General features: G+C 34.9%; 3 long non-coding RNA genes across 3 annotated transcripts; all 3 read right to left on the bottom strand.

Annotated features, from left to right (window-relative positions):
• Nucleotides 1-10,052: 10,052 nt before the first annotated feature.
• Nucleotides 10,053-12,392, bottom strand: LOC135289575 (uncharacterized). The gene is made up of 3 exons (XR_010352325.1): nucleotides 11,589-12,392; nucleotides 10,422-10,587; nucleotides 10,053-10,335 (listed from the first exon to the last, which is right to left on the bottom strand). It is a non-coding gene; the product is annotated as an uncharacterized LOC135289575 (long non-coding RNA).
• A 26,041-nt stretch (nucleotides 12,393-38,433) lies between these two features.
• LOC135289573 (uncharacterized) lies at nucleotides 38,434-52,927 on the bottom strand. Its single transcript, XR_010352319.1, has 3 exons — nucleotides 52,610-52,927; nucleotides 41,194-41,343; nucleotides 38,434-38,459 (listed from the first exon to the last, which is right to left on the bottom strand). It is a non-coding gene; the product is annotated as an uncharacterized LOC135289573 (long non-coding RNA).
• On the bottom strand, nucleotides 46,366-50,471 carry LOC135289569 (uncharacterized). Its single transcript, XR_010352317.1, has 3 exons — nucleotides 50,362-50,471; nucleotides 49,553-49,630; nucleotides 46,366-46,440 (listed from the first exon to the last, which is right to left on the bottom strand). It is a non-coding gene; the product is annotated as an uncharacterized LOC135289569 (long non-coding RNA).
• Nucleotides 52,928-72,089: the final 19,162 nt, after the last annotated feature.

Raw genomic sequence — 72,089 nt, 5'->3', positions numbered from 1 at the left:
ATCAACTCACTTCCTTAGTGTAAAAGATAATATTGTTTATCATATTTCTCTGATTTTCTTTGCTAATGAGTATTGAAGCAATGGGAATTCAAATTTCACTGTGTGTGGGAGAACAAAACCCTTCCTGATTTATTTGTGGTATGAACCACTGATAGTGATGGAAAAAAAAAAAAAAAAGCTGATTTTAGAGTGTGCTTGGTCTTTCATGTAAAAACAAGCTAAGGATTGTTTTTAAGTGTAGGATTTTCATACCTGATGCAATTTCTAACCAAGGAAAGTAGGAAGGAGAAAGAGAGAGAAAGGAAAGAAAAGGAAAAAAAAAAAGAAACAGAAAAGATGAAAAGAAAAGAAAAGAAAAGAAAAGAAAAGAAAAGAAAAGAAAAGAAAAGAAAAGAAAAGAAAAGAAAAGAAAAGAAAAGAAAAGAAAAGAAAAGAAAAGAAAAGAAAAGAAAAGAAAAGAAAAGAAAAGAAAAGAAAAGAAAAGGAAAGGAAAGGAAGGAAAGGAAAGGAAAGGAAAGGAAAGGAAAGGAAAGGAAAGGAAAGGAAAAGGAAAGGAAAGGAAAGGAAAGGAAAGGAAAGGAAAGGAAAGGAAAGGAAAGGAAAGGAAAGGAAAGGAAAGGAAAGGAAAGGAAAAGGAAAGGAAAGGAAAGGAAAGGAAAGAAAAGAAAAGAAAAGAAAAGAAAAGAAAAGAAAAGAAAAGAAAAGAAAAGAAAAGAAAAGAAAAGAAAAGAAAAGAAAAGAAAAGAAAAGAAAAGAAAAGAAAAGAAAAGAAAGATTCTCCTGCTTCTAGAAAGCCTTAAAGTTATATAGTTAAGAATCTGTGTTAAGAAATGGCAATGAAGCCTCCACGAGTAATCTTAATTCTGCCTCTTTACAGGGGCTTGTTACAATACTCATTAATTCAAATGACCACATAGTATTTTTCCAATAATATAATATAATTTAGTTTTATGTGACCTTAGATGCATCTACTTAGCACCTTGGAATCTATTTATTATTTTTACTTTCACTGTATTTTTTTCTGTCATAATGAAACACTCATGTTTATTAACTATGACTTTGATTTAATAACAACATATAATTCTTTCCTAGGTTATGCCACTTTGGGACTCTGAGTTAAAATTTAAGCAGCTACCTTCTCTGGGCTTCAACCTAGCTAGTTTGGGCTCTAATTGCCCAGAAGAGATAAACATGGACTCAGTCCCTCAAGGAAATATAAAGGGATTTCTCGTGGACTTTTACTTTCACTTGTTGAAGTCCATGCTTTTTGTTATTGTTATTTGTAGTACCTAATGTAAAGCTAACTCAGGTGTATCACTGTGTTGCAATCACAAATCCTCTAGCAGACAGACCAAAGATATGAAATTTCACAATCTGGGCACAGATACTTACAGTATGAAACACATTGCAGACTGCTGTTTCGTGTAGAGCTGGAGTTTTTCAGATGGATCCAAAATTATGAGCAGAAGTTTGAGTCAGCATTCACAATTTGTAGAGCTCATGAAGAAAAAAAGCATAGCATTACCTTACCATGCTTAGTTACAGTTGGATCATGCATTTTCAGCTCTGACAGGAAAATCCTGTAGATCCAGGGAATGAAGCCAAATTGAAGTGATCTAAAAACAGATGATGGGAAAGACATGCTTGGTGGCCAGGGCTGAGGAAGGGATATGATGGAAGAAGGAATGAAAGAGCTCAGAAAGTCAATGTTTGGATAGAGTCAGGTTTAAGACTTGAAAAAGGACAAGGTTAAGCAAAAAAAAAAAAAACAGTAAGGAGAAATGTGAGAATCAGAGGAAGGCATAAATTACAAAATAGAGCAAAAGAAGCCTTCAAAATGTTTACCTTCACCCCCCAGAACAACTGAAGCAGGTGGTTCTTAATACTCTGAAAATAGATTTTCTATAAAAATGCTTAAAAAGGAATCATTAAAGCTGAAATGAACCTGAAAAATGAAACACAGGTTAAGGTAACAGGTAGTCATCTAGTCTGGAGAAAAGTTATGAAAAAGACCCAAGAAATTAATTTCCAGTTCTTCAAGGCAGTTTGTAGGGATTCTTTTTCCTTTCACATAATTCTTTTCTTTCAGAATATTTCTCTTTCTAGATGATCTAGATGATCTTGCAAATCCTGCTTGATTTCATCCAGACTTTGAATCATGTATATTTGACTATACTCCTCACCATAAAATTCTTGTACAATAATGGAAGATATTTGCTGGCAGTTTTCAAACACTTCCAGTACTGCTGCAGAATTAGGTTAATGTTTTTCATCCATTGGTTTGTAGATGATCTGAGAGCTTTAAATTAATTAGGTAGATTTGTTCCATTAAAATTGAGAAATAAATTTACTACCTAGTACAAAATTACCATAATTTGCAGATCATATGAATAGAAAATACAAAGAGCTGAGCAGTAGTATAGAGGTATAGTATAAGCATATCAGTGTCCTGCTTTGGTTAGGCTAATGGTGATGACAAAAACAGTGCCCTGCATCTTGAAAATGTGAAGAGGTGGTCTGGATTAGTGTGTACAGTAAATCTAACAGACTCACCATCAAGAATTTTATTGCATGCAAGAACTCATGGGGATTGCCACGTTACCAGAGTCTAATGAGCTGTTGGAGTGATCTCATGATTTCTTTAGCAACATTGACCACAGAGTGACTTGTCAAAAAGGATCATGTCATTTGGAGTGCTAAAGATATGCTGTCCAACAGGAAAAAGACAGGTTTTTTTCTTGGCTTCTTGACCACAGTAAGCTTTGGGACTTTTAAAGTTTATCATTAATTGTTGTTTTTTTTTTAAATTTTAACTAGGGTTGTTTTGTGGGGTTTATTTTTGAGTGGTGGCGTTACTATTATTATTATTATTGTTATTGCTATCATTACTCCTATTTTTGTGGAGGGAGATGGATTCAGTGTGAGATTTTAATGAAGAAAATGTTGAAAACCTGATTCAGTCCCATGTATCAAAAGCAAACTCTTTGAATGAGATATGCAGAATTTGGGGGAAAAGGATAGATAACTCCTTTTTCTGCAACATATCTTTTTTTACCATTTCACTAGACAGTATGACTTGTTAAAGGTGTAGGATATTTTGTACAGGTGGAGGGCATTTTCTTAATTAAAAAATTATTGCAATTTCCTTGGGGATTTTTTTGTGGGTGGGTAGTATTTATATGCATTTTGGCTAGAAATTGTATAAGAGACAAGGGTAGCTACATTACCTGCTTAAAATAAATAAATTAATGTCCAAATGGATGTTAATACTTTCCTTAAAATCACAAATTCTTCAAGTCCTATATTTAGTTTTCCAATGTGTCATTTTATCTTCATTGCAAAGTGACTGACCTGCACTCAGATTGAGTAGGAAAAAATTACTGAGCAGTGAAGAATGTTGCAGAGTCACACACCTTCCTTAGCTACCTCTTCTGGAAGGATGTCTCTGCCTTCACAGTAGAGGAAAATTGACAAGGAAAGCCACTGATGGAGGGAACCTCATTGTTCATGAAAGCCATTCCCTTATCATTTTCAAGCAAAATTACAGAAGTGTACAGACTTCTTTCCAAAATGCCTCGTTAATTTTTTCATCCTGCTTTTGCTATCATCATGCTCCTTGATGCTCTGAGGAGTGCTCCCAGCTGCTCCCCTGTGATATGGTCTCCTTGGCTTGACTTGAAATGAGACATGGGTTTTGCTGTGCCCTAGGGTCTGTAGTTCAAATACTTTCCTGTACGTTGTTAATAGGGGCAGACAACTTCCTCTGTAAAATACAATGCTTGTTCTCTCTTGATTCATGTGCTTCACAGAGACACAAGGTGAGAATACCCTTCTAAATACGAATCAGTGACACAGAGGTAAAACATTAGTCTGAATTAGCACTGTAACTACAAGTCACAGAAAATATGAAAGGGATCTTGGAAGGTAACAAAAATATATTATTGAAATGACATATACAATTAGTTTTGTGCTGCTCTGGATGTTTGTTCAAAAGGAAAAAATAGTGAAGCTCCCTGAAGCAGGATTTTCTGAGATACCACTAAGCAACATTACATTAAGTAACATAATAAAATTAACTAAAACATTCATTCTTTCAAGTATGAGTTAGTTCCCTGTTCTCTAGGATATGACAATTATATAAGACAGTCTGAAAGGAATTCTATCACTGTTTCAGCATTTAATTCCTGTCTTTCACCCTCAATTAAATCAATGAGAGCTAGACACCCAGGTGTTTTTGAAAATCTCATTAGGTGTGCCTTTTTTACCTAGAGGTCATGAGAGACATTAAAAATCTGGGGTTTAGGTCATATGGCTACTTCAGAAGTATACATTAAAAAGAGTTTTGTGGCTTTGAGATTCTGCATTTTGATGTATCCTAGAGTAAGAAATTGGTAATTTAAAGCTCATCTTGAACACAAGCTGATCTAGGTATTATAATTACCAAATATACACTTCTTTTTAAGATTGTGATGGCCTGCCTCTTGACTGCTATTGGCTGCATAGGACATCCTGATGACACCATGCTCCTGATCAAGGTAGGGACTGTAGGCAGGATGTCACTCATGTTACTCATGTCATGCACACTTCTCCCAAATCTCACTCCCACTGGTGGTACCAGATTCCAAAGATATTTGCATGGTTGGCTGTTGTGGCCAGATGACCAAGTGTCCCTGGCACTCCACCATAGACAAGATATCAGTTATGATCTTGTGTTTGCTAATAGGGATGATGAAAATTACCTTATGGGCATGTTGTTGCTTGTCTTTTCTACTGTACTAATAAAGCTTTATTTTACAATTCGTCGTCAGATTCCGGTACTGTTCAAACTGCAAAGCCTTAGAACTTCCATGCTGATTATCAGATTATTATTATTATGCTATTATCAGATAGCTGGGTTGGAGAAAAAAAATTATTGTGATTTCCTTGGAGTCAGTGCAGCTTGAGAGGTAACTATGGTGGGGCACCCACCTTGCAGAATTTCAGGAGCATTTGTGTGGTATACTTGAAATATTTTACCAGGAGATTTTGTTTAGCAGGCATGAGTTTACCTTTTTACCTTCATCAACGGGATAAAATATTGAAGTTGTTACACAAAATTTCTAGTAAGAATACATTTTTGAAGGTACATATAATTTTCAAATACTCACATATAATCAGATTTAAAATGTGTTCATTTTTTATCTATCACAGGTTTTCATCCCACCCCAGATGCACTGTAATGAAATCTTTTGCTGGAGAAGTAATTATGAATTCTAGGAGGAATGATTCACTTAGCTTTGGATTTGACTCTTTGTGATATTCTCTAATCAACAATGAGAATATTTCTTTCCACGGTATGGAATGACAGTTGACGCAAGTTCTTCTAAATCCATCACCTACTCTTTAATTTGCCTGTATGTAGGCAAAACATTTTTCATAAGGAGATGTCACGCTTCTATTTTATAATGTATTTTATTAAATGCAAAACAGTGAAGTTAAAGGTCTGGATTAAACCAACAAAAGCAAATTTACCACTTCACTCTTAACTTGCTCCATATGACTAGTTAATGCAAGACATAATAAGAAATTTGGCCACTGCACTAAAACCATTGCATTATCATTCAAACCAATGAAATAGCCTTAAAAGCCATACAGATGTGTTGGAGAATTCCCTTCATTATTGTCTACTTATTTCATTGTCATAATTAGTTTTGTTGTTGGGTTTTGTTGTTGCTGTAGTTTTGAGTATATTCAGTTTTTTGTACTAACTTATATACACACGAGTTGTTACCAGAGCAAGCAAAAAATTACAATTCCTGTATTTTTCATGTATTAAAAAAAAAAATTTAAGTCAAATCCCATGTACTGAAACTGATTGGGAAAAAAAGTGTGAAATTTCAACATGAACATGAAACAAAACCAAACTTACCTCTACACCTTTTCCTGTTTTCCATCCTCTCTTCATTCTTTGATTTATAGTTTCTCAAGGTTTTCCAAACACCTCTGGAGTTTTAGATTAACATTCTATGATTCTTTCCCATTAAAAACTATAGAATGATTTTAGCCTCTCTTCTGCCATATTTTATACCTTATTTCATGCTCTTTTTTTTAATCTTCCTTAATACATAATTATTTTAGTTCCCTTTTATATTAACTTTCTTCACTCATTTTTGATCCTTTTTCAGCTTAAATATCATTCTTCAATTTCTGATAATTTATTGGCAGCCTTTAAATCAGCTTACTTTCACCAGCTAAGAATTTTGCACGTTTTTACTTATCTTGATTTTCTCTCTGATGGGCGAGACATGGAAATCTCGAGGTGGACTGTGAAGACCTTCCTGTGCATTGCCTGCTGAATGAAACTACCTGATCCTATGGCTGGTTTTCAGAAGGTTGAACGTGAATAACAACATCCTAATTTACCAAAGGTAACATTGAAATTCAAACCCATTTTTCCATAGCTGTTTCTGAAGTCACCCTCCAGTGTGACACTACCTGGGATTCTACTCTCTAGCAATTAAAACCTATTTACAGCAGCAGCTGGGAGTGAGACCATGTGAAGCAAGTCCCAAGTCCTTGCTATCTGTGGGCATAATGCCTGTTAATGTACCTAAAACCTAATGACAATACTTAGAAAAACCTCTTCAGAAATTCAAACTATTAGTTTTCAAAGTCATGTTTCTGTCTTGCTTAACATGTTTTGCCAAGACTTGGTTTGTCTTGGTTAATTTTCTTTTCAACAACAACAAAAATCCCCAACAGGCTCACCGTCCAAACAAGAAAAAAAGGCTTAATTTTAATCCTTGTTGAGGTAAATAGTTTCTTCCTTGAAAAATGGTTACTGGCTTCCAGAGCTATTTCCTGTGATAAACATCTAGGAAACAAAGAATAAAAAATATCACAAATTACCAATTAAAACATTTCTATTGCCAAATATTACTTAGAGATAAAATTGAAAGATAATTTATTTACAAAGAATGCTGATAATTAGAGAACTCTTAATATGTGCATATCTGCAACAAGCACCAATTCAAACATTTACAAGGGGGAAAGGCTTGTTTATTGGACATGGTGTGTCAGTTGTAGGTTTTTTGGTAGCAAGAACTGAATTGTCCTTCTCTGCATATGTAAAGAATGAAAAATAGAGAGATGCCTTTTTGAGGCCCCTACTCAAGGCTTACATATTAGATCTTTGAAAGGACAGTTGGATAAGTAATGAAAGAAAATGTTCTTTTGTACATGACATATTTTTAAAACCAGTAGTGATTTTAATTTTAGTTTTAATTTTTTTTGTTTGAGAAACCCATTTTTTTCTGATAACTATGTATTTTTCTAGAACCTGTTTTTCTTTTATAATAATTATTGCCCTTTATAATAGGAATAATTTTCATGAACTTAGCAATAACTAATTTTTATGTGTGAATTCTTGTTCTTATGATTACTCCTACTAAAAATAATTTGGTTTATTTTTCAAAAGCTGATTTGCATATTCAATATTTCCTTAAATTATATTTTTTGTGATTGTATTCAGCTTCATAATGATCTTTGAAGACAGATCTTAGTATTTTTGTAAATGAAAAAAACCCTAGTTTTTTCCAAAATTTAGTGAAGAAATAATGGCCCTTTCAGCACTTAAAAGATTTTTTTTTAATATGAGAAAATGTTTTATGTGTAGATAATCTACACAGAATAAATTTTTTGCAGATATTTAGGTATGATCTGAATAATGTTTACAAAACCAACATTATGTCAGTATTTAGATAATAAGTTTTATGTTAAACTATATGTAACTCCTAGCATTTTGGAAAAAAAATAGAGACCAGATTGTCATACAGTTAGGGTAGAAAACATAAAGGCAGTAGTTCAGAGTTATTTTCAGAGATTTGAGACAGCCAAGAACTTTTGTAATCTCAGCTGTATAAAACAGTAAGGACAAAATTTGCTTGCCTGATCAGGAAAGTTAAAAATTTGTTGAAGAAGGGTATAGCCTTCTGCAGATCCTGTGTGTCATGTGACAGCTACATGCAGATGACTTGGAGACTTTTGGTCTTGCTAATGGCACCAGGAAATTGTGTCCAAGCCACTGAATCCCCATGAAAAGTTTGATTCAGTTCCAGATGATGCCTGCACATAAGTACCTCCATATGGGTGAGATACCAGTACTTTTGTCACAGTTTATGGACTCCTACTGATGATAGCAGGTGTAATAGAGAAACATTAATCTGACAATAAAATTTTCAACTAAAAATGATAATATTCACCATTGTGAAATCATATGAGGTATTTTAGCCATGGTGAGTTGTTTTTTATTTTGATACTGAGGTCTCCTTGGAGAAAAACATTCCTGCTGGGGAAACTTCTGGTAATACTTTACTGACTTCCTCTCAGCTATTCCATCTTGGCAGAAGCTTGAAACAGTTTCTGTTTGAATGCCACTTCTTGAATCAATGAAAAGGTGTCATAATCATGTTTACAGAATGTACTCTTGTCCGTGGTATCAAGCATATGGCGTGATAAATATTGTACCTACCATATGGAGGTTGAATATCACAGGAAGTGTAACTCATTAGCCATGTCTGTACTAGTGATTAGATTTAGTATGCACATACGTTCTGCATATTACTGTGGTTGTAGCTAAAAGTAGGACACTTAGAGTCTGTACTTATTTACTACACAATGTCCTCCAAGAAAATTCCCTCCTTCCAGCTGGGTCAGTAGAAGTTCCAATAACTTTGTCTCAGCTGGAAATTGCTCTCTGCAATAAATCACGGTCATTTCATGCTTTGATGAACCATACTGAAATGTGTAAAAAAAAAAAACCAACCAAAACCAACAACTCATACAAAGCAAATTCTTTCTATAATCAACATAGCATATTTTTGCTCTAATAACTAAGAAAAAAGTCAACAATTGCAAAGAGTGATATAAATAAGAGTTTGTAAAAAACTCCTTATATGGCATTGAACTCTGCTTTGTACAGGCTAAAGTGCTAAAGGTTTTTTATATGTTTTTGAATGTTGCTTTGGCTATGTCGACACATGAGGATATGACATAATTGTTCAGTCATATGTACTTTATAGTCTTAAAATGAGGGTATTTTGAATAATGTTTTCATCCTAGGGGCACCCAAAAATTTTTACTTTTTAATGTTTTCCTTTATACTAGATGTCCCAAAGGATAGCAAGTCTGATTATTACTGTATTTGTAAATATTGCAAATACTGTGTTGGAAATTAAAATAATTTGCAAATATATTTGCAAAAGTATTAGAATTAAGGAACTGTTCCAAAGAAATGTGAAGAAAAAGAACCTCGTGTAGAAGTAATAATCTGTATTTTCTCAGTGTAAATATGAGCTTTGGCTCAAAGATGGCACTCATTGCAAGCTGTCTTGAATTATCATCCTATACATCCCCATGGTCGTGACAGATTTTCTCTCCCCTTTTGACATACTAGTTTCAATTTTCTAGACAAATGGAACTAGACTGTACCCTTTGGTGACAAGGAACGTCTTACCAACTTCCTGTCCACCAGGAAGGAATAACTGTAACAGAAAAAGAGAAACACGTTGTTCAACATAGATAGATAGACAGATAAATAAATAGATAGATAGAATCAATCAAAATATCTGATTTTCTCAATGTGACAGTACCACCTTGCTGCTTTCATTGGTTTTTTTCTTAATTATTTAATAAGTTACAGCAGAAGCAGGTTCATCTGACATTATACATTCCTTTTGGATTATTTGAAATAATTGGTATGGTATTTTCCACAACAGCTTAATTACTATACATACAATAAATACACTCAGTTCACATTGCAAGTGCGGGCATATTCTGGAATTAAGAGAAAATCTTTTGATCCACCTTTCCTTGATGAATTACAGACAGCACAAAATATGTCTATAGTAAGTGTCACTATTATATAAGTGTAATCAAAAGTTTATAATATTAAATAGTTGGGGAAATGTGCTTTTGGTGCAGTGCGAATACCTCAGGAAAAAAAGTAAATGTTGAAGTGTTTGAATGGCATATTACTGAAATGCTTGAAATCACAGAATCATACAATGGTTGATATTGGAAAGGACTTCTAGGAGTGTTCTTGTCCCAAATCCCTGCTCAAGCAAGGCCACTCAGAGCACGTTACCAAAGAACACATCCAAATGATTTTTGAATACCTTTAAGAATAGATGGCACAAGCTCCCTGAGTAACCAGTGACACACCTGAATATGCCAGTGCTTGGTCACCATCATGGAAAAACAATGTTTTCTGACCTTCAAATGAAGCTTCCTGTCTCAGTTTTCAACCACTGGCTCTGGTCCTTGTTCTGTCCTCTTTCCTGTTGCTCCTCATCACACCTTTGGGTATTTGTACACATTTGATGAGATCTCTTCTGAGTACCCTTCTTTTCCAAACTGAACAGGCTCAGCTCTCTCAGGCTTACCTCTGAGAGATTCTCCAGTGCCTGGATCATTTTTGCAGCCCTTTGTTGGGCTCTTTTTGTTATATCCATATCTCTCTTGATGTGAGAAGCCCAGAACTAGGCTCAGCCCTCCATGTGTGGTCTCACCACTGCTGAGTAGCAGGAAAGGATCTTGACCTGCTGGCAACTGAAGGAAGTAGTAGGAAAATGGGAATAAAAAGACAGAAATAAGGAAAAATACAGTTATGTGCAATTTTGTTCTTATTTTCTCGGTCTTAAGAGTCAGGAGAAGGCACATGTTCAGCCATGCAAGCGTTTATTATGAAGGTACAAAAAAGTAAGAAATTAGGCAGATCAGTACCAACAACCTCATAGTAATCTAGATGTTGAGTATTTTTTCATAATTTTATAAATTATTTACATTACAAATAATGACCATGGATTCAACAGTATTCATTTACACTTTATGGAAGTATATGTTTCCCAAGTACCTTATGAAAGTTGTCATTATTTAGATGGAGAAAATGATGCAAAATGACATAAAGTGATTCGCCAAGAATTTCAAAGTAAGCCAGTAGCAGGCTCAAAATAGAACTGAGGTCTCTAGGGACCCACCTGATATCCTCTCTATAGGAATACATTTTGCATTGGACATTGGTTAGAACAATTCCATTTTTCATTTCAATTATGAGTTAAAACTAGCATAATTAATATTAATTGGATCTCTTAGATTTTCCATCTTGCTGATTAATCTAAAAATATGTAGCTATATTTTTGCAGATAAAGATATGACATAATGAAGGTTAAATTGAAATATAGTTTATTTCTATGTCCATTTGTTGGATTTCAGCATCCCTTAAAAAAAGACACAAAACAAACAAATAAGAACACTACAAAACACAACAAGTAAGCTTTTTGCATTAATTGCACTTTATACTAATGGCAGATTTTCTGCTTTCAAAGATAATTCCCAATAAATTCCCTTAGGGAAGGAAGTTCATCTCAACTTATAAATTTTAACTTCAAAGAGAATTAGCTCCAGTGTGTTGCAAACAATTTTCAGGTGCCTGCAAATTCAAGTCTTTTGCAATTTTACTTAAAGCTTTTAGATTACATTATTTATGACGTTTTGATGGCAAAGCAAGGCTACAACAGCTGTAAACTGAAAGAATAATTTTATTATTGTACCTTAGTCCTCTGTATTCCAGAACCGTTATACCACCAACATGGTATCTATGCTGCAAACATCACTGTCAGGCTAACATAGCTCTGCATGGAGGTGAATATTTATTTTCCAATTCACTGTTAGCTTCCAGTTGTATAAGTAGACTGTAATTAGATCGACGCAGTTCATACTTTCTAAAAAATGTGCTTCTGAAAAATGGACATCGGATATTCTTAAATCCAGGAATTTAATAAAAAAATCTGTGTTTAAAAGAATATAATCTCTCTTTGATCAAATAAATATATAGGAAAATTCAAGAATCCTAATGAGCAAAGTAGTGATGAAGGAAATCTTTTAGACAACTGGTAGCATATCATAACTATATCATGTAGATAATTTTTGTTATGTTTTGTCAAAGAATCTTAAATTTTTCCCTATCTTAACTTCTACAAATACAAATGACAGATCTCTTTCCATATTCTCTTCAATGACATTTGCAGTAAATTTAATTTATAATATTGTACCAAGTATCCACTGCTACACTGTCATTGAGATTATTGAAATGATAGTTCTGCTAGATAATCTATCAATCCAAACTGCAGGACTTGGGCCAATCTCGTCTATATTAAAATTACCTTCCCTGTAAGAAGGACATAATTCTTCTTCTTTCTTTCACAACTTTGCCTTCTGTTTTGAGTTTTATGAATAATTGCTTTCTACTGATCAAAACCAAATTCTAATATACTGCACAGATGGTCATTGATCACTATAAGCACTAATGTATAAATAAAAATATGTTTATGTTTCAAACTAAAACTGACATCTCTATAATAAGACCTCATACACACAAGCTAGTGCATTACTATACCATACCCAGAGAGGCTGATTGCTCAGCTTCTGTGAGAGATTTTCCAGCTGAAATATGGATCCTATATTAATGAAATATAGAAATATTAGTATATATTTTCTGTGTAAAAAACCCTCTGTGTATTTGATTGTTAAATTAACTGAACCCTAGGATTCTCCATTAATTAAGACAGTACTGCAGGTATATATTTTAACCAAAGTACATTTACAACTTTGTCTTGGTATACCACTATAAACCTGTTTTCTAATTCTGTTTTAGATGAGAAGTTGTCTGATATTCCCTTCCCAATCTCTAGTGGATAATTACCCATGCCACATGATCACCATGCAATTTATATACAATTGCTCATCTGTTGTTGATAAAGTCTTAAATAAATATATGGCAAGTCAGAACTGTTATGCACTAGAAATGCCTTGAGGGCTATTGGCCCTTGAAAAACTTAAGTAAATAGGAGGAGGAGAGGAGAGGAGAGGAGAGGAGAGGAGAGGAGAGGAGAGGAGAGGAGAGGAGAGGAGAGGAGAGGAGAGGAGAGGAGAGGAGAGGAGAGGAGAGGAGAGGAGAGGAGAGGAGAGGAGAGGAGAGGAGAGGAGAGGAGAGGAGAGGAGAGGAGAGGAGAGGAGAGGAGAGGAGAGGAGAGGAGAGGAGAGGAGAGGAGAGGAGAGGAGAGGAGAGGAGAGGAGAGGAGAGGAGAGGAGAGGAGAGGAGAGGAGAGGAGAGGAGAGGAGAGGAGAGGAGAGGAGAGGAGAGGATCTAGTTCCGTTTTTAAAAATTACCTGAGCATGATTTTTTCTTTCTCATGCACCATGTAATCTATATTAGGTTTGACAAGTGTAGACCAACAGTTTAGAAATAAATGAGAACAGGTCTCTACCCTGAAATTCTCCATACTTTCTCTGCAGTGAATTTCCCCTTGCTGATTGTAAGAGTGGCTACTAAGTGTAAAATCCAAACCAGGACCCCAGACCTATTAAAAAAAAAAAAAACAAGCAAAGCCAAACCTAAAAAAAGGAATTAATCAAAGCTTGTTACAGAAAGGTCTAAATTGAAAATAACTTATGGCTTTGATAAAATTTGAATATTTTGTATTTCTTTAAATACATTACTTTAGTTCATCCATTAACTAAGGTCTTCTTCCCAAAGTTACTGTGCTGTATGATGTGCTTCTAAGATTAGGCTGGCTTCACTGAATTCTGAAAGTAGCTCAAGTGTTGTAACCATTGTCTGCTCTCCTTTTCCACATGGAAGCAAGGAAACTCATAGAAAGTAATAAAAATCACAGTGGTTTGAATCTAACCTTGACAATGGTATAGGAAGAGCATTTTTCTTTCTTGGGATATTGTCTGCTTCCTTCTTATTGGACTTGAAAGGTTCTATTAAGTAGGACGGGATAGTTCTCAGTTGTTCTGCTCTTATGTGTTAGATTGTGAGACATAGAAAAAGGATCTCAGAATTTAATTATAACTTTCCACTCAGGAAATTTCCCAAGAAAGTTCTTTGTTTTTTTCCTCTATCCATAAACGGAATTTTTGGTTACTTTGGCAAATAGTGCACTTCATTACTGCAGTAGGAAAAGCATTATCATTGAATAGTATTTTAAAGGAAGATATGAAAAGAAAAAAATCAGGAAATACAATTTTTTTATCTTCTTTTTATCTTTTTTTCTGTCCACTTTCTATTTTTTCCCTTCTAATACTACTTCCATTTTCTAAACCTCACTAATCAAAGCACCTTCTCTTTTCTTTAGGTGTCTCAAAGAAAAATGAAGCTCATGATTCATGCCACTTAAAAAGGATGCCTTCCCAGTGCTACTGCTGAGAAAAAAAAAAGAAAGTTTTGTCTACAGATTGTTGGTCAAAATAAGGTATGTAAGGATGACCAGAAAAATCACTTTAAAGTGAAGAAATAGAAATTTGCAAATGAATATGTTGTCTGACTGGCAACTACTTACCTGTGCAAGGTATAAAAGGTATTGTAATAAAAGGACACTAAATCCCCACTTTTTGCTACAGCAGAAAAAGGTATATAGACATTGGAATATATAAGAGACAAAAATATAAAAGTCTAACACTTGTCACCTATTGAAAATGTGTCTGCCATTAACTGATAAAAAACCCTTCTTGATTATCCTGCATAGATGTGACTCTATGACTGAACCTCATCTAATTTCTCCTTGTTAGAAGGGTGATGTCCATAAGAGCACAGTTTGGCAATATTTTCTATTTAGTGTTATTATGCTATTGTTTATTATAGTGCTTTCCAAAGTAATATCTACGTTTCTAATGGACAAGTTGTGGGCCAAGTCAATTCCTATTGCTTTCTATTCTTTCAGCAACAGAGGTCTTCCTAACAGATCTCTTGGAGTGCTCCAATCATGTCAGTGAGATGCAAAGTCAAAAGCATTTGAGTCCTGGAACCAAAAAATCTTCAAGTGGAAAAGCAAACCCACAAGCTTTGCTTGGTGAAACAGTGAGAGGTCTCCTCCTGAGTTCTGCCTGGATCAAATTCCTCTATTACTGTAATAGTGATATATTGCCCTCATAACTGATGCTTAATGGCTATAAATACTGATGTCTGCCCCCTTCCAATTATGACTAAACCCAAATTGCATAAGAGAAGTTTACTTTAAAACACAGTTAATACGCACAACAGACTCCTTTCCCCTGTCAAAAAATCCATGTGTTGCTATGGCTTGCTTTTCATGCAGGTTTTGAAGTAGTTGTTAAATAACCATCATTGTTAAGAAGACTTATTTTATGCTCCTAGCTTCCCACCTCCCTTCCACAGAGGCAACGCAACTATCACTTTTACAATCCATCTTACTAGACACCTTAGATCTCTCAAACGACACTGGAAGTCTGTGTGGGCAACCATCTCAGTGACCAGCAAAGAGCACTATCCTTACTCTAAAATATATATTACATTAGATGTTAAATCTGTGTTTGAATCTTGCTTTAAAAATACTTAATATAGTGAAGAACTCAGGATAGTTAAATTGCTAAGAGGTTTTGTGTCAAATAGATAAATATAATTTTATAACATAAGAATCTTTAAAACATTAAATTCTAAAATCCCCAGACATCCAAGCTGTACTCCATTTTATTTTCCAAAATATAAGCATGTGGTCCATTCGAAATTAATTAATTTGCCTACTGTGGCATTTTTATTACTAAGTACATGCACTATTTATCTTAAATATATTCCAAACAATCATTATCATATACCAAAATCCAATAAATTTTAAATATAACACAAAATAAATATTTTACTCTTTTTCTAAATGCATCCTGATTACAGAACAATTACCGGCTGGTAACAAATATCGAATTCAGTATTTAGGTGCATTATAGGCCAAAGTAAAGGCATACATGGGACATGGGGTCACATTCCATGACAGAAAGGTTTCCAGAGAAATGTTTGATTATTCTTGGTGATGCATAAAATATGTCGCAGCTGTACTATAAAAGATATCAGCCACCAGGTAAGGCTGTCATTTGCCCTTGCAGGATTGTATTGGAAAAACACAGTGTTTCTGCCTCGTACTTGTGTGGGATTACTGCTGGAGAAAACACAACCTATTTAGTCTACATACATATTACCATAACCCTGCTCTATTTCAAAAGAAGTAGTCATAAAATAAACATGGTGAGGAGAATAGATCTGGTGGATATTTTGTTTCAACATACACCCATTTCGTAAGTTGTGAATATGCTAAGTACTGGTCTACATTAAAGCTAGGTTCTACAAAAGGACTGCATATTTCTCTGGGGACTAGTTCCTTTCATTTGATTTCTGTTATGCACACATCTTATTTTAGTTCAAAATCTAAGCCTGTGTCACAAACAATATGTATAACAAAAGAACAATGCCAGTAAAAAGAGACCAAAATTTATAAACATTTACTACATTTTCCGTTAACTCACAGATTTTTAAGAAAATTATTTATTAAAGCATCCATACTATTAACCCACTCATCAAAATACATAGAAACTATAGCTGCTAGAATTTTAGTAGAATTTAAAGATTTTGTGTCCACTATGTTTGCCCATCAGGAAACACCTTTATCAAAAATTAATACCTCATTATTTATTGGGTAGAGAGGAAATTTGATACTCTACCATAGCAAAAATTGCCTGTTAAAATAACCTTGGAGACTGGCCTTTGTGAACATTTATTAAATGTAGTATGGTCACATAAAATATAATATTTTTATATGGGAGATGTAGGAAGCACACCAAACTGTATTGGGTAGACCAGTACTTAAAGTTTATTAACAGCTATTGCATCAAACAGTATCTTTATTGAGATGTAGAGATAGATGCTATTCTCTTCTTCTAGTTTAATGTGTTTACAGTTTGGAGTAATGAGTTTAGTGTTGACGATTTGAGAATTTTCTCTGGGGTTTTCTGATGTTCAAAATTACTCTAATTTACAGAATGAAACACTATCATTAGCTAAAAAAAGCCACAAGAAAAACACAAATGCAAGATAAGGAATATTATCATAAAGGTAAATTTATTCAGATTCTCATGAAATAATACACAAGCTGATGAATAAAAATCACAGCTTTCAAGACCATTAGAATCAATTTTACCTGTTGTATAAATATCTTGGGGCTTTCAAAAACTTTTCAAACTTAAACAGACGTATCTAAATGACAGTTTTAGCATTAGTTGCTCAGTAAGAAAATGAAAGTCATTATTTTTTTAATTGAGTTTGAAGAAACACTTTTCACAGAGAATTAACATACGGCACAACAGACAAAATCGATTAAGGCCCGCCATCTGGCAGAAGTCTAGAAAAGTTGCTGCCATATGTTTTGACCAAGACTGCAAAATAAACTGTTTTATACTGTCAGCACCTCCAGTTCTGTTTTATAAATTACATTTGGTTTTATTATATATATGAAAAAGATTAGGAAAGGTTTCATCTAAGACTGGCTGCTTAATTGGAAAACAGACGCTATATAAAATTTCAAAACAGGCACAGGGTGATTTGGGCTCAGTTTGAAAGCTGTTTGACAGCTGTAAGTAACAAAAGTGCAAGGATTGCTATAAATTGTTTATTAGGCAGATCTTTAATTCTTAATGGGTTATATTTAAATCATTCTTCAAGATTCAACAATTGTAGCTTTTCTTTGACAATTACAGAAGAAAATGTAATACAAAATTCCTAGGCAGAGGGGAAGAATGTTCATGAAATTCATAGGTAACATCAAGAAGTGGTGAAATGAAAATAAAAAACAAGCAAAACACTTTTTTTCTTAATAGGATATAGTTTCATAAAGAATAGATTTTAAAAATCAGTATATATGTATGTTTCTGTTGGAAAAATAACATCTCAGGTTCAAATGAAATTTAGGAATGTTAATCTCTTTTGCAGCTGCTATTTTTGTTTTATGGTATTTTTACAGCTGTTTTTAATTTCTTTTAAGAAATACTAAACCTTTCAGAGTATTCCCAAGTGAAACACCATGGTACAGATAATTGGTTTCATTGCAATTCAAATTATGAACATCATTTTTCAGTTGTTACTTTCAAACTATATACACAGCTAAATCTGTTAGCCATTTTCTTTATTTCAGCTACTATCAAAAAGGGAGAAAACAGCATAAAGTATCACAAAGCCTTAATGCCTTGTGAGGGTTTGTGATGTTTGAAAGTGTTTACTCTCTAATGAGAAATGTTCATATGAAATGCAAAACTATCTTCTAAGATATTTATGTTTATATATATATTTATATATATATATATATATATATATATATACACACACACACAAACACACACATATGTAAACAGATCAATTAGTCCTGGCATAAGGTATTATAAATTGACCTCTCTAAGCACCACAAAATCCCTTGTATTCTGAAGAGGTCCATTCAAAGAGAATATGGGTAAAGAAGAATTTAAATTCAGTTTTGAATAACTTTCATAACAACTATAACTGAAGAGCTGTTAATAAAATCTCCAACTTTACCTCTGTCCTGTGCTTTGTGCACACCACGTACTAGTTTGCTGTCAAAACTCTTGTAGGAAAAAAATTACTTTTTTCTCCCACCCTTTCCTTCCCCCGAGCCTCTGGAAGTACAGGGGACAAAGTACTAAGCAACACCTGGATATTTCTTTTTATCCTTATGTTCAACATGTGGTTCTACATTGTATTTACAACATATCCTCCAAGCCCTGAAGCAAATAAGCTTTTATTTTTCTTCATGGGCTTCTATCTATATCATCACTGTAATGTCATTGTGCTTCATAAGGAGTAATGAATTTATTCTCAGAACACTCTTATGAGATCGGGAAATACTTGAATGAATATTTACTATGACAGAACAGAGAGAGGCACTGAGAGGTGTAGTAACATTTAAAGCAAAGAAGAAGCCCAGACTGCTCAATTTGAACCCATGGCATCTTTCACAAGACAACTCTCACTTTTCCAGAGGATCTTAGCTCACTCAGGTTGATCAAACCTTGCTTTATTGTTGCCCAATGGAGACCTAACTCATACTGATCTGAACTTGTACAGTTTGATTTTGACCTTAAATTAAATGGAGAACAAAAGTCAAATATTTATGTGACCAAATAATAAAGGACCTTATCAAAACATTTACACACAAGGAAGTCAAGTTCATGCTGCATGTGTAACCTCAACTTTGTCATTTCCGTACTCCAAGTGCTTCTCATTTGGTGCACATTTCACTTAACACTAGAGGTAGGAGGTAGTGTCGACATTAAAATATTTGTAAAGAATACTTGAAAATTCAAAAATATTTGTTGCTTGGCAAACCAACAGTGAAATTTTTGTTCAATATACCTATTACCTATATTTTTAAAATATCCTTATATATATATATACAAGTGGTGAGACAGAAATGCTCATTCCAGATACATATATATCTCATCTATCATCTATCTATCTATCTATCTATCTATCTATCTATCTATCTATCTATCTATCTATCATATCATTCCATATATATATATCTTTTAAGTCTTGCTTTGATATGCATCTTCACTTAATTTAAAAAAAGGAAAAGAAGGACATTTTCAAGTTCTGCTCTACTCCCTATGGACTGTCACTCATTTTGGAATTCCTGTGAGCTACAGACACGTGCAGAGAACCACAAAGAATATAAAGCAGACATTTATGACAACAGCTACAGAATTCACCATGAATTCATGTAAACCCTTAGCCTGCTTCACACATCAACACCAATTTCACTGCAGCAGTATGAGACACAGTAAGACTGATCCCCAGGCCAAATTTCATTTTTAGGCAAATACTCATTGTCATCTTCCTGATGGAACCCCTCTTTCTAAAAATGGAACATACAGGAAGCTAATCTTAACTTATAGAGAGTTGAGACTTAGGGCTTATTAAAAGAGAAGAAAGTGATTAGAAGAACAATTTAAAAATACACAGGAATTTCTATTTTGTAGCTTGCTATTAGGAGCTTACTTGTTTGTTTTCAGTGCAGGTCTTAATTCAAAAATAAGTTTTGCGATTTAAATTGGAAAAATAATAATTCTTCATGACCATTAATCATCAAATTTCTCAGGAAACCATGTTCTGAGGTAAAGTGTTGTTTTTATTGACAGCTATGTTGTGTTTTTGTTGATAATCCGGCAAAACATTAATTTTTTTTGGCAAAGCTTTCAGGCCATATAAGAATTGATGAAGAAGAAAGATATGATGAGGACACGTCAGTCTTAGCAAGTGATACATATTTCATGTGCAACTGATCTCAGTCCAACAGCGTGCACTTTATGGCAGACGCATGGACAGTTGTACATCTGGCAACAGAACTGGATGATTATACTTTGGAAATTAGTATTAATGTCTGTATTAGATATTAATACGTGTACTAGCATTAATATCTGTGCCTACCAGCAGTTTGGTGACTATAGTGGACTTGGTCTCTGGTTATATAGACAAAGAAATAATGAGGATAATATTAAACATTTTAGAGCCAGATATTGAAGAAATTCTCAACTTATTAAGGGGATGAAGGTTCTGTGAGTCACCAGTTCCTAAAATAAAAGAATTGTTTAAACAGGAGACAATTTTTTTACATATTCTGGGCATCTTTGACATAATAAATTTGTAGAGACAAAACATTTATATAGAAAATAGAATGAGAGATATATGGAAATTAATATAAATTTTATGAAATGATTCATTACATTATGGGAGAAATTGGAACAGAAAATGTAGACTTTTTGCCAATATTTTAATACTGAAAAAAAATTAATGTGCCACCCATATATTATATGGGTGTGGATATGGCTCAGTATTTACAACAATTACTTCTGGATCAAAATTCTCTATGGATATACTAAAAGTATAACTTCTAAATAGCCAAGTTGTTTTCAGGTAGAGGTTTGTTGAGTTTTTTTCTTTCTTAAAGACAGAATCAATTTATAAATCACATTTTCTAAGAAAAAAACACATATCCATAATTTTTAAAAAATAACACATACTTAATATATCTAAAGATTATAGAATACAGATATTGTGGGCATTTGGATTTTTTCTATCTTTTCACTTTTTGCTGCTAACAGCATTTGGCATATGGTTTTTCATAATTTCTTTCACATAAGCAATCAGGTGGTGTTTCTTTTGCTTCATAAATGTTTGCCAGGGGAATAAGAGACTGAACTTTACTCTCACACCCCCACACCCCCCCAAAAAACATGAACATATAAAAGAAATTATATGAAAACCACAAAACCTTACAGAATAACTCAAGGGGAAATCTCCTGTCTGACTGTTTTCCAATAACCTAGATTCAAAGGCACAGTGTCCTTAGAATACTAAAGACTGTTCCATTCCTGAAATGACTGAATGGAAATTTATCAGGCAATATAATTATAACATAAACAAAAAACAACCAGAGCAACAGTAAGAGTAATATGAGAGAGAGAAAGAGAGAGAGACTCACACAAACACAGAGAGAGAGAGAGAGAGAGAGAGAGAGATTTGGTAAATTAAATGTCAAGGTAAATGGAAGAAACATTCAACAGAAAGTTAATTGCTGAAAGCAAGTAAGATTTAAAACTTCAGAATAAGATACTCAAGTGAAAGATATACATGGAAAGGGACAGGTTTCACAGCATCACTTGCCAGATTTATTCATTTTAACTGAAGTAGGGGATGACTACTTCTCAGAACTCATCTATTCTATCAGGTACAATGGAAAATGTAAAGATGGAATGTAGAGAACCGCCTAAGATGAGGTTTGTTCACTTCAACTTGTTTTTTACTGCTCTCAAACCACAGCTAATGAGAGACCATGACAGGGCTTCTGAGAGTTACATTTTTAACTAAGCATGCAAAATGGTTCATATTCTAACATATTCTTATTCACTTCTTCTTCAATGTTGTACTTCCTTCACAGCCTTTACAAGAAAATAAAATATTTTCCCTTACTGTATGATAATACGAAGAGTCAGTAGTACTAAGCCAGAAGAGTTTGTTGGGTTTTTTTGTATTGTGCCAGATTCCAACAGGAAAACTTTAAGAAAGGAAGAATACTTCAATTTATCAAACCTAGTAGGTTATCCAGCCTTACTCAGGGTCTTAAAGGGCATATATGAGTACAGACATGCCTAGACTCCTCTTCTGATATTTCTAGGTGTTTCACAGGAAATCTGCTTTAACTTAAAAATCACATAGCTAGTCCAGTGTTCTGTCTAAACTTGAAGGAATTGTTTGACCTAATGGCTTTAAATTTATTGCCTTGCCCCTTCAGAGCTCTAGCAAATAGCATTTCCCCACATTAAGTCACTATTGTTTGGTACAACTTTTTTAAAAGTGAAGTTCTGAAAAGGTAAAATACTCCCTAATCCTTGACATCATTGTGATTGCAACAGAGGTGAAAAATCCATTCCAGTCCTTAAACTGTCTGTTCTGCCAGAAACATGGCATCTTGGAAACATGCACATAGTTTGAGAATGGAGAGGAAGCAATGGCGCTCTTCAATGTCAACCAGAATGCCAAGACTGCTGCAGAATGCCAGCAGAGGCTGAAGATAAGGGCCATGTGTCCCATCATGTTCATGAAGACCAGCATGCTTTGAGACACAGAGAGGCTTCAAGGAGGAATAAGCTCTGGCATAGGTTTGAAAATGTGTATCCCACCTGATATGTGCTAGATCGCTTGGTCATTGGATTAGTCCTGTTAAGTTTCATTCAGAAAGAGCATTTTGGGTTTATCCTAAAAGACAAGTCACTTTGCCAAAATTTGGTATAATGAATTACACACAGTTTCTCCATATATATACATATATATATATATATAAAGGCTATCTGTTGGAACCTTACTGCAATTTAGCTATTTGAAAGGCTAAATTATAAGGCCGTATATGTGGAATATGTATATAAAAATGTATGTGTATATAAAAAGCATTGTTGAAAACTGGCCACATGGAATAAAAGAGCAGAACCAGATTAGGATCTGTGAATTTTCCTGAATTCTGAAATTATTTTTTTCTTACATTTGCAGTACTTCTTCTGGTATGATGATTTTCACTGATATATATAAACAGACTAAAAGTGAGTAAAAATTTCTGATGCAATCAATAATTAAGTGTACTTAACAAATAAATGTTATTTTTACTGGAAAACAAATGTTATACTACTAAACTAATATAGAATATGACACAAACACAAAAGAAACATTTTCCACCTTCACCTTAAAAAATAAAGTGGCATTCACCATTCTTTTTGCAGTAAGACCAATGAGGAGTGGATTTTGCACTCTCATCTTCCTACGTTTTTTGTGTTAATCCAAACACATAACAAGAATGTGTTTAGGTAGCATATTATTCTTTTTATACTATACTTATTTCTTTTTACTACAACAAAGTTACAGTAAATTATTTAATGTTTGTCCTAAATCAGTACATCACAAGCTCACAGACAGCCTGCATTTCTTATAGTCCTTGGTTTTGATAAGGTATTAATACACACTAAGAATACATCTGTTGCTCGGTCATCAAATACTTTATTAAAATATATCCCAAAACCAAGAGATATTGCAATTTTGTGTCTATATTCAACTGCTTTGACTCTGAAAGACTGTGTCATTAAGGAACATGAACACTTTTTGTCTCTGCCTTAAATAGTGGGGAGAGAAAAGTTGTTCCCCAATCAGGACTTAGTAACATGTTACCCTCTTCTGCAGAGCTCAGAGGGAAATGTATGCACAAACAGAATACCACCTTAAGGTCACCACTTTTCCTCATGACACACTAAGCACAAAACATGTTATTCTGGCAGGGGCATTTTGTGTTTTTGTGAAGTTCACTTTTTAAAACCAGACATAGATATGCCCATGGCCATAATAGCATCTCAAGGGGGAAAAAAACAGCACTTTCTTTCCTGTCTGTAAAACCACATACCCCCAGTAAAGCTAAATTGAACAAAACTACCCTCATGTTTTCAGGATTTTCAAAGAAATAATGTAACAGTAGCCTACAGGTGGTAACATTTTAAGAAAAGTGCATCTGAATGGAGACCAAAGATTCCAATGCCCGTTACAGGACAAAAAGCAGGACCTGAAGGAAGAGGAGGTACATGCCTCTATTTAACATAAGTCCTGGTGTCGAGCTCTTCATCTACAGCGGGAGGTGGCCCCTCCTAAGGCTAAGTGCCTTAAATTGTACATGCACAGTTCAGAAGTGGGGGTCTCTGGGGAAAACTTCATGAGGAAGGAATAATGCTTTTTAAAAAAATTTATTTCCAAGTAAAGTAAAAAGTTTAATTCAATATACAGATGTGCTTTTTTCCCCCCCTTTGATCTCTGAAAAGCTCTGGGTAAACACATCTAACAGCTCTCAGCTGCATTTGTTTAGCTTAGGTAGCTGGAATTTTACAACAGGCAGTTGGAAGAACAATTGGATTTCTACTGCAATTGTTCTGAAAGAGACTGAACAGTCTTTTCAAGCTATATAGGACCACTGAATAGAAATTTACCTGTTGTAAATTTAGATTAATTGTAATTGAGATAAACAGAACTACTGATGACTTATTCTCTGTAGCTGATTCCAAGGTTGAGCTGTAAATCTCAAGCAGATACAAACTGTTAGCATGCTCAAATTTTGAACTATGTATTTTTATCTTTAAAAGATCCAAAACACAAAAAAGTGTATCCCTGGTCACATTTATAACTTTTTTCCTTGCTGGTCAATATTTTATTCTTAAAGAAATCTGCACAAGTAGCATTTAGGTTGTAGGGTTTTGCAGTAATTCTCCAGTTTTCTGGAGTACATCTGATACCAATACATGACAAACAATTGAGATTTTCAGTCAGAAATATGTTCTGAAAAAGGAATCATAATTTTTAAAAGCAGTGGTATTGTGGTAGTGATATGGTGTATTTGAGATGTGTATGCAGGAACATGCATACAGCAGATTGAAATATGTGATGTAAAAAGGCTTTTCTAGCAGCAGCCTGGAGTGCAAATGTAAATAATTTCCTCTTTTTAGCACTTAGGCAAGTGTACAAAATGTTGTCTTACCATCATCTGTAGATCAAATACAGAGCATGTTATGTATACGTATTGTACAGACACACACACCCACACCCACACATGCAAAGTGAAACATAAAATGCTTATAAATCACAAAATTGTGTTTATATGAATTTCCTTTGTCACATAACCATAGATACACCCATACAAACATATGAATACAAATGTACATTTTCCATCAAAATACAAGTAATTTATTTTGCGTGTATGTGTCCTTACTTCTTGTAAAGTATATTAAAATACCTTTGATCTCTTTATGTAGTTTGGCTAAAAATCTATGACACTTTTTAGCAAATGCTGACAGTGAGTTTTCAGTTGTGGAATATCTCCTCAGCCTCACCTGATGTCATTAAAACTAAAGGACAGGGTGAGCACCCCTATGTGGAAAAAAAGAATGTGTCAGTGTGAATTATTCTGAGGTGGTAGAAATGAGCCTTCTCCCTTTCTTCTTTAAAATAAATGAAGTGATTTTAGCTTTTCTTAAACTCAAATGTACAGTAATGGATTTTTCTCTGAGTATCTGAGTTCCCTGTAAGTAGATCCTATTTTAAGGATAAAATGTTTGTACTACCAGAAACATAGACCAGATCTACCTTAACACTAAAACAGCCAGACTGTCTTAATACCAGGTCCCTAGACAAAGCACATGAAAACAATTAAAAAATAATTAGAAAAAAAAAATTAGAAGCCCTGTAAAAACACAGACCTACATCTAAGTTATATCATTAACTCTTAAACAAGTAAAATTAACTATGTTGTTGATGCTGAATTTAGAGAAAAGTGCTAAATAGAATGCATGGAAATAAGAAAGACAGCGAAGCATAAACAGGCCACACCCTCACATGTTGATTTGATATGTAAGATTCTGTGTCACATTTGTCTAAACTCAGTTTTGCCACTTATTTTTTTAACAATAAAACTAAGTTAAAAAATGTTAACTGAAAGATTTTTTGGAAAATATGTGCCAATTAACATATTTCGCCAATATGTGCCAATGAACATATATTGAACAATGTGCTAACCTATGCCAGAGTTTTTTATAAAAATGTAAACATTTTTTACACTGATTGTCTTTAGATGGCATAATGAAGCCATATTCTAAAACATCTTTTTCTCTTACGTCAGCCTTCATACTAATAGCAATTTCAAAAGACATCTGTATATATTGAGCTAACTCCTCCAGGTGCCTTACTTTCAGAGACAGACATGGCACCCAGGGCAATTATCCCACATATCAGTTCTGGTTTCACTAGCAATCACACACTGATAAATGCAGATTCACCTGCTCCAGTCTCTGGAACCCAAACACAGGGACTCCCCCAACCCATGTCTCCAGCTGCTGGCACACCCCATACACTTACAGATATACAGTCAATTCTTCACCCTCAAAAAGAAAAATGGAGTTAAATTGAGAATACAAGACAGACTGCAGTGATGAGGCCACAGAGAGGCAAGTATTGACCAGGTAATTGTTCAAACACAACTGGCCTTAATTATTCAATTAACCACCTATTTTCTTGCTTTCCTGCTTTTCCTTCCCCAAACCCTAATCTCTCTTTCCCTGGCCTTGGTTATTTCTTTAAACAACCAATAATAAGGCCTCCCAAAATCCCAAATACTCTTGCCATCATGCATCCCTTAATATGTTCAATGCCATAGGCAGCAACCCCCTTGATCTGTGAGGTGGCCCATGGGGCCTTATGTCTGACTGCTGGTGCTCTGTGTTCCATGGATGTGAAGTGCTGAGTATCCCTTGCAACAGCCCTTGGAGGAGTCAGGCAGAGATTTTGTCTCTTTGACCTGGATATTGAGATTACCCTGCCCAACCAGGTACCACTGTGCTCCTCTGGGCTTATAGAAACAGCCTTTGATAGCCTGATATCCCAGGAGATTATTATTATTTGGGTTACCCAACCTGCCATAGTCTCTCTGTGCTCCTTTGTAAGCATGCAGGGGAGTTTCTGTTGCATAACCTGGTAAAAGCCAATGCAAAGAACAAAAAGTGCATTATTTTTCCCATGATACTTTACCTCAGGATTGTGTCCAGACAGTTTTTGAATATTGCCAGTGAGGAGACTCTACAACCTCTGTGGGAAATCTTGGTCACCTACACTGTGAAGAAGTTCTTCCTCATGTACAGATGGAACTTCATGTGTTTCAGTTTTTGCCCATTACCTCTCGTCCCATTGCTTGGCACCACTGAGAAGAGCCTGGCTCCATCCTCTTGGCACCTTCCCTTTAGTTGCTTATGAACATTGATATGATCCCCTCTCAGTCTTCTTTCTTCATAAGTGGGGTGCTCCTCATCACCTTTGTAGTCCTCTGCAGGACTCACTTCTGGATCTCCATGTATCTCTTGAACTGGAGAGTGCACAACTGGACACAACACTCCCGATGTGGCCTCACGAGGACTGAGGACCTGGGTCTGGGCAATCTCAAGCACAAATACAGGCTGGGCAGAAAATGGATTGAGACTAGCCCTGGGGAGAAGGACTTAGGGGGTGTTAGGGGGTGGTCATTGGACAAGAAGTCCAATGTGACTTAGAGTGAGTCCAGAGCAGGGCCATGAAGTTGATCAGAGTTCTGGAGAACTTCTCCTGTGAAGGCATGTTGAGAGAGTAGGGGTTGTTCAGCATGGAGAAGAAAAGACTCCAGGGAGACTTTCTATGAGTCTTCCTCAAATAAAACCCTAAAGGGATTTTACAAGTAATCTGGAGAGGAACCTTTTTCAAGGGCATCTAGTCATAGGATAAAGGGAGATGGCCTTAAGCTGAAGGAGGGCAGATTTAGGCTAAATGTTAGAAAGAAATTCTTTACTGTGAAGGTGGTGAGGTACAGGAACAGGCTGACCAGAGAAGTTATGGATGCCCCATTCCTGGGAGTATTCAAGGCCAGGCTGGACAGGGCTTTGAGTAGCCTGGTCTAGTGGAGAGTTTACTGCCCACGGCAAGAGGTTTTGAACTATGCAGTGGCAGTGGTTTTGCATGGGAGGCACCTCTGGGATTTGAACCCAGTTGTCCTTTCCAACTCTAACCATTCTATGATACAAAATATATCAACACTGCTGTTCCTTCCCGTTGCATCCCCCAATGTAGCAACATCACCTTCAGATTTATCAGCATATACTTTAATTAACTTGATTTCATTCATTACAAGACCTCCCACAGACAGTACTTTTGCAACCCTTAGTACTAAATAGATCAAGGAAGATCTATTATATAGTTATTAAAAAAATCATCAATTTTCAGAAGATGGTCCCCCTCAGCTGTACTTTGTCTTAGACTGCATATATTCTTGCTGTATCAAATGCCACTAACTCCTGTCTCCAGGTACTACATCTGTTAAAAGCATGATTTTTGTCTGTGCTTTTTTGTTGTTGTTGTTTTTGGAATTCCCTCTATAGCACTGAGTTAATACATTAAATAAATAGGAGGAAAACATGAAAAGGATCTGTCAACTTTTGTACAAAGTATTTGGTATTTTGTGATATATCCAAAAGGATTGCTTAAGAGCAATTTGCATGCATTTACTAGCCCATGAGACTGAGGTTTTTTTCTTTCAGGAGAAAAACTGAAGTTTCTTAGAATTCATAAAAAATTTCTTTCATGTGATAGAGATAGTTTAGGAAAAGACTTAGTAGATACATTATTTCAAGGTTTTGAAAACATAGTGGTAACATAAAGGTGCTTATCCTGGTATCTTTGAGTGTGTCATAGGCATGTATTCATGGCCTTAAAAAAATACGCCAGCTGGGGAGTCAGTGTATTTCTTGCTTCTGGGTTATCCCTTGGTGCTAATCCAAATGATTAATATCAAGAAGTTAATGCAGCACAGCCACATGCTATATAATGGTGTCAGATTAAAGGCATCAGGGTGATATAATTATCACAGTCATAAGAGAAAGATTTCAATTAAAGGTACCATAGCAGCATGCCACTAAAAACAGCACAGCAGCATGCTAATTAAACTGCAAAAATCCACGGCAAGCATCGTGGCTTATGCTACTTGAGGCAATGAAACAGCCAACAAAGCAGCATAATAGTATTCTAAAATCCAATAAAATAATGTCAATAAAATAATTATACATTATATAATAACAATAAAGTGTAAGGTCAAAGGTTATAAAGTTGCCATTTGAATACTATGGACATTCTTTGACCAATTTAAAGAAAATGTAGTTTTGAGATATTTTTTACCTTATATAGTAAAATCAACCTGAAAGCATCCAAAAAAACTTCCTTTTCCCTTAATGAGGTATTTTAACTCTTAGAGTAATATATTTCTTTTTCTCTATCATCAAAAGAAAGTAAGCATCAATCGTGTATCATAATTCCAGAAAAAACACAGCAGCTTTGACTGTTAAGACTGAGTGAAACACAACTGAGAAAACAACTAAGTGAGGTAATGTCATCTTATGGAAGAGAGTGAGCTAAATAAAATGTGTTGTCTTCTGAGAAGTAGTTTGGAAATTAATTTCTGTTGTCGAAGCTGTACATCACTTCATCAAGAGGACTTCATCAAGAAGAACTTGAAAACATGGCTTATAGATAAACAGGAATAGCTCAGTCTGGTGATATTGTCTGAGTGCTGAGCAACTACTTTTCATTAAATAATTTGGAAAATAAGATGAGCACTTCATACATAATGTCAACACATTTGAGGTTCCCTTTCCTTACTATGCAGAAGTATAGAGTATCTCCAGCTCCTACCAGAAACACTGAGAAATGAAAATGGCCAGAAGAACCAAGGAATGTCCTATTCATCCCTGGTGATATACAGACTTGCAAATAACTTTCATAATTTTGGTGGGTTAAACTAAGAGCCAAACTTCCAAGAGGTACTTGCTGAATTCTACCCTCAGCAGGACAGGGGGAAAAGTAGAACAAGAAAGCTCACAGATCAAGGTAAAAGACAGGAAGACCACTTATCAATTACTGTCATGGACAAAACAGACTTAATTGGGGGAAAATTAAGTTACTTCCAATGGAAATGTATATGAATAGTGAGAAACAAATATTAAAGCAGCATCTTTGATCCCCCATTCTTCCAGGCTCAATTTGATTGCTTCACTCCAGTTTCATCTACTCTCACTCCCTAAGCAGCTCAGGAAGATGAAAAATGGACGTGAGGATCAATCCATAACAGTTCCATCTATCCCGCCTTCCTCAGTATGCTTTTTCCCTGCTCCATTGCAGGCTTTCCCCATGGGCTTCAGTTCTTCAGGATAAACTTGCTTCAGCATGGGCTCACAGAATTCCTTCAGGAAATATCTAACTGCTTCATGGGAAGTAGTAGGGATATCTGCTCTGGTGTGGTCTTCTCCATGGGCTGGGGAATCTCATCTCTGGCATCTGGAGCAGATGCTCCCCCTTCTTCTTTAACTTGGAAGTGCCTCTACTATTTCTCACTCTCTTTTTATCCTCCTCCTCCACCTCCTCTCCTTGTTTGCTGTTTTTCCCTTTATAAGCATGATTACATTTAACTACCGCCTTCAACTCAACCTGATAGACAAATATAAGAAAAGCAGCACAGGACATACCGAAATATTGCAATGAATATATATATATATATGTATACTGGGCATTGAAAAACCAAAATACATTATTGTCTATTTTTTGTGTACTTATCAGTTTGCAAAAGCTATTAACATGGCAAAAGTAATATGCATAAAAATGTTATTAACAAAAAAATCTACTTAATCACAGAAATAAGACATTTCTGCAGGTGATATGACTTTGTGCCTTGGAACACAGCCTATCTACATGATGAGAAATCACTTCTAAAGTTTAACACTTTCAATTTGATTCCAGAAGTGTGTACATGTATGAAAATTCAAAAACAAGCAGAATGGAATTGGCAACTTTAAGAGATGGTTAAAGGAAGCTGAGAGTGACATCTCAGGAGCCTTTGCATCAGATGACTTTCTAAATATCCTGTGAATTTTCTGTGTTCAATCACCTCAAAGTTCTTGAAAATTTCAATAAATATTGGTTATTTCATATGAAATATTGATATTTTCAAAGAATGAAAATTTAAGGGAGTTATTTCTCTCCTACAATAACATAGAAAGAATATAGATAAATGAAAGAGTAGAGTTACTCCTGTTCTTTCATTATATTTTGCTATTTATCTGCTTAATTACAGTAATAGAGAACCCGTAAAGCATATTCTTCTATCCTTTAACTACGTATCAGTTTCTACACTATATTTTGTTCTATATTTTGACTACATAGAGGAGCAGTGATGACCTCTGCGCTGGGAATGTCACTAAGATCTGTACAATTATTATTCAGGAGCTCCTGTTATCCCAAAGTGTGTTAGGATAAATGAGTAAATCACATGTAAAAGGAGACATTCAAAACACCTAGACCAGAAAACTTCTTAATACACCCCAGATGAGGAAAATGTTCTTTGTCTGGAAAAGAGATTCAATTTACTCAGGAGAAGAGAGAGAGCTTACCTCATATCAGGTGAGACCAGGAAAGGGACAACACACATTCCTGCCCTGCTCCTCCAAGAAAGTGCTCATGAAAATGGAGCTACAGCTAGAAAGAACCATCATCCATAAAATTCTCAACTCTTCACCTTTTCCTTCTTTCTCTTCCTCTCATCTACTTCTCTCTATTTTTTTTAACCTACATACTCAAATCTTCCCTGAAACTTGGGCCCCCTTTATCAGATCCCTGTTATTGTCTGCACCCTCAGTACTGCCAGTATTCCTCCACTCTACCTCTTAATACTCCCTGAAAATGTTCCTATGTGCAAGTTGTTTTGTATTAAAACTATTTTGAAAAAGATGGAATTTCTCTTCAATTCAATTTACATATTCTCAAAAAAACCCCCAACCCTAAACCCCATTCTTTGGCAAATCAATCAAAAAGAAACGCCTTTTCATCACATGCAGAGGATTTATCCAAGCTTTTCATACATTTCTCTACAATCTACAGTGACCCTTCAGAAAAATCATGACTATTTTTCTGAGCTCCAGCAGGAGTCCAGCTGAGTACTCCTTGACCTGGATGCTACTAACTGCAACGTGGGACTTATAGGTTCTCTGGTATAAATTAAGGCAACACAGATCCTCGAAGAATTGAAAAATTAAAAAAAAAAAAATATTTGAAGGCTTGTCTGTATTCCTTTGGGAAAAAAAAGAAACAACAACAAAAAACAAAAAAAAAATGGACAAGGGAATATGAGAAGATGGGACCATCAGATAAGGACAGTCTGTACACAAACAGACAAATTCACCTGCAAAGAACTAAACCCTGTAGAAACTGATTGTCTACAATAGGCATTTTGCATTCTATTTCCATTTTCTATATGTGGTACTTCAACATCAAATAAATAAATAATATTAATGGAGTGGGGAAAAAAATACCATATCAGAAATTCCCATTCCTGAGGGTCTGAAACCATTTTCATTCTTCAAATATGTTATGAATTGTAGTCCTTCAATATTTTTTCCCACAACCATATTCCCTAACAAACCTCAATGTTTAAAAAATATGGCAAATTAAATCCCCTTGGTCTAAAATTCCTATAATATTTATTGCACTGATTGACTTAGAAGAAATTCTTCTTCTCTGTGGATATATTTTCTTTTTCTGTTTTCTGTCTTGTGGTGCCTGCTAGTTTTATTGCAACTAAAGAATGGTTGAGCACTTTTATAAACCTAAGGGCTAATATAAATAGCCTAAGAAAAAAAGAAAGGTAATATAATGTTGGAGGAACAGCCTAAATTCACAGCTTTAATTGAAACAAAAGTTTTCTACTCATTAACAAGGTAGCTACAGTACAGATGATGGCTGTACAAGTTCCCCTATGCTAAAAATCTCAGCTCTGTTCACAAGGGCCCACTGTCATGGCTAAGAGGGCAATTTAAGGTAAAGACACATTAAATTCTTAACTCCTCTGCTAGAATTCCAAGCAAAAGTACAGATTTTTTAGTAGGACTGTTGTTCAGCATTACAGATATTTTTGAAGAATTCTGGATTGCATTCCTGTGGCTTAGAAAGAATAAAACTATTTCACATAATTCAACTCTCTGAAGATAGTTTATCAAATATATGCTCTTACATGACTTCATTATGGAGAAAAATAAAAATACTATTTTTTTTTACCTCTTTTTCTACATTGAATGATCCTCTGGATCTATATTACTGAATATAGAGGCAAGAAGGTCCTGGGAGACCACTATATTCATATTCAAAACCATATAAAAATTTTTTTGGAAAGACAAAGAATTTTCATTTGTATAATATATACCTGATTATTCTAAATATCTATTAAAATAAGGGATTTTTAGTCACTAAATAATTTCTTTGGCTCACTGTTACAAGAATTCACCTCAAATAATATATCTGAAATCTTAAGGGTGAGACAAAATATTTTTGTTCAGAAGTAGTAAGGATTAGGATTATTATGTTTCACTTTTCAGTATGTACACTTCTTACTTGGAGGAAAACAAGCTTCCCATATCTTTGATGCTTTAGTTTAATGGTGCCTAAAATATTTCTAACTGATGGACATTGGCAGGTTATAAAAATTTATTGAAAATATAACTTTTACAGCAAAGTCTGTGTTTTGTTCAGGTAAAGTAAAAAAATAAATATATCTCTTCCTCAAATTTTTAAAACCAGAAACTTATTTGAAAAATTACCTGACTACCAAATATACTTTTATAAAATGTCTCTCAGAAAATTCCTTTTACTGTTAAAGCTAATGAACAATTCAGACACTTGTAGAAAAATACAGAGGATATCTACTTAAAAAAAGGATTTCCTTGAGAAATAAAAAGAATAATGTAATAGCCACATCTGAAAATAAATTAGTATTTAGTGGGGGAAGAAATGCACTATTTCAAAGATTTAGTGAGAAAAGCTACAATTATGTAGCCTTCATAAATGATATCATAATGATAGTGCTTTATCTGATTCATAGAAAATGATTCAGCTTGAGACAAAGGAATAAACAATAATGAAACTCAACAATCTAAAGTTAAATGACTAAGATACTCAGCAGCAGTTATGTCTGTACAATAGATGTTTCCTTTCAAAAGACTGAAGAAAACACTCTGGGACTGGAAGGTTTAGGGAAGAGGTAATGAGATACAGGGCCTTGCACCTCTAGGTCATTAAGTTCAATTGCATTTCGGGTTGCTACTGACTGAAATTTGCTTCAGCTGATGGGTATTCAATAGTCTATTGTGAAATGAGTTGGAGGCCTCAATCCCATCCTTACTACAAAAGTAACCACATAATGTTTAGCAGTCACAGCAACAATGCCTGCAGCATGTACAGCACACCATCACACTGCATGTTCCAAACAAGTCACAAAGGCACCAAACTTTGCTGCAGTACAGCAGTCACTCACACTTCTGACAAAGACATCAGTTCTGACAAAAGTTCACATAAAAATTTCATTGTAATTAAATATGAAAATTATGAAGTATTCTCATCTCAATTACATTTCCTATGGGAATTTGATTATCTAATATTCCCCAACAGAACTGTTTTTTTAACTTGTTTTAAGATTTTGCACCACTTATACTGCCCCGTGCAGAGGTACCCCTGATGTGAGCAGGGATGGGGCTGAGGGGATCATGCTGAGCATCATTGGTGATGTCCATGCAAACCAGCATCCATGAGATGTTCGCTCTGTCCTTACACTGTTCTGAAAATCTCACATCATAAATTCTCTCTTGTAGGTATTGTCTGAAGTATGCTGAAAAAATAGGGAGTTATGCACGGAAAGGCTGAGGTTAAGGAACCCAAGAAACACTGGAAGCAGAAGAAACTTCTAAGAATTACAGTGTAGGAACTGTCACTACTGCTAGGCTGGAGAGAAAATAATTCACCTAGGTGGTCATGGCAACATGATATTTGTGGCTTCTTTAAATCTATTAAAATAGGATTTCACTGTTTTGGAATTGTACAGTCTTGGTTATTTTATTCTTCAATAGATATCTTTCTTTATGTATGACATTTGCCAGGATTATTTCAGACTTGCTATTATAAATCCTGAAAGGATCCTGAGCAATCAATATTTTTTATATCATTTGGAAAGTTACATCACAGTGTAAGGAAAGAAAGAGAAACAGTCACTTCCAGTTTAAATGAAGTTGTCTGATCACAATATAAGTATAAATATTAATCAAACAATGAAGAATAAGACAAAAATGAAATTATATTCAATATCCTTATGTTTAATCACATGAAGAGAGAAGTAAAACTTGTACTTGTTTGGAACAATAGTACACTGTTTAAACACATGCCATCGTGTTTCTCAACTACTGATTTTAATTTGGATCACAGACTGCTTTTGGAGGAAACTAAAGCTTGGCTCAAAATCTGCTTCAAACTTCACTGACACAAAGTTTGGTGGCAAGTCAGTAGTGGGTACCCCAGGGACTAATACCATCACTACAGTTTAAACTCTTCATCACTGACTTGGATGATGGGGAAGGGTGCAGGTCAGGAAAATTGAAATAATGCAAAACTGGAAGGAGTGGCCAGTAGAGCAGGTGCCATTACAGGGGACCTAGATAGCGTGACTAATTGGGCTGAAAGGAGTCCCAAGAAATTCAGCAAAGGGAAATGTAAGCACTTGCTTCTTGGGAGGAATGACCCCAGGCACCACTACACTGCTATAACTGGCTGGAAGGCAGCTCTGCAGGGAAGGGCCATGGATTATTGATGGTCAGCAAGTTGAAGCAATATGTGTCATGAGCCAAAAATGTGTCTGTTGCAAAGATAGGTAGTGGTATTTTGGGCTGAATTAGGAAGTGCTGCCTGCAGGTCAAGAGGTGATCTCTACTCACCCCTGGTAAGACATCTGAATACTGTGTCCAGTTCTGAGCTCTACAGTACACATAAAATATGGACTTACTGGAGTGAGCCCAGCACAGGGCCACAAATATCACAAAAGGATGATCATCCTTTATATGAGGAAAGACTGAAAGAGCTTGAACTGTTCAGCATGAAGAGATTTGTTATCAATATGTATAAATATCTGATTGAATGAAACGAAGAAGAGAGAGCCAGGCTCTTGGCAGTGATGCCTGATAGTACATAAAATGGCATAAAATGAATCCCATGAAATTCAATACAGAAAAACTCTTTTATTGCGACTGTGATCAAGTGCTGGAACAGGTTGATTGGGAAGTTCTGGGGTCTGTCCACCTGTGTAGATATTCAAAACCTGACTGACATGATCCTGGGCAATGTGTTCTACCTGACATGAGCAAGAGCGTTGGATTAGACAATCTCAAGAGGTGCCTTCCAACCTAAATGATGATGTGATTCTGTTTGATTCTGGGAAGTTTTCAACACATGAGCCAGTAAGAGCCCTTGTGATATCTCGTGTTGTTTCTTGCTCTTCATTATATCAATCCATGGTTCTGATTTTAACATCCACTACAAGATATCAAATCTCTGAGATGTAGCTGTCCCTCTTCTATCCAGTCTTTCTTCTACCTTTTACATAAATAACCCTATTCTTCTTTGCTTATCTTATTTTCTTTTGATGTTCCTCATTACTGAATCCTCTTCTGAAATCCTTTTCTGTTATTCTGTTTCATTCTGCTCTGTCCTGAGGATTACACCAATCTTCTGAGTCTTCCAGAAAATCTAACATGGTGTCAGCTGTGCCTTTAAAAAGCTGTACCTCTGTCTCCTCAGAAGTAGTGTAATCCAGGAGCAGAAATAGTCAGTTATACTCATGACTTCCCGTTGATGAGAGAATGTTGCACATAGTTCAAGGAGGTTAACATAGTCACCTGATCACCTTAACAGCAACTGCACCTGGCATGTGGCATGGCAGATATGCTACTATTATGGAATATTGAAGAGGTCTTCTCTCAGGGATGTCTTAAGACAAACAGATTGATTCAGAACCTGCAATTTTAGAAGAGCCCAGAGGATGTCTGTTGTTGCTTCAGGGTCATTTTCTGGACCCAGAATAAAAGCACTGTAAGGCTCATTGGTTTTCAGGGGAAACCTTTTATATTCACTCCTCACTAAAGCCAACACCAACTGTTATGATTAAAACAGGTAAATCATAATTACTTTTTTATTTGCATGATTTTATCATGGGATAAGGAAAGAAGTTGGAGGGAGGGACTTCTGGTGAGAACAGAAGTTAGGTGTCAGGTCTACAGAATACATGATTGCTGCCAGTCTGATCATAAAGGCAGTTGTGCTATTGAAAGCAAGTCTACTGAGACCTTGAGCTGTGAAATATTCCACATAACTGTATTGGGGACTACCTGCTCAATCCTGTGTAATCAACTAATTACATCCCTGCATGTAAGTGCACATTAATGCAGTCCCCCTGGGCTTTGTGCTACCTTTTTCCAAACACAAGAGTTGATGTTGTGGTAATGGTGCTATGCAGAGCAACTTTTAAGATCTTGTGTTCTGGATGAGGCTAGAGACATAATAAAAAAGGGGACTGTGTATCCTTTCTGTGGCATCTTCTGCTTTGTGTGTGCCTTGCAACTAATACCTAGAACAGGCACTAAATTGAAATGTGCATCTTGTTGACACTGCCTAGACAGTTAAGGAATCAATGAAGAATAAAGCCCTGGATGATCTTAACAATATCTCTCACTTGAACTGCTGGAGCCTTACAGAGCCTGTGTCTGACTGCCCTCAGTGAACTTGTCCACCCCAAGCCAGTTAGCACTGAAAAATGGAGTCACAAGTAAAGTGAATCTGTGGTGGCAACCACCTCTTTTGGGTACAGGCATCTGCTGCCAGAATTTCATACGGGCAGCAGAGTTCTGTTCTCGCTGCAAGCTGTCCTACAGAATTGGCTACTCTTTCAAAATCAAATTAATTGTTTTCATGAAATCAAAACCTATCAAGAACTATTAAATGCTAAGACACTGTAAATTTCTGTTTCAGAGGAATTGGTAGAAGTTGCTAAGGAATTATACTGAGTGAAACACAACTGCATCCTGTAGCTGGTACAGTTCACTGAGCAGGCACAGAACACGGTGTAGCCTTGTAGTCATGTCAGTCAAAAATTGGGCCCATCAACACAGTCATCTGTGATTCTGAGTTTTTCCATATTGCTATAATAATAATTTATGTGTATTTGGTTCAATTATGAGATAAAATAATTTTTTACCAACACTAACGAGATAACCACAGCAGTAACAATGAATTTAAAATAAATACAAAAATCTTCAGTCCAGGAATAGAGTAAGGTAATTTTTTTAAGGGAAGATATCCTCAATAATGTTGTAATAGGAGAGGGGTTAATATTTACAAACATTACAGGAAAAAGAAGGAAAAATAAATTAAAAGCATGTATTATATATATGTCACTGAAGTGAATGCAAGACTTGACTCACCCTTATTTTGTTTCCATAGTGTGGACAGATTGTTAATGATTTTAAGGCAAACCTCCAGCTGGTCAAGAATCAAGTAGAGAATATGTGATCACAACAAAAGTGAAATTTTATCTGTATTTGTTTCAACCTGTAAAACTCTAGCAAAATTAGAAAGTAGTGGTATTAAATTTAGACTACTATTTTCATGCTGCATATGAAATTATGTTAAGAAAGACAAAAATTATATCATTGCATTGTATTAACAGCTGCAGTAAAACAACAAAAAGGACCTTGCTGAGATGCCAAAATGCATTTCCACACAAGTCCAGGCAGACAACTCTCTTTCTTATAGAAGAGACAATCTCAAAGACAGAAAAAATCTAAATCCTTGATATTTTTTTAATTGGATAAGAATTTGGCTTTCAAAATATACATTTGCATGCCTCAGTCAAAGAACAATAAACATCAAGATAGATGACTTCATTCAAGCAGTTTCTTTCGAATAAAAGAGCCTCTATTCCATAATATTGCCATTCCAGTTGATTAACTCCTACATATCTATTCCATTCACTTTAATTTAAATTTCATTAAATCTGGTTCTCACTGAGTTCAAAGAAAGTTTTATTTTTAAACACTTCCACCATGAAACTAATTTGTTCTCATCAATATCATTATTTGCTGTATCTGAGAATGTCTTTCATAAGAGCTACTTCCTTGAATATTATTGTCAGAGAATCATAAACATTAAAAAGATAAAAGACTTTTTATACTACACCCAACCTCTCCTTTTTCAGGAGGCTTCCTCAGGCATATTGTATGTCTGAAAAGGCACTTCTAATTCCACTCACTCTGTGGTCTGCCATCCTCGCAATTCCACCCTTGCAATGTTACAATCAATGCTGAATAACCCAATTATCAAATCAATAAGAAAAGGTAAATTATGAAGAAGGCAGACATTTTCTGAACACTGAGAGTCTCATTCAGGCAGCCTACCACAGTGGCCAGGATGAAGTTAGACATCTCCTGTGGCAGCAATGAACAGTACAGGTCAGGTAGCATTTAGAACCCTCAGATCCCAGTTTATTTTTCTGCATCTGCGTTAGCAAACTAAATGGTGCTGGATGGTACTCCCAGACTCTCAAGCCAAAAGGTACAGAATCATTTGTGTTTGTGCTAGATTCTACTTTTTTAACCTCCAGAAAGAATCTGCCATATGGAAAGTACCTGCAAGAAATAAGTCATACCCGCTTCCCTAGTGCTTCCTGGGAATGGCTTCTGTGAGTGCTAGCTGATAAATGAGAACCTCTCCAGTAGTGGATCAAAAATTTTTACCAGACCAAACTTTGGTTTTAAGGATACTTTTTACGCTAACTTAAAAAGGACACAGCTTATTTCTCCAGTCCATTTTCTATTAGGGAAAATTGAAAAAAAAAAGCCCCCATATTTAGCTTTTCTGCAAAGGCAATAAGAGAAGAGGAAGGTCTCAGCATGACTGTACAAAGATGAATCTTTATCTCCTTGTTAATAACTTGAATTGGCAAATCAATTTCAGTGTACGTAAAGGATTAATTATTTCTGGATACTAATTATTATTGAATGCTGTCTTCCTGCTTCTGTTGACAAGTAACTAGTCTTTTTTTCTATTGAGCAATGTTGACTCTGACAAGATTATTTTATATCTCCAGTGAAAAAACATAAGTTAAAGTATGAATTCTTTCTCCAGAATATTTTTAAAAAGTTCAGACATAGGATCAGAATATTTGAGAAGTGATTTAAACTTTTTGAATTGAAGAGGTCTTTTTTAATATTCATATCTGTAATACTGAATCTAAATGTTAACCTAGTCAATACATATTCAGTGCTCTAGATAATTATGGTATTTTTCCTCAAAGCAATAATGAAACTAAAATTGACAGTTAGGACTAATGAGAGTTAATACTGAGAAAAAGGAAACTGAGATGGAGACAAAACTGCAGCTAAAAGTTATATTTTCTGTGTGACAACCGACGTTGAGAGATAAATGACATCAGGAAATATAAGGCATACATGATCCAAAACTACAAGAAGATATAACTGAAGAGTTTCACAGACTGAAAATAAATAATTGTTGAGAACAAAGAGCATCATCTCTGTCATTATTCATTGAACAAAATTCCTCTTAATAATTAATACTGGCAGTTTTGATAGAACAAGGACTGAAGAATTTTCCCTTCAAAGATAAAGAAAATTGCAAATGTGAGAAGTGATGTAGAGAAATCCCAGCTTTCTTGTATTTAAAGTTGAGAACTCTACCATTCAAAGGTCAGTATTTCTATATGTGTTCTGAAGTTCTAAAGCCCAAGTTCACTTCCTTGGCTTTGTTGTATAACTTACAGTCATAGATTCAAATGTAAGTTATCTGAGTAAAAGGTTTCCAGCATATAATCTTCTCACTCCTCTTTCACCTTTCCCAGCATGGTCCACAGGTCAGAAATATCAACATTTTTGCATATATTTGAACAAAAATGTAATCATATTTGTTATTGGCATAAACAGTTTTTGGTTGTGGGTTGTTTTGGTTTTTTTTTTCAATTTTTAAATACAGCCACAATTACTTCATTAGTGTCACAACCAATAATTCACAAGATTTATTTCACAGAATCACAGAATCACTAGGTTGGAACAGACCTTGAAGATCATCGAGTCCAACCCATGTCCCAACACCTCAACTAAACCATGGCACTGAGTGCCACATCCAATCTTTTTTTAAACACTTCCAGGGATGGTGACTCCACCACCTCCCCGGGCAAACCATTCCAGTACTTTATCACCCTTTCCATAAAACTTTTTCCTAATATCCAGCCTATATTTCCCTTCACTGGCTCCTCAAGTTCACCCATACAATCCAAATACCTGGCGAGCACAGCCAAGCAGCGCTCACATCACATGGAAGATAGCAGAGTCGCCTTCTCCAAGTTTATGGCAGCGTAAGGATGAGCATCAGCAGCAACACAAAATCATGTGAGAGTCCATTCAGCAGATTTGCACACTTGCAGCTCAAAACTGTCTCATTAAAACAGGAAAAGGGAAGGCATCTCATTTCTACTCATAAGAAATTCAATCTGTGAAAAATTTAGACAGAATTTTAAGAATGGATGAAGATGGGCAGGAGTGTGAATTATGCATCGAAAAGCTTCTCAGAAGAAAACAAATTATTCAGTATGGAGGATAGGGAGAATATGAGGGGAGGTATTTGAGTCTCTGGGGAGAGGAAAACAAAGTGGATCCCCTTTTTGTGTGTTTGAAATTACTGTAACTGCAGTAAAAAATAAAGCCCAGGTTTGTGGATGGGGATGATGTTAACAACTTAAAACTTTTAACACTAACCTCGTAGAAAAGAATACAAAAGAGAGAAGTAACAACTCTGATTACTACAAGGAGGCCTTGAGATTGAATTAACTCATTCTAATATAGGACTAAACACTTCCTATTTGTTCTGCCCATGAAAAAGAAAATGCACATGTTATGGCCAGATTGGACTGCAGCTAATGAAGGCAGAGTTAAGACTGCATGAGTGTTTTCTGCATTTCAGTACTTATTGGATTTAGAAGTCTGAATTTGAAATTCTGCATTTCTCAATGTACAGCTGTTTCCATTCAGCTCTATGCTCTGGAAGAACATGAAGTGCCACTCCACATCCTTCCTTAATAATCATTTTTTTAGCAAATTATCATAATTTTTTAAATATATGTGAAATAAGATAAAACCAATGACTGCATCTTTTGACACATCTTTTCAGTTAAAATCACACATATTATACATCATTTCTTCAAAAATTAGAGCAATAGGTAAGTTTTAGTTTTAAGATCATTTTTGCTTAATCCTAACATTTATAATTTGCTATAGTTTGGATTATTTTTTCAAATCTCAGACCAGCTGGCCGCCAAATATCTCCCTACTATGCCATAATCAAGATATAGGTAGTAGGAAGTGCTACTGATTAGAGATTTTTTCAGTACATCTGCAAACACTGACTATTTTCCAGTCTTCTTACCTGAGAAGAGCATTTCACATGAACTCCCACCAGGAGCCCTTAAGCCTGAAAATATCCCAGCTTTTTTCAAACATATGAATCTAGATGCTTTCCTTGCATAAGAATACAGAGGAATTTTCTTTTATTGAAAACATCATAAACAAAAGATCCAAGAAGCACTACTTTTAAAAGAGAAAATCAAACTTCAAGACAGGGTTTTATGTATCTGTCAGGAAAAATTTCTTCTTCAGTCTTTGCAATAATTAGGAGGATAAAATAAGCTAAAGCAGTATATTTATACTGCAGAAATTTCCTGTTTTTTTCATAAGATCATACATATTCAAATGGAAGAAAAATGACAAACGCTGAAGGTAAAACATTTTAGGATTAGCATTATTGTTAAGAGCATTGAAATATCAAGAACAGCAAAAAATATGTCAAAGGGGCTTTTTACAATTTTTATGAAGAGCAAGAATATCCACCAGCTTAAGGCCAGAACATAACAATTCTTACTAATGACTGCAGGCAAAAGGGGTCTGTTGAGGTGTTTCTTTGATATGCCACGTTACCAGCACCTGCAGGCCAGAGAGGAAGAGGAAGAGCAAGCCAGGAGTTGATCAACCCAAACTCAGTGACTCACTGTTGACACAGAGAGCAAATCACACTCAACTGATTTGATGCATAGACCAAAGGAGCCTTGTTCCTCACATATGTCCTTGTGCAGACACCTATATGGTTTGGTAATTTAGAAACAAGAAATTATTTAATATCATCTTTAATATAAAAATGCACCATCCCAAATGGATCACCTTACTATATTTTAATAGCAAATATTTTTATTTTGAAGAACCCTGGTTCTGTGCATAAGGCAATGTAAGTTTTTGCAAGCACACTGCTGAATACAGTGATATCTTATTTTAGTCTAATTTAATCTGTAAAACCAATTCATATCAATTTGCACATAGAAATTCCTTAAGCAGTAAGGAAGCCCGCAAAGAGTTCTCTAACTCTCTTTTGAAAATTTTCTAATTTATGTCTTTTTATGAGGAAAATTGTAACACTTCTAAAAAAAGATTACTTCTAATTTTTTATTTCATTGCCATTAAATTAACATTTTATGTGAAAGGTAGCTCTTTTTCACCCTAGGTTACTGATCGTTTCAACCACAAAAAGAGTCAGCTAAAGATTCTCTCATTTATTCTGTCTGCATCTGTCATCTCATCATAGTCTAAAGAAAAAAAAAAGAAGAAAATAAAAGAGTATATTACTGTCACTTGTCGAAGCTACTGAACATGCAGTCAAACCATGAGCTGGGTGTTACAGTTGCCTTCAAGATCAAAGCTGGCAGTCTGCAACCAGATCATGGTTCATAATTTGAGTGCCACTAATTTCTATTATAAAAGCAACAGATAAACTACATTTTAAAAAGCTTTTTGCTTTACTGGCTGGACAGATTAGGCTTTCCATTTATTCTGGGACTGTAAATGTAGCTGTTGCTATAGTAACTGTATATCTCTTGAAGAGTAAATAATTGTGTTAAATGGCTAAATAGCAAATAGGTTTATGGCTACTCTGGTACTGAAGAACTTGAACATGCTAAATTTTAACTGTATTTTTAAATATAATCTGCACAGTGACCATAATGTGTCCTGTGTGGAAATAAAATGTTTTCCTAATGAGTCTTTTCAGCGTTATGGTGTTGTGCACTTAATAAATGCCTGACAAATTTTCTGAGTCTCAGAAAACTGAGGATAAATCTTATTCTAATATGAATCTCTGTTGCAATATTCTATATTTCTCTCCAAGCAAACATCATAGGAATGTAATGAAAACATATCAAAAGACTTTGTCAGAATTAGACCCTTAGGTTTAAAGATTAGAGCAACTAAATTAACTGCTGGTGATTTCAAAAAACTCCAAAAGCCATGTAAAAATCCATGGACTTTTTCACAATGCATGTTTTCATTAGAAAAATATTTATTGCTACAGGCAATCCAAGGTAACTAATTTATGCTCTATATTTTTATAAGAGATTTGGAAGAAAATGTCTTTGACGTAACCACCTAAAAGCTCCAACATTCAATTTCTGTAAACAGATAACTATTCTATGATTTGATGATTCTACGGTTTAATTCAGTACTATTACACTCACACTGCACCTCCCACCCCTTCCCCTTCCATAAAATAAAAAGGCAAAATGGAAAGAATAAATTTGCAGTGCTGTTTTTTACAGAGAAAAAAGAGAGATTATATGTTTGAACCTTCTCAAGGTAGTGTGTTAACGTCTGTGAAATAAAATGTAAGCAAAAAGACATTGGGTTATCAATGAAGGAAAGGAAAATAACCCTGTCTGTTACCAGATGACTGGTCCCATAATGTTATAGAGCCTGTTCTAACAGACAACATTGTGTTACTTTGTCTTTGACACAAAAAAAATCTGCATTATAATTTTAAGAAATTTAAAGGACACACTGAGTTATGTTTTTTTAAATTCATGAAAAACACTCTTAGTCAAGCTTAAGAAAATACATATCAGAGAAAGCAGAAAATATTTCAGATATATGACTTGAGAAATGATAATCTTATAAGTAAATTTAGTCCCTCATTAGAATACTTAAATAAACAATTGCTAACAACTCTATAATAAAACAAAATAAAAAAGATACCTCATGTTACAACCAGTCACAGCTGTTATGAGAGGAACACAGTAGATGAAAGTTTCACAAAAATTTAAGCACAAGCCCAAAATTCTGAGCAGGCATATGACCATTTCCAAATCATGTAATCACAGAATCATTAAGGCTGGAAAAGACCTCCAAAATCATCAAGTCCAACCTTTGACCAAACACAACCATACCAACTAAACCATCGCACTAAAGTGCCACGTTCAGTCATTTCCTGAACACTTCCAGGAATGGCGACTCCACCTGTGGAGCGCATTCCAATATTTGACAGCCTCTTCAATAAAATTATTGTTCCTAATGTCCAACCTGAACCACCCCAGCCTCTGATCATTTTCTCAAGTCCTGTTACTAGTTGCCCGGGAGATGTAGGCTCACTTAAACCTACTTTCAGATAATTGTAGACAGTGATAAGATCTTCACTAAGCCTCCTTTTTCGCCACAGAAAACCACCCCAGCTTCCTCAACCACTCCTCATAGGACTTACTCTCTAGGCTGCTTACAAACTTTGTTGCCATTCTCTGATCATGTTGCAGCACTTTTCTTGAAATGAGGGGCCCAGAACTGGAGACAGTACTTGAGGTGTGGCTTCACCAGTGCCTGTATTACACCTGTATGTATATTAAGTATGTATGTGTTATACCTGCATGGATCTAAAAACCTCTGTTTTCTTCTTTAAATATACTGCAATACTCGAGTTGCCAAGCATTTAGGTTGATTTCATTTTGATTTAAGGTTTCAAGATCAGGTCTGGCTGACGAGGACAACTGTTAGAATCTGCTTTTTCAAGAAATTATCATATATCTGGCGTAATGTTCTAAAAACAACAATTGAATATGCAACATAAGAGAATATAGCAAATACCTTTTCATGCTTCTAGGTAAATTTCAATTTTTTTTAAAAAACTGTTACGGAAAGTGGACAGTTCTGAAAAGACAGACCTGCGGATGTTCTATGAAAACCAGTGAACTTTATAGCCAGTACTTGAATTATAGCAGCTTTCAAGATTGTTGAAAGATTTGTCTATATAAATTAACTGGTTTTGTAGTCATGGAATAGTACCCACTAGCACGGAAGTATAAAACCTAGTTGAGTTGCCTGTAATGTAGTGAAATTACTCTGGATTGAACAATGTAGCCTATTTTGTTGTACAGGTTCCAACAAGACAGGTTCCAGCATCTGGAAGGGACATTATTCTGTGCCACTTCATGTCATCGCCAGGGCAGAGGGAAGGGATTCTCTTCTGGGAAGAAAGTTTTCCTGCCGAGAAAACATGGCAGACAGAATAGTTTGATATTGTTTATTGCTGGGGACTTTCCATATAAATCTTTTCTTTACTTATACCTTTAGTTATTCATATTGTTGCTATTTGTTTTCTTATCTCATTGCTGTTTCCAGGAAATTGTTCTTATCTCAGCCTGTGATCTTTGCCTTTGGTACCTCCAGCTGGAGAGGGAGGGGAAGCAGCATGTGATTTTAGCAGGAGTAAACTAACTTGGAGAATGCTCTGCCTAAAACATGACAATTGTGCATAAGAATTGCCAGAGATAAAATATATATTTTTCAGCAAATAATGAATGACTAATGAAAGGGCAACACAAGCAATACCTAAAAGTGAGAAGCCACACCTTTCTCTTGAAAAATACCTAACAGCAATGGAACAAGGATTTATACTGAAAAGAAGTTCACTGCTCTAGGCTTCTTGGAAATACCTTTGGCAACCTATTTGGCTAAAAAGGATATAAACTGACAAACAAAGCTTATGCTATACATAAATTAAAATATTTAATGCATCAATATAGGTATTTTAGTAATTAGTTATTTAATAAATCTTATCTTAGGTGAATGTTATCTGGTTGCTGTGATTTGTTTAAATTTAATTTCTTGAACCTGTTCCATCATCTGATATCTTCACTACATGTAGGAAAGTATGTCTACATTATTCTCTGTGAAGACCCATGTGAAAGAAATCCTTCAGGTTTTCTGTAATCTCTTTCTCCTTTAAGACAGATATCCTTCCATATAAATTCCTAATAGAATTTTATATTTGTTAGCAATGAAGTCAACATATTTCATTCTCCTGTAAGACTACTATTCCTGTTATTTTTAAATAGCCATTTTTTGTATTATCTTTTGTTCTTTATCCATACAGTACCCAGCAAAATAACCATTAGCTCATGAATCAGGTTCTTAATAATCTGTGATAATAAAGACAACTGCCCTTGTTCTTAGTTTTATATATTGTCTTAAGCTACCTCCTATCGTAAATATATATTTACATTAAAATCACTTTATTTTTAGTGTGATCTGTAGTATTCCATTGGATTTCCACAGTATTTCTTTGTCTGCAGCTAGAGTTGGATCAGGTTCTGAACAAAATACTTTTTGCTGCTTGCAAAGTAAAATTTCATGGTTTCATGTCAGCACTAATTGCCATGAATTCTGTTCTTATTATTTCATGTTATTCTGCAAATCCTAGTAAGTTTATGAGAAAGTGTGTTTACACTGTATTTAATTTTTTTATGTGTTTTTAGCTAACACTTGCAATGTAACTGGAAAAGGGTTAATTAATCTTCTACAAGTAACACCAAACTGACTTTTTGTTTTAAATAAATATTTTCTAGGATGTTTTATTTTCTCTTTCATATCATTAGGGTTTCTTAGCTTACATGTTTTTAAAGGAAGATATTTCTTTCAACTAGTGTATGAAATGTATTCACTGATTTGTTTAAAATTATATGCGGCAGAATATTAATCAAATTTTTTGGCAATATTTAGCAATTAATGGTTTTTGGAGACACTCAATACTTCCACATAAGAGCTACTTTGGTGTTTAAAATTATTTTGGGTAGATCACATTTCAAAGAGAGATGTTTTCTTCATTTTCTGTCAGCCAGCATTGGTTGTCAGAGGTAACACCATCCAAACAACTGCAGAGACTCTCGGGGCAGATACTGCTGGGAAGAGCTCAGAGGACAGATGCTGCCAAGTTTACAGAACTTGGAAGTGTGATAGCTTTTTATTTCCACTGCTCAGCTGGGTCTCCAATGTAAAATTAGCTGAGTGAAGCATGGTACAAGTTCAGCCTAGGCAGCACTTTCAGTCAGAACCTGAGAACCGATCATGGTTTTCCCTTGTAGCTGTATACATTTACATCTTCAAAGAAGGCTTTATTTTATCAAAGCCTAAGCAACTGGCATCTCCTGTTTCAGTTTTAAGTTGTGTTTTCTAGTGCTTGTTTTTGTTCTTTTTATTCTCTTTCAACTAATTTTATCCTGGTGAGAGGTGGAACTTGGATTTGAGGAAGAGCATGCATGATTACTGAATCTTTCCTGGTTTCTGAAGAAAATCAGACCTACACAATAAGGGCTATGTCTCTCTTTCTGTCTGTGCACCCACAAAGGCATTTAAAAATATTGGTCAATTCAAATAAATCTGATAGGAAGTAATGGTCTCATTGTCCTCCTCAATGCTCTCAGGACGAAAATGCTCTTCTCTTCAACAACAGGAAGAATGCATCTCAAGGATGTTAAAAACTGTAATTCTAATCAAAATTACTCAGAAAAGAGCTGCTACTAGTGTTATAGGACAGAAGCTGTTAATGTCCAAACATGGACAAGCTACACTCATGTCTCACATCTCATTAACCACTACAGGATTAATTATAAAGTACCTATCCATAGCAAACTAAGTTGGGTTTTATCCTACTTATGAGAATATTTAAATCCTAGACTTTTATGTTAATACATCAATCAGCTGTGAAATTTGTAATTCTGTTTTTCATGGACTTCTCAGAACTTCTCTAAAGTCCTAGCAAATGGTACCATTGAGATATTTGAAAGAATCACTTTAGAGCTTATTTCCTAGGCAAAATCCTACAAATGTAATAGTTTCTGTCAAAATCAAGAAGCAACACGTTTGTTCTCTAGCACTTTTTTTTTTTTAATGTGCACTGTGTGGACTTTTATACTCTTCCGTTTCCTTGGAAGTGGACTGAATGAAAACCTTTTTCTCTCCATATAAAAAATTACTTAATTATAGTAAGGAGAAAAAATATTAAAATGGCGAACTTATTTTCATATGACCAAAGCCACCAATACCCAAAAATCTGATTTCAAAGAAATATCATTTCATAATATCAAATGCAGGATATGGGCAAGGCTACCACTGTAGTCTCCTTTGAAGTCAACAAAAGCATTTTGCCATGTTTGTGGTGTTTTTTATAAAATAGTATTAACACTATTTCTATTAATTTGTCACTAAGAATTTCAAAAAAGTGCCTGAAGGTTTTTCAGAGCCTGCCCAATGCCGTTCAGAAAAAAACAAAATGAAGCAGTGAGTCTCTTAAGAAAAATCTAAAAGTATTTAAATTTGTCTTTCTCTGTAAAAACATTGCTGGTACTTTTGGAAACCCTTGAAAAACAGGTTTGTTTGGTCCAAGCAAAGAAGTCCATTTGTCACAAGAAAGATGTCAACAACCCCGAGTGCATCTGGGTAGTAGCACTTATTTAATAATCAACGGGAGCTGTTACACTACCTGATTATCTTGCATACTCACTTGTTCACTCTGCCTCCATCTTCATGATTCCTCAGTCTTTAACTCCCACTCCACAATTTTACTACTGGCCTGATGTGGCTGGGCAAAAGGTTCAGATTTCATTCTGGGAATCTGCTCATAGTCATGAATGTCAGTATCTGCATAGTTCTCTTCCATTTCCAGGACCTTCCCTCCAGTCTCAGGCTTTCATAGAATCATAGAATAGAATCACAGAATATCCTGAGCTGGAAGGGACCCACTAGGACATCAAAGTCCAACTCCTGGCCCTGCACAGTACAGCTCCACGAATCACAGCATATGCCTGAGTTTTCTTCATCTAAGTACTCTATGTGCAGAAACATAGCATGTCATGGATTGAGTGCATCCCTGAAAATAAGGACTTGGGGGTCCTGACAGATGACAAGCTTTACATGCCCTGGAAATACATACTTGCAACCTAGAAAGCCAGCTGTGTCCTGGGCTTTATCTAAACAAGTGTGACGAGAATGCTGAGGGAGATGATTCACCCCTTCTAGTCCGCCCCCATGAAACTCCACCTGGAATAATTTGTCCAGCTTTGGGAGTCCCCAAAATAAGAACTTGAACCTGTTGGAGAGGCTACAGAAAAGATGCTCAGAGGACTGGAGCACCTCTCCTATGAAGGCAGGCTGAGGGATCTGGAGTTTAGCCTGGAGAAGAGAAGGTCCCAGCCTGCCATACCTTTAAAAGGGGGTTACAAGAAAGCTGGAGTGGAACTTCCCACAGAACATGTAGTGACAAGGGGGAATGGTTGAAAAAGAGTAGGTTTGGAATGGGAAGAAATTTTTTACAGTGAGGGTGGTGAGGCACTAGAACAGGTTGCTCAGAGAAGATGTGGATGCCCCATCCCTGGAGGGATCGAAGGCCCAGCTGGACGGGGCTTTGAGAGCCTGGTCTAGTGAATGATGTCCCTGCCTATGACAGAGTGGCTGGAACTAGATGATCTTTAAGTTCCCTTCCAACCAAATACATTCCATTATTCTATGATAGCAAACCTTCTTACTGGTAAACAAACACTCAAAAGTGGGACATATTACTTTATAACACTACAAGCAAACAAAAAACCAAACAGATCTACTATAAAGATCTACTGTAAAGATGGGCACAGGCAGAATCTTAAACACAGAAATATGAATAGTAGATAATAAAATAAAATGCTTTGACAAATTAACAAGACAGCCTGTAATATTCCAAAATCCAAAGACATGATGTGTTAGGAAAGATGATCTTTTGTTTACATAAAATCTTTATCTGCCTTTGTGATCATTTCAGTGGAGTTTTCTAGTTATGGAGTAATCCTTAAAAGTCTCAAATGATGCAGGAAGTAAGTAAGTAAGTAAGTAAGTAAGTAAGTAACGAGACAATGCCTAAGTATTTATGAATAGGAACACTTCTGGACTTGGATATAGGATATGTTTTTCTTAACTGGCTATTCAGTGTTAGAGTAATACATCTTGCAATATCAGTATTAGAAACATTTCATATCACAGTTTAAAGGTGGAAGGATCTTGTTAACTGTCATACTATGATATATTAATGATATACAATAATATCTACCAGTTAGAAAATGTTTTATGTTCTTTTGCAGACAATGTATTTGACAACTTATGTGACGATTCCTTTTCAATGTTGGAATACAGATAGAGCAATCATTTAAAATTCAGCCTATGTGCAATGACAGGGAAATAAGATTTCTTATTTTGTCTTTGCCACAGATTTTTAGAAATACAGAGGATTCATGTGGTTAGGACCTGCAGTCCAGCAAACATTGTAATGATCATAAAATAGTACTATAAATCATGTAAAGTCAGAAGAGCAATCCTATAACTAGTGATTAGAACTACATAGCCAAGGAAAAATGTAACAAAGAACATTCCAGAAGGACTGAGATTATCTGATTATCTAAAACACATGGAAAGCTACTTAAACCTCTTCAAAAAACCTTTAGCCTGTATTTTAATGTATTCAATATTTAGCTTTTTATCTGTAGCTTTTGGTAGTCTCAATTTTAGAAAAAACAACTTGAACATTTCATTTTACCTTCTCCATTAACCTAAATGACACATAGATGTTATAACCATACTGAAAATGCTTATGATTAAGACCAACTTAAACCTCTCTTCTTGTAAACTCTAGTGCATCTTAAAACATGAAAAAGAGACAAGATAAACTACAGTTAATGATAATATAAGAGCTTCAGGACAGAATTCAATTGACCAATGCTATATTCTCCATTGCATCATAAAGAAACTAATGGAGCCACTCACTCACTAATTTCTAACAAAGTCAACAGCTGTTAATAAAGGATGTTGAAACAAATAGTCATATTTCACAATGGATTCTAATCATTCCCAAGAACCAATAAAAAATGGTGACCTCAGTTAGAAGCCTATGGCTAATGGTGTTTTCTGAAATAAATCTATAAAAAGTGAAAAAAATGTGGTGTATCTGTACATGGTCTTGAAACAAAACAAGCTTAGCACATGCAGTTTCCAAGAGTTTGCTCATTGAATGAAGTTTCATTAATTAAAATTTTCTGAAGAAAAACAAATTTTGAATTCTCCTGACAAGTGGGAGCCTCCTGATATCTATGCACAAATCCTCATGTATTTTCAAAAACTGAAAACCCATGCAAAATTAGGCCACAGGTTGAAAGGTAATTTTCATTATGAAAAAACCTCAAGATATCTGACGCCAAAAACAAAGTCATCAGTAAGGAGAAGATGTTTAAAAATCTTGGTACGAAGGGAAAATAAATACACACTGTACAGTATATGTCATACTTTGATACTGGCCAAGCTCCAGGCACCCATGAAAGCCGCTTGCTCACTGTCCCCTGCCACAGCTAGGCAGAGACAAGAAAAATTAACGAAGGGCTTATGAGGTAAGAACTGGGAGAAAACTCTCCAAAGGTAAAACAGGTTCAGCTTAGAAGTACAATGTATACTTATTACTAACAGAGTCAGAGGAGGATAATGAGAAGTAAAATAAGCCCTTAAAAAACACCTTTTCTTCCCCCAAGCCCTCCCTCCTTCCTACCAACAGCACAGGGAGACAGCAGATGGGGATTTGGTCAGCGCATCATCCAAGGCTTTCTTCTGCTGCTGAAGGAGAGGAGTCCTTCCCCTGTGGGACTGTGGAGCCCCTCCCACAGGAAACAGTTCTCCGTGAACTTCTCCAGCATGGCTGCAAACCTCATGAGCAGCAGTTCTCCCTAAACTGCCGCAGTGTGAGTCCTTCCCATGGGCACACAGTCCTCCCCAAACTACTGTGGCTTGGGTCACTCTTCCATGGGGTGCAGTCTTCCAAAGACAGGCTGCTCCAGCCTGCAAGCAAGGGCCCCCTCTCTCCACTGGCTCTCCCACTGGATCACAGCCTCTTCCAGGAACCCACCCACTTCAGCGTGGGCACCTCCCCCATGGGCTGTGGGTGGATCTCGGCATCCCCCGTGGACCCCCATGGGCTGCAGAGGCACAGCTGCTTCACCACAGCCTCCCCACAACCCGCAGGAGAATCTCAGCTCCAGCACCTGGAGCACCTCCTGTCCCTCCTTCTCCAGTGACCTTGGTGTCTCCGCGTTGTTTCTTTCTCATGTTCTCCCCTCCTTCTCTTCTCTGACTAGAAGAAAAACCTCTGCATGCCCCACTTTGTTTTGATTTTCTTCTTAAATATGTTATCACAGAGTCATTACCAACCTCTCTAATTGGCCCAGTTTTGGCCAGCAGCATGTCCATCTTGAGAGCCATCGGGGATTGGCTCTGCTGGACATGGTGGAAGCTTCTGGCAGCTTCTCACAGAAGCCACCTCTGTGCCCCCCCGCTACCAAAAACCAGGCCACACAAAACCAACACAGTATACTTCAAATTATTCATGGTTAAAGAATGAAGAGGAAGAGACATATATATTGTTTGTGCACACAGATCTATTTTGAAATATCTATGCCTCAGAAAAAGCTTTAAGGGAATTAAGTAGCAGCGTAGTCAATGTACAAAAAGAACAGGACAAAAAGTTGAAACATTAGGTTCTATTTAAAAAAGGAAAAAAATCCTGTTTAAAACTATTTTGCTTGACCCCTATTTGTGTTTGAAAAAAACACACCTAGGCGAAGACACCTAAGACTGAAGCACCTTGAAGTGATCTGCCTCAACAATAATTAACACATTTACTTGTATTTTAAAGTTACTCATTATTTTAACTTAAATAGGTCCTACAATGTACCCAAGCAGAAAGATGAAATACGAGGAAAAGTGCATAAACACATTCTAGTTCTACAAAGATTATTTGAAAATTTTCTGTTCAAGGGTTTCAAATACCTGTACCAGAAAACAAGTCTGACTGCAGTATAATCTAGCTTTATTCCACCAATACTGCTCTCTTCCTCACAACAACAATGATATCTCTAATTCAATGAGAACCATATTTACAGGACAAATTTTTATCGATCATAAAATATTCTTTAACAGCTCAGAGATAGCGGGCTTATAGATAACTCCATAGAGACTTTTGCAGGTTAGTTGAGAAAGTGTACACAGAAGATTTCCATAAACAATAACTCTTAATATAGAAGATTTTCAAATAAAAAAGCCTCAGGGATCTATTCTTAGGCATCTTTTTTTTTTTTAATCCCTTTTTCTTTCATGTTTTGTTTATTAAATTTTTAAGATAAAGGAACAAAAAAAGGACAGACACTAGAAGTTCCAAAAAATATATATAATTATTAGATCAATAAACAATTCAGCAATTCTTAGAGGACATTCAAATAACCTTCTACAATAAAAAGCCTACACTATATGTGAAATACAAATCTTAACAGATAGTTAACATTCCAGGCAAATACAAGCATGTTGGTAATGTTGATTTAGCACTCTTAATTTTGTTCAAAATTACCTCCACAGATCATAGACTCAAAGAATAATAAAGAGAACAAAAGCAGCCCACCACAAAAAAATATACCTAAAAGGAACAGCAATAAATAAAATAAAAACTGGAAAACTGAATAGATAATAAATGAATAATTAAGTAGAATAGCAATATTCCATCAGCCCCTCACTAAGGAAATACTTTCTGAAATCTGATCTATAGTATCATTTAATGCAAACAATATATAAAAAAATAGTGCAAATCATCCTGTATTATCATGTCCATGGTGTAGCAGTATGTTGAAATAAATCACATGTTATCTATATTTCCGGACCTTGTCACTTGTTATTGCATCGCCATATTTTTTGTAAAAGAAGAAACATGTTGCAAAATAACTAAACTCATAACAAATTTGACCTGATGCACCCTTGTACAACCTCAACTATTCAATTTTATTGGGGCAACCTCCTAAAAATTTTTGTCTGAATTAAAAAAGCACTGTTACTGATAAGTATCAGTTAGATAAGTGCATGCGTTCCTTTCCCTGCAAAATGAATTTTTACCTAGTCTGTCCCACATGGCCTTCAATTATGTATTATGACATCTTTGATCTAGGTTATTGGAAGTGTCAAATCAAACTTTAACAAGGTGTAAGGAAGGATAACCAGCAATGAGATGATTCTAAAATGAAATTAATATTAAAATGGATCTTTATTTCTCCTTCTTGACTACAGAAAAAGGAAACTATAAATGTTCTCTTTTTGTCATGGATCCAGTACTTGGGCACCATATAGTGCAGATCAAAAAAATAAAAACACTTATCAGAGTGCAGATTGCTCTGCAAAAAATTCTGCTCACTTTCACCTGTGCCAAAATTGTGTATTTAAATATCCCTGTGGTGTCATTGGGAAAGTTGGAATCCTAAGACACAAATTAGTTTTGTAAATTTGTACCTATAAAACATATTCGGTACCACTGTAATCAGTTAATTACCCCATCTGGCAAGGCTGTCAATTTTACTTTTTAATTTATATTAGTTTGCCTGTATTGATTTCTAATGATATGATATATATAATAACCTTAATTTGATTTACTCTATCATTCCCAAAAGCCTAAATTTGCAAATTATTTTTGTTAGTTTCTACTATCCAAAAAACCCCCCTAAGAATTTCAATATTTCTATTTAATCAAAATGTGAAAAATTCAGAATGACTGCATATACTTTGTTAGTTTTCTGAACTTGAGACATCCCGATAAAACCTCCAAAGCAATCAAATGAGTTCTGTGAATTGCCTTTTCTGCTCTATAAAAAATGTCTTTTACTTAAAATTGCTTATTCAATGTGAACTGTAAATATATGTAAATTATTATAAAAGAAAGTTCCTCTTCCAAAACCCTGTGTGTCCTAGGCAAAACACAGACTATTTTTAAAATATAGTTTAGAAACTGATGGGGAAAAAGTACAACTCCAAAACATGCAGCATGGTGCCTGTATTAATGGAAAGCTACATTCGTTTATTTAATATTAGCTCCTATGCAACTTGAGAATTTTTTTCAAGTGTGTTAAAAACATAAGACAGAATCAGAAAACACTGTCATGACATTTTTATAATATGGCAAAGATCTAAACATTTTATTCAAAGTGAGGGAAAAAATAATTAAGGAATTTTGCCTTGCCAAGGAGTCCAATATAATTCTATTGTAGACTCATAGTATTTAAACCAGAAAACCACCAATGCATGAAGGAATCTACAGGGCTAAAGTTGTGATTTCCAGCACAAGATGCTGTGACCTTGCCAGCAAGCTTTTTAAATGAGGTTGATCATAAGGTAGGTATCTACATCTCCAAAAGCAGTCTTGGGTTTTCTTTTTAGTCAATGGGAAATTAATCAATACAGACAATGGAATATTTTTAATTAGTAATTTTATCTTTAAAGGGCTTTAAATTGATCAGATTTGTTAGAGACCTAAGTTACAGGCTTTTCAGACTATATAAAGAGACCTATAAAGGGAGCCAACTGCTCGTAGAAGCACTTGCTATTAAAAGAAAACAGTCCCACATATCAAGAATTATTTTGTACTACAATTTAACTCATTAAACCCTTCATTTTTTCTAGTAACACCATTCTATATGTTTGGGCAAGGTGCTTGCAAAGAGGCATAACAAATTTGCAATAATTTCCCATAACTCTGTGCAATTTTTATAGAGAATTTGTTTCTTCTTGTGGACCCACACTGGTGTTCTCATAGTGCTTACCATCATGATATAGACTCAGGATCATTCAATTATCTAATTCATTTCAACTCTCTTCTTGTTGTTGGACAGTTTTTATAGACGTACACAAAAATGATAGGCTCTAATTGGGCAACCCATTTTCACCCGTCAAAAAACATTATTATAGATGCTGCCTAAAGTTTCATAATAAAGATGGCAAAAATTATTTAAATTACTGAAATAATCACAGGAAGGTGAGGCTTAGTTTCATGGCTATATATATGTACAGAATTACAAGCATATGTTTACCTTATGAGAAATAAAGGTTGGATGCTTCTCACCAGCTTGACTTGCTCATTTAAATATTGACTTTTAAGAATGTAAATCAGTTTTCGTCATTAAGAGTCTGCATAAGTACTGTGGACAAAAATGCATTTAAAATTTTAGTATGGGAGGTCTGGAAAATCTAATGAAACAGTCACAAAGCATAAGAACATATACAAAAAATTTACTTAGAGTTCAGTTACTTTATTAAGAGGTCTGAAAATTGCACTATGATCTTACAGATAAATTATTTATTATTTTATTATTTGTTCTAATTCATAAAGACATAAATGTGATGGCGAAAACCCCTTGACAGTATGTTTATAAAAACCTGTTGTTGAGCTTCAGATAAAAGATACAGCAGTAAGTTGAGAAGAGAGTTCTTATGAATGCTTTAATTGTTTGGGGCCATAGGAAATGAAATCAGATTAAAAAAAAAAAAAAAGACCCAATTTTACTCACTTTTGTTCTTTGATCCACTGATTAACATTTGCAACCACTAACTCACTTTCCTGATGGAGGTGACTGTTGTCAGTTCGTGCTGCTTCCAGAGACTGGCACAAAGTTTCCAGCTGTGGATGCAGAGAGATCAAAGCATATGATGGACTCCCTAGAACACACTCTATCTGGAATACTAATAATAGTCTGCACTACTTGTAAAGAATCAAGTCATTTTTCTCCACTCCTTCAAATAATCAGGGTTTCCTTGTACATGCTATTAATTGATTCAATATGCTAGAAGGAATGTCTGAACTTTTCCCACGCCTTACATTTACCCGTTTATTATAATATACACTAGTCTACCTCCAGAGGATGTTTTAATTGAAATCAGATTTATTTTATAAAAAGGGAACCATTATAACTTACTATGTTTCAGTTTAAATGTTTTATTCTTTCCACTTTTTGTTTTATTTTTGCTATGTATTTCTTTAAGATTACCTCTTTGGTCATGGCTCATTGAATTTAGAATAGAAAGAATGTTAGAGGGATGGAGTTATTTTGGTATAGCCAATATATATATATATATATTAAAAAAATAGGGAATGCTGAAAGACTGAAAACCTAAAACTTGGGAGCTGAATGTCAGACTTTCAACTTTGTATCTCCAAATGGAATCAAATACAAGCCAATGTTGTTGAAAATCTGTTAACACCCGATAGATAGTGGAGGCCTAGGTTTGATGGTTTCTGAACAAGCTCATTTGGGTTGTTCCTCAGTTTACATCACAAAGGGCATCACAATAGGAATTGTGCCAGCATAGTCTAAATGGGCCAAAACCTGATTTTTTTCAATAGTCTCTTTCTCACCTACGTGCCAGAATCACTACTTGTGCTAGCTTGCAATAATTAATAATTATGCAGAAATTAATTTCTAGAAAAGTAAATATACTTTCAAAAACTGTAATCATAACAAAATTCTGAGTGGAGAAATCTTTTGTTCAACAAACAATAACTAAAGCTTACATGAAGAAGAAACATGAAGAAGAAAAGTGAGAGTAGAATATATTGGTCTTAAATGCATTGGCCATTACTTGGCCTCTACATACAAACAGGAAATCTAAATACAAAGTCATATGTATATTTTTAAGAAATATGTATGTGTATATATATATATATATATATATATATATATATGTATTTTCATTTTTTTTTCAAATGAGAACATAGATTTAAAATTAACAGTTCCTTCAATAACATTTTACCTTTGTTAAACCCAACAAAAATTAATATCAAAATTAGAGTGCTTTTGACTGCTGTTCAACATAGTAGTTTCATACCAATCAGATTTAAAACTTCTGAGTGTAATAAACCTTCAAATATTATGCATAAAAGCCTCTTATGGTATTAATATGCATAATATATAATGGAAGAGACAATATATATCTAATTAAAATCAAATCAAAATAATACCCGCTTATTCTTGTGAGAGCAATCTGTTATGCATGTTAATGTTTTACAATAGATTCCACTAATACTGTAAAATCAATTTACTTTTTTTAAAGACCTTTAAAACATTATCATGTATTATTAAGCTACACACCATTTATATCTGGTTGCTTTTGTAATTATGTAAAATTAGAAAAGAAGGTTTAGTGATTGACAAGTTATGATTTCCTGATATACTGACAAAGCATACAAAATATGTCAAACAGATGTTGACAAAAACAGGTTGATCTGTAAGGTTTTAGAAGGGTTACAAATATGACTGGTTTACATATTTACAGAAATATACATGACTATATGTTTAAATTAGAGTAATTTGAAACAGAAAACCACATACCTCTATACATGCAATATCAAAATGTTGGAAAGAAATTTCATATTTCAAGTGTTCTGTTTTTTAAAAAAAAGACACAATAACAACTGATGTGGATATACAGTGAGACTCAGTAGGAATAAAACTAAAGTTTTCACAATTTTATCATTTTTATTTAGACTTTTGAAAGATAATCATTGGCAGCATGCTCTTTTTTCTTTGCTTTTGTAAAGTTGTGAGCAAATTGTAGTCCTCATAAAAATGAAATTTCAGTAAATGCAATTTAGGTAGGTAAGCCATGACTTTACAAGAAAGAGAGTGAGCATCCTTCTGGCATTTTTGATCAGTTTCAGTCATTACTATGTGCCTTCCCATATAGCTTGACATCTCTACAGAAAACACAAACAAATATGTAAACTTGTAATTATTTTGGACCAAGCCATATTATGCAGGAAGTAATTATATTACCACCAGTTTCTCCCTGTCTCAAGTAATCTTTGCTGAATCATTGCTTAGAGTGTGAATACCACCAGGCTGCTTAGAGATTGATCTCAGAAATGAGTAATTGTTTAAGGGGAAGTCTGAGCACTGTGTTCTTTAGGTATAAATTTATCACCTCCACCATGTGAGCAGAGGAATACAGGCCACTGGGAATGGGGCAGAGCTGAGCAGACAGCAAATGGGCTCTACAAGACTATTTCTTTTCATGGGAAACCTAGGTTAGATGGTGACGTGTACAGAAACTTTCTGTTACTTTTACAGCCTGCCCCCTCCTGAAGTTGTGTGCTCTCTGTGCCCAGCCGTGTGCTGGTGAGTACCATGGCACTCTCCTCAGTTTGCTTGTGCCATTGCCCAGGCAGGTGTCCATGAAAAGTGAGGTCCAGTGGTTGAGAACAAAGGAAACTGTTGTATACAGAGCATTGTTTCAATACAGAGGTAGTTAAGGATCACATCTTAGTATAGGAGTACACCAAGATGCTCTAACATACATTAACATACATAACATAACATACATAAAAAAAAAGTGCAAAAAATTTGAACATAATTATAAGAGATTAAATATGCAAACATACTTAAGTAGAAAGCTGAGATTAAACCATTAAAGTCATCCCCACTTGTGTCCTAAGAAATAATTTGAACCCAGTTTCACATAAGTGGTTCTTTTGCTAACCCAGCATGCTGTGAATAAATTAAATTAATAAGATAAGCAAATGCGAGACCCAGTGTTAGTAGGAAGCTACTTTTACTGGATCAAGGGCTTTTCTTCTGCACTATGTAATTCTAATTCACCACATTGTCCAAATATTGTTCACAGTTTGCAGAGTTTTTGTAGAGGTGTGCTTCTACTACCAGAAAGTATGCAACGTTGTCCATAGTGAATTTTACCACAAACTGAGGTGGGTTTTTTCGTCTTGAGGAAAGGCTACCAAAGTTGTAGAGTGGATAATCACTGATTGATGTGAGTGGACCTGTGTAATGCAAAACAATGAGCCTTGGCTACTAAGAGATTTTAGGAAATTCCATTACTAAAATTTTCTTGGGAACAAAATTAAAAATACAGCCAAGTTTCATGACGCTAAGTTACTGATGTGTTAAATGACACAGTCAATCTAAGCATGCTGAAAACATGTACAATTGGTAATGAAGTGTAACTTCAGTGCGAAAGTGAAGTCCTTAGATTGTGCCAAATTAATAGATTTTGCATTAAGAGGTGAATGAAGGAATGAATAATAAAATAGCAAGTTGACAGTGATATTCTGCTTATGTGAGTGGTAGAAGATACAGTATATTTCATCAGTTGTGTACAATATATAATATCTCAAAAAAAAATTGTCTTTGTCCAATTTTTAAAACAGTACATCTGGTTTTCTACTGTTCTAAAATCCGAAAATTCATAACCCTTCATTACTGTTCAAGGTTTGACTTCTAGAAATTATTTTCTATGACTGGGTTTATACCCTGTATTAATATAATTTAAATGTACTTTTCTAAACAAGATTCCTGAAATATGAACAATCTGTGTTCAGTTGGTGGCTCTGTATACATGAGTAAGAGGGTGAGGAGGATTAAGGAGGGTGAACTTTGGCTGAATCTCTCTCCAGAGCTGCGAAGAGAGTGACTTACTTCAAGTATGACAGGTGAGTACAGAGACATGATGGGAGCATAGTCCATTTATTCAACACACTTCCTAATTGGTTTTGTGTCCTAACCTTCCTATTATGTTTTCTCTGGAAAAATTACTGTAAAAAAGTCATAGCACAACTGCAAAAACAAGTTACAATGTGTTATTGGCAGAAATTTCAGTCTTCTCTCACCTCTCTCCCTGATATATTTTATTTTTTATTTTTTAAAACTTTTTTTTAAAGTATTATCTCATCTTTCACTATAATGATGAGATAACACTTGTGCCCACCATATGTTATGACTGGGGACTGATTATGGAAGGTCATGACTTTATGAATGGAAGACATAGCAGTTTAATAGAGAAAAAATACATGGACTTTTCAATACTTCCCTGGACAAAATATATATACTAAGGAGAAAGAATGACCTAGACTTTGAATATAACTGGAAAGAATGACCCAGGCTTAAAATTTTGAATACAACTGAAGTAAACAACTCACACATTGTTAATTCAATAAAAAAGTTTCTCATTCTAGACTCTGCCATAACATCAGTCAGTTAAGGAAGTGTAAGTCTCAGGTTGTTTGTCTAGTTAGGCAAATATTATTACTTTGTTTACATGTAAGATTTTAATTCCTGGACAAGGAAAAATACAAACAAAACTAACAATTTTTCTGGTGCAAGAATATTTATATCATGAAAATGATACATTGAGTGATTTGTCAGTAATACTCACACAGTATTTTCTTTCATTTCAAGAAAGATTAGCTTCTTGCAGTTATGATTTAAAGCTGAGAAAGATAATATATTAATGGAAAAAAGATCTTATGCAACAAAAAGAATCTGAATACAAGGAACTAAAGAAATATGTTTATATTTTGATTTAAATTATTTTTAACCTATACATATTCATGTTTTCGAAACTGCTTCATGTTTTCAAATACAGCTTTCTTTTGCTTTTTCTAGGCCCCTTATTACTTTTGAAGTAAATTGAACCAAGTTACATGATCACTAGATATAGTAAGAAAGGTCTTGAGCCTGGGCCTATAATACCTTAAATATACTCTTCAACATAGAATTTAACTTGTAGAGTGCTGGTCTAAGTTAATTGTTGTTCCAGTTTTTTGTTTTAGATTTTTCAGAGACAGCTTTGGAGCATTCTAGTAACTTACGAGTTTTCTTCTATTATTGAGAGGATTATTTGAGTCTTTATTATCCAGGTATACAAAGAACAGGAGATGAGCAATCATTTTACTAGGAAACTTATACTTCAAAGCCACTAAAATTTGTAAAGAAATCTTCCCGTGTCACTTCACCATAGTTGTGGAGCATTTTGTCATCTAAGTTAGGAAGCCTGTGGAATTTCTATGACAGCATATTAGACAATATGTTAGGCAAATAGAAAGATAGAAAGATAGAAAGAGCAGTCTTGAAAACATCTTTAGATATGTAGCCATAAGTGTCTCTCTCTTATATTCCTGGGTAGTAGTATACTAAATGGACTGATAACTTCACATTTAACCAAAATTTTTCCTTAGATAATCAATGAAAGCAGGAGATTTTGGGAGGCTTTGAAATTGTGGAATTACAGAAGGAGATGGATGTTAATGAAGAATGGATACAATTCCCTCTTTTGCCTTCTTCTCCATATTGGTCATATTAGAAGTATGTACAAGTTAAACCAGGTTTGCAGATTATTTTTTTTCCTTCACAGCTTGTTTTCAAAAACACAAGATTTCTGAAAGACAATTTATAATTTTGTGGTTATCCATTTTTATCTGCTATTAAATCTTTCAATATTCCTACTGTTTATAATTCAAGTTTTGGTGGTTTTTTTTGGTTTGTCAAGTTAAGAATCCAAATTCACAAGGCAATAAAAAATCTGAAAAGATTTTTTAGAAAAACTCATAACTACAGGTGTTACAGGATGAACAAATTTATAATCAGTTCGTGAAATACTTTATAGGAAATGGAAAAGAAAAGCAACAAAAAACTTACTTAAAGTTTGGAAAATGGCATAATTTAATAAGGAAATTTGACTCATTTAATTACTTTAAATCAGAAGTAGTGCATTGCTCATGTTGCATAATGTAATTGTGGAATTCATTACTTACTGAACTGATATTTAAAAAAAATCCACCTTAATTTAGATTTATCATTATAAATAGAGTGTAATAGAGCAGACAGGAATTAAGTCTTTTCTTTAGTTGCTTTCTCCGGAATGTTACATTTTCAACAGAGGCAGATGGGACAACTGTGTGCTGGGACACCTGTCTGACCTGATCACACAACTTCCTGTTTCTCAGTCTTGTGTCACTGATGGGAAGACACAGAAAAAGCAATTTCTTGTCAGCCTGAATTTTTGCAGGTGTTTGTCACTGTTAAGTATGGGCCAGCATCAGGAGCACTGGAATCCTTAACATGATAGCTAGATGACAGCCTAAGTTCCTTTAGGAGAACCATTTAATGGTGGCTGAATCAGTTTATTAAAAGAATATTTGTTAAAGGTGTTTAAGATAGCAAATACAGAAATAAAATAGCATGACTCCTGACTTGCTATCTACCTTCAGATGTACCATCAATGCCAGGTCACAGTGTGGTCAGCTGCATATGCAATAGAATAAATCAAATTGAGCAAATCATGATTTCTCTTAATTATTGCAAGGGAAAATAGCATTCAGTTGCATACCTTAAAATCACAATAAACTTTTCTTCCATCTCTTCAGTAGAATAAGAAAAACAAGTGGTTTGTGGCACAGCTGATAAAACTGACCATTGCAGCATCCTTCTCAACCTTCTCTTATATTTTGAAGGCATTAACCACAATCCATCTTCTGGCCATCCTTATTTGCTCTGGGGATGAAGGCAGTAAATGGTACGCAATGCCCCATCAGCAACCATTCTCATTCTTTTTTTCTTTTTTGACCTATGGTAAAGAAAAGTGACAGACAGTATATTGAAGTATATTTTTGAAACCAGAAAGTAATCAAGAGGATTCAGTGGCTTATATTTTAAGCACTTTATGACAATGTAATGTAATAAATTTTAGATCTTTCAGATTTTGAAACCAAATATTAGATATGCATCCATTTAAAAATAGGTTGATTTTTCATTAATAGCTCAAAATAAAAGTTCTCTAACATGAAGACACAGAAACATCCAAATGTTTTCAACTTAAATCCTGGAAATACCTCTCCAAATTTAGCAAGTTTTCTTGAAGGAGGAAGCTTATAGGCAAAAAAGGAGGGGGAAATAAGAATGAGGGGCTTTACTTTGAACTCCCAGTTCAGCTAATTTCAGGGTTTTTAGAAAGAAGAAAGAAATACCGTTTCCTGCAGAAATATAAAGAAGATGCAAATAATGTGGAGAAAGACCAAACACTTTTTTTTTTTTTTTTTTTATGAGTAAAGGCTGCCACAATGGGTTCTGAAAAGTTTGGGAAAGGGAGTATTATGTTGCTTGTGCAAACCCATATTGTATGATTTCCCATTAAACAGTGGAGTTTTTCTTTGCTGCTATGCTTTGGGGAATAAAGATGAAAAGCTAGTAACAATTTGGCTGCATGTCTTTAATAAAATCCAGGTTTTCCTTTGAGGTCACTAAAAGAAGCACAATTTCTAATTCATGTTTTAACAAATCCATAATGCATCAGTAGACTCACCTTCTTGCCTAAGAGAATACCACAGAAAAATCATGCTGTGGGGGCAAAAAAGTAGTGCACATCACTTTAAATAAGTAGTTGAATAGGAAAACTAGGTCTTAAAAACTTCTGTTTCCTGTTTCCTGAACTATCTGCATGTTTATATTTCTCATTCATTGGGAAGAAATAAAAAACCAGCAAAAATTGTTTTGGGACTAGGGATTAGACTTGTAGTCTCCCTGCTTCCTTTCGCCTTGATTCCTTTTTAGTCTTAGAAGTCTTGTATTTTTGGCAGCTCAGTGAGCTGACTTCAGGAGTAGAGATGGCAGATTTGCTCATGCCAGCTCCACAAGGCTTTGTGTTGGGCACAGTATGGCCGGTCTGACATGGAAAAGATCTGGCACTCATCCACCTCTTCCACTACACTTGGGTACCACTAGAACAAGAGTTCATGCAATTTACTACTGTAGTTTTTAGGGGACTTGAGGCTTATGTGTATGTTTGGCTTGCTGAATTCAGTTTAGCACCAGTTTGTCATGATTAGGTGTGATGAAAATGCAAACTAACGTGCTAGCAGGACACTCTCCCATTTGTAGGAAACTTTGTATTCCAGTTGCAGGCAAGTTGTGTTATTTGCTTAGGTGGCGTTCCAAAATACAGGCTGCATTCAACTCTTAGTTTTAAACACCATATTCCTCCGTGAAAACATTTTACATCCTTTTGATTTCATTATATATAAACAAGTGTAACACATTTAGGGACTAAGCATAACTGAAGCAAAGCCATACAGTATAGTAAAGGTTGAAAGGCTTTAAATTCATTTTGGAAACAAAGTGATCAAAATGCTATTTTCTGTAGTGCAATTTTTAGTGACAGCTTTCAGACAAGAGTGGAATGGAGAATGTATATATTCTTTAAAAATAGCTAACAACACAAGAAGTAAATATAATTGGTTCAATAAAAGCATGGTAGATGAATATAGTGGCAGACAACTAAAATGCTTCTGAAGTAGAAAATTAGTGTTTCTGCTGAGATAATTTCCTCTTTATTTATTTTATAGGATGAGTGAACTTCAAACATTTCATAAATTGTGTGACTGGTAAAGGTTTTACATTTACATTTCCCAATATTTAAATAAGAGCAATAAATTTAGGAGACACTACTCTACATTTTAATTTTTCAAATCTGTGTCACCTTCCCTGAAGATCTGGATTACTGTATGTTAATCCATGAAAAAAGAAGTATGCCATTCACTTTACTGGTTGCCGTTCTCGAATATATACATGTGGCAGTGTGCAAACTGTTAAACACACAAGTTAAGAAACAAAAATATATTTAAGCTTATACATAAGTCAGAATAGTTTATATAGGCAAATGTCATCTGAGTAAAAAATTCCAATAAATAATTTGACATTTTCCTAAATACGTATGCAAAATGATGACTTGTGTGAATCTATTGCAGTGGATTTATTGAAGTAGATGTCTCAAAATACATAGACAATGTAGATTCTGTGTTTGCATGGCTTCCAAATATCCTGAGTAGCTCAGATTAAACTAAACACTATTCACCACAGCTGCCTTAGCACGTCCACTCAGCCAGTATTGGTACTGATGTAGGCTGTCACTGCAGCTTTAGAGCTTTAGGTCAGTATAATGGCCATTCATGTTGAAACATGTTTAGCCATCCTAACTAGCTCAAAGTATGGTGGCATCCATTTCAACTGCATCTACCACTGCAGGAGGCTCTCCAAAGAAAGCTGAATGACTTTTCACCTAAAAGAGATTACAATTAGAACTTCAAATGGAGGAATCACAGTGTCTTTGCTTAGAGAGAAGGGAATCGAGATAAGCCAGAAATGCACAGCAAAAATGGCAAATCTTTATAACAATCTTTTCGTGGAATCAGAATCACAAAATGTTCTGGGTTGGAAAGTACTTTGGAGGTCATCTGCTTTCAACCCCCTGCTATGGGCAAGAACACCTTCCACTAGACCAAAGTGCTCAGAGTTCCATCCAACCTGGCTAGAAACATCTTCAGGGATAGGACATCTACACCTTTTCTGGGCAGCCTGTTCCAGTGCCCCACCACCCTCACAGTGAAGAGCTTTTTCCAAATATCTAATCTAAACTAAATCTGATCTACTCTCTCTTAATTTGAATCCATTAATTCCCCCTTGTTCTGTCACTACATGCTCTTGTAAAAAGTCCATCTCATCTTTCTTGTAGGCTCCCTTCAGGTACTGCAAGGCCACAATTAGGTCACCAAAGCCTTGTATACTCTGGATTAGTTTATGGTATACACTTACAGATGAAAATAAAATTTTCCTTATTCACATTATTCTACTTATTTTTGACTCCTTGAATACTCAATATGTGTATTTGCTCCATGCACGCAACATTTAGTTCTCTCATAAACACATCTACTAGTCTATCTTCCTACTATTTTTCCCTGTATCACTTGTGGTTTAAAGGTGCAATTTACTTCTGTTAAAACAAATAAAAGCTGCTGAAAAACTCTACAATTGAACAACTCAGATAAGATTCTAAACCATAAATGCCATAAAATATTTAAAGGCATAAAAGTATTCCATTTTAAGAATTTAAATAAACCCATAAACATACAATACTGAATCTCTGTCGATTTAAACTGCTACTTGCTTAGTATTAATAACTGTAAAAGTGACACATGACATCTGCTGCTTCTTGATTTTCTTTCCCATGACATCTACTCCAGTTTCTAATGCAGGGGAAAAAAGGGGGAAAAATCTTTTAAAGCACAATTTTTTCTGTCTTTTTTATTTCTGTCTAAGTGAGGCTATCAATTTAAAATTCAGAGAGAAACAATAGGCAGCAGATAGTTACTCTTCAACTTTACTAAAATACTTTGCTAACCTCAATATATTTACAGTTAAGTAGTACTTTATTAACAATTTAAGTTACTTAACCCCTTTTAAAGTCTCTTCTTTTCTTGAAGATTACTAATGCAATATTTGTTATTACAAACTTATTTAGATATTTTAATATATTTGAAGCTATATTTCCATGCCTTTTTCTTGGGGAAAATATCTAAAAATAATAATATCTAAAAAGAGGACTCTGCATAAAATTTAGGAAAAAAACCCAAACCCTTTCTGCAGTTCTTCATTATTTAATTATGAAAGTAAAAGTTTCATTAACTATTACACAATAGTCATAAAAGGCCTTTATGGTTGCCCAATTAATGGTCATAGCAGGCCTGGATAGCAAGTAGTGATGACTAAATGTACTGGAATAAAGTTTATAATAGAAAATTACTGAATTCCCTCATCTCCGTCCCAAAAAAGAAACCTGCAATCACCCACTTTTATACATCTATATATATGCAGAGAGAGAGAGAGAGATCATTCATTTGACGTGCTTCCAGATTTTTTCTGGAGATAGAAATATCTTCAGTATCTTCTGAACTTTATTTTGTTTGGAAAACCAGTGTGGCTCCAGTGTCTTCAGTCAGCAGCTTCCTATAGATCACAGAATCACAGAAAATATCAGGCTGGAAGGGGCCACAGGGCGTCCTGTGCTCCAACTTCCCTGCTCAGACAGGGTGTTCTTAGAACACATGACACAGGACTCACTCAGTCCAGATCCAGACAGTCCTTGAATATCTCCAGTGAGGCAGACTCCACAACCTCTCCGGGCAAGCTGTCCCAGTGAGAGGCCACTTGCACAGAAAAGAACTCCTTGCTGATATTCAGGTGGAACTTAGCTGACTGAATTCCAACCATAGCCTGAGCAATGACTAATAGAAAGTAAGAAACATAGGCAAGAAACTACTATGAATAACAAGAAAAATTGTTTTCTAGTGTTAAGAAACTGTAATCTATGTGATAATAGGAGGAAAATCTGTCCTTAAACCAACCTATACCTCAAACTGTGTTGATGCCAAAGAAGGGTGAAATATTTTTACCATATTTTAAGCAGAAAAAGGACTTTCTTCGGCAGAGAAGATTAAGGAAGAAACCAGAGCTATGTCTGGACAGGTGAGCATGGGGCAGTTACTCTTTCAGCAGGGAAATATTTCTCTATAATTGATTTTAAGAACCTTATTGTCAAGCTGGCTATCAGCAACTGCAGCTGAAGATGAATGAAAAGAAGGAAATTTGACTCCATTGTCTTTCCAGTAGTGATGCAGCAGAATAAAATGGCTACTATGATGTAGCTATATGCAAGATATTTGGAAACCTATTGCATTATAGCTTTATAGCAGTACCCTATAAAACTTGATTTTCTTACTGCCAAAAATCTGCATTGGGAATTCTGCAGCATATAAATTATTTACAATGTTTTATTTTGTACACCAGATATATTCATCAGAGTGACTTTGACCTGGAAAAATGCAACCAGGGGCAACATATTAGAAAAAGTCATTCTATGCATAAGGGACATCTGAAAATATCAAATTACTTTGTATTAAAAGGAAAATTACTTTCAAATCAGAGATAGTTTTCAATAACTCTCTAGGTTTTCTTTTTAGGAGATACAACTAAGTATCATTTATATGGTAGTCCCATTATTGTAGGTGCAATATGGAAGAAATAACAAGGAAGTACTGTAAATATAGTAGTACTGTGGTAATGTAATGTGATTTACCTGCAGGAGATGTTGAAAAATTGTCAATGATAACCAATCCAATGAAGGAAAAATGAATTTTTTTAACTAGATGCAATGGATACCTAAATAAATCAAACCCACTATCAAAACACCATTAATTTTTTTCGAATATGTGTTCTGCGGAGAAAGAATTTTGATTTATTATTATTAGAAAACACATAGCACCTTGTGTGTACTTTTATAATAAATATGAAGAAATAGAATCTAGCTCAGTTCTTACATGAACATTTCACTTACAAAGTTCTCCTGATTCAGATATGGAAAGAAAACCAAAGAAAACAGTGGTAGTACAAGAAGATGTGAATCATGTGCCAGTGTTCTTAAATGCATTATACAACTGCCACTTGAGAAATAATTTGAAGAAACAGTCCTTCTGTGTAAACTGTTTTGTTGTCTATAATGAACACCAAAAATTCTACCAGAGAACAGGTAGAATTATTAACAATAAATGTGTCAGTTATAAAAGAGTGGAAAAACTGATAATGTACTTGAAGGCATACTTCTGATCATCTATCTGTTATTTATTAAAAAACCATATATCACATAATTATTAGGAACTTGACACACAGAAATTGCTGACAACAACATGCTCCATCCTTTTTCTTTCAATAATTTGCCATAGTGATCCTTTATGTCCCACAAAGCAAAAAAAAAAAAAAAAATAAATAAAAAGAAAAATAGTAGCAAATGGCAAATGAATGTGTGACAGTTCTGGAGGATGGTAACTGACTTGGAAAAAACGGAATTCTTGCAAGAGGTGTGTCAGAAATCTTGGAAGAAAAAGATAAGGCTGATGCTTCCTCCCTGTAAAGAAGCAGTATGACTACTGTCCCACTCACCTTTTGTAGCAAGTCATGCTTACTTAAAAATTGCATCTGTTCTTTTAAATGTATTATATTCAGTGTCAAGGGGTTTTGTGTCTTTTTCAATTAGATTTAAAAACCTTTTTCTTGCAGGTATTTCCTTCTTGAGAGTGTATTTGTGCATGCCACCTCATTATCTACAAAAACAGATTGAAATATAGTAGTCTACCACTATGTTTTCTGCAGACTTTGAATTAATTTCCACCTCATTCCCAAACCCTTCTCAGTTTTAACATCAATATTTCCAATATGTTTTTTGACAGCAAAATCAGTGCCTCCTTTTCCAGAAGTCCTCTTCTTATGCGTCCAAAATGTAATGTACACCATCAGCAATCTGTCACTTTACTCTGTCACTATGAAGTTGCATTAGGTGTTGACGTTGAGTTACTTGCCCACATATAACCACTAGATTATTCTCCAAATTACTGCTTTTCAGGACACAGTCCCCTGCTCTTAGATATAGCAGATAGCACTTTATTTTATTTACAGTGACTTTATATTTACTTTCAAATCATTAATAAGGCAACTGGCCAAATTTGTATCCTTACAAATCCTAGCTGGATTTAATGATCTGATCAGAGATCAGATGCTTTCAGACCTAACATTTATACCCATCTACCTATGCTCTTAGCACTCATTTCTTTTATGTCAGAATATCATTGTTGTGTTGCTAGTGTGCAAATAAAATGTGCTAGTGTGCAGATAAAATGTTTGTCAAAGATTTAAAACACTAAATCTTCACAAACTGAAAATCTAATCAGTTCATTTGACCTAAAAAATATTTTTCTGAAAAAAACACTCTTTACTTAGAAAAGTGAAGAGTATAAGTGTATAGTACAAGTATCCATGTATAAATGTTACTGAAATTTTCCTAATGTTACAAACCTGCTACCCAAGTCAATCTGACAGTTTTGAATATTGGAGCAAAATAAATATTGGTCTATGTTCACAGATACTACATCAGTAATGCTGGGTTCCAAAAAAACCCCAGACATCAAGAACTCTGAGAGGTCTCCCAGCTCCTTCTCTGTTCTAATGCAAATTACTCTAGGTAGCTGATTTAAAGGTTTATTTCTAACAGATGTTATTGATAGAGCAGAGAACAATTCATTACCCTCATGGGCTATAAGCCATCATATTCATTATTACACAAAGAAATATTTAACACTTTTGCTTTCTTATCCTTTATTAGTGGTGTTACCATCTTAATCTCTTGCAAGTAATGGAATGATTAAAAAATGCTTTAGGTATAATCCTGAGAGGTGGTGGCCATTGATTCTTCACAGCTACTTTCAAAGTAGTTGAAAAAGTAATTAGAGCTAGAAACACATAGTTGAATATGATATGTTAAGAACATAAAAGAATATTGTTGTTAATCAATTGATTAGTACTATTTCTCAAAACCAGGCAGCTATTAAATAACAGAGAAACTTGACGTGTTTCTCAATCTTCTAAAATAGCTCTGATAAGCTCTCAACCAAAAGTTATCAAGAAAAGTAGTGGTTACAGATGAAGGGAAGGTTTACAGGTCTGTTTCTATACAGGAATTGGGATATAAAAGATGGAAAATATATTGAACATTCAACAAGG

Source organism: Passer domesticus, chromosome 1, assembly GCF_036417665.1.
Source record: "Passer domesticus isolate bPasDom1 chromosome 1, bPasDom1.hap1, whole genome shotgun sequence".
NCBI classification, from domain to species: Eukaryota; Metazoa; Chordata; class Aves; order Passeriformes; family Passeridae; genus Passer; species Passer domesticus.
This window is presented reverse-complemented; position numbering and strand designations above follow the sequence as displayed.